General features: G+C 43.0%; 1 long non-coding RNA gene across 1 annotated transcript; it reads right to left on the bottom strand.

Moving 5' to 3' along the window:
- Window positions 1-38,035: 38,035 nt before the first annotated feature.
- LOC131231932 (uncharacterized) lies at window positions 38,036-40,427 on the bottom strand. The gene is made up of 2 exons (XR_009164571.1): window positions 40,333-40,427; window positions 38,036-38,290 (listed from the first exon to the last, which is right to left on the bottom strand). It is a non-coding gene; the product is annotated as an uncharacterized LOC131231932 (long non-coding RNA).
- Between the last annotated feature and the right edge of the window lie 31,662 nt (window positions 40,428-72,089).

Raw genomic sequence — 72,089 nt, 5'->3', positions numbered from 1 at the left:
GGATGCGGCTCACTTGTTATATATGAGGCCCATGTGTAGGGCGACATGTTATGTATTTGAGGCCCATGTGCAGGGCCCACCTGTTGTGCATATGAGGCCCATTAGTGTGGCCCATTGATGTAGCTCACTTGATGTATGTTTGAGGCTGAATATGATGTATACCCGGCCCATGTGTTGGGGCCCAATGTGATGTATTTATGGCCCATGTGTCGAGGCCCGATGTGATGTATATGTGGCCCTTGTGTGGGGCCATGGGCCCACTATATATTTTGCCCTATGTAGGTCACTCCTTGGAAGCAATGTTGGTTAGATGCCCACATTGTTGGGCAATGACGGTTAGATGTCCTCATTATGACCTTCCCTTAGGCCTTGTTAGGCCCATTCTCTTCGTGGGTTAAACCAAATAAGTGGGCCCCATTCGTCATAGACGGATGGCTCCGTGTTATCGGATTTGATATAACCACGGCCGAGGGCCGATATTTATATTATGGTTGATTGGTTGTCCATCTATGGACCCTGCCTTGTTTGTATATGCTGGTTGTCGGTGCCGATTATCGATGCTGAACATCGGTGCTGATTATTGATGTTGAGTATCGATACCGAATTGTCGAGGGCGATTGTATAGGCCGATTCCGACTTGTCGAGACCGATTCTGATTTGTTGAGGCCGATTCTGATTGTCGAGGCCGAGTATTGAGGCTGATTCCGCTTGTTAAGACCGATTTCGATTGTTGAGGCCGATTTCGATTGCCAAGGCCGATTGTTGAAACCTATATGATGTATATGCGACCCATAGTTAAGGCCCATTGTGATGTGTTTAAGGCCCGTGGGCAAGGCCATTGTGAGGTATTCGTGGCCTATGGGCAAGGCCCATTGTGCTATGTGTTAGGCCCATGTTGCATGACCCATTTGATGTATTCGAGACCCATGTGTAGGGCCCACATGTCATGTATTTGAGGCCCATAAGCAGGGCCCACCTGTTGTGTATATGTAACCCTTGGGTAAGGCTCATGGTGTTGTATATTAGGTCCTTGTGTGATGTCATGGGTCCATTATATGTTTGGCTCTACGAGGGCCATTCCTTGATGGTAATGTTGGTTAAATGTCCACATTGTCGATACCGATTATGAGTATGTGACAGTAGAGCATCATGATACTTTTCCATACGCATCATATGCATGTTTTTTATGAGATGTGATGGACCATTGCATATGTCATTGGGCAGGATGATATGAGACTCCCTGATAGGCGGAGGTTATCTCACATGAGCGCACGACATGCGCAGGATTGATGTATGACTGGATTGCATGACTCATGCATCTTACATTGTGTTGTGATTACTGTATGCGTTAGCAACATCAGGGCTGTAGCCTCCACGGGCATGTAGTGGATGGTCAGACGGGATACCAAAAATTTGTTCTAGCACCGGGCTGCCATAGATGGCCCTGGGTGAAAATCCCTAAATCCTCTTGGTACCAGAGGACGCCTCAACTTCAAGACTGAGTGGATACATGAGCGCCCGAGTGCCGAATACCAGGAAGCAGCGTCTCCTATTGTGTCATGGTCGGTTGAGAGGGGGTGTGACCTTACCCGCCCGAGGGTAGGAGGCATAACTAGGCTAAGTTTGACCAGCTCGTAAATGGGTCCGCTATCGACATGCCGGATAGGTATTGGCAGACTATTGGCTAGGCGAATAGTGAGGTTTCTTACGCTCACTTGGACTGTGCTGGTGGGAGAGGGGCAGTGCCATTTGGAGTGTACTAAACGCTGGTGATAATCCTAGAGATGAACAATACTTATATGTGGACTTATTGAGCAGGAGTTGCATACTCATTTATTCATTCATTCATTATCCACTCGGGCTGGTGGTGTGCAACTATTTGTTACTTGTACCTTCGCAATGGCCAGTATTTCGGTTGGGGCGGCGACTAACCTGAGATAAGGAGTTTACCATATTGAGTCTAATTATCTAAATTTAGGTATGTGACTGGTTTGGATAAGAGTCCCTTGTGATGGACCCCATAGCCTGCAATATTACGTACTATCATCCCGACTTCACACTCCAGCATGGTCATTCCATTCGCACTGCATATTGCATTACATTCACGGCATATGACATTTTGTGTTACCCGTGTTTCTGCATTTATATGGTTTAGATACGACATCTGATATTTGACTCTTTATGACTCCTCATTTGTATAGTTGATCTGTATCGCGTATTCTGATATTGTTCCTCATTTATATAGTTGATCTGTATCGCGTATTCTGATATTGTTCCTCATTTGCATAGTTGATTTGTATTGCGTATTTTGATATTGTTTGACTCATGGACTTGTCAGTATTTTTGCTTGCTTTGATAATGTATGATTCATGACCTTGCGCCTATTTCGACATTGTATGATTATGTCATTGCGTTGAATACTTGGCACTTACCTTGTGCACACACACCACCCTCTAAGCTTTCTATAAGCTTATGCACGATAGATGCGTGCAGGTGATGTTAGGTTGCAGCAGTGTTGAGCTTGGAGCGTGCAACGGTCTTGTGGAGCTTGATTTTCGATTTATGTATTTCCCTTTCAGTATTGTACTCAAATGATTATATTAGTGGATATGTGATGATGATGTTGCATTTGTGAATTGGGTAATCTTGTGGTTATACTTATTATGAGTTAAATGTACAAAAATAAAAAAAATTAAAAAAATTCCTCCTTGTAGGATCCCAGATCGAAATTTGGCGTATGGACGCTAAGAGCCGAGAATGGGGTACTACAGAGGCTGTCGGCACAGGATTCAGAGATCGGGATTCCTGTGAATCCAATTTCCATGTTTGGGCCGTGACAGGTAAAAGTACCTTTATGATAAATAACTCCATATAACATAAGTATCATGTTCACTCCCCAAGTATAGGGTTGTGATGTAGTAATAATCTCGGTAAGACCGAGGTCGGATCCACAAGGACTGTACCTTGAGCGTAATCTGAAAGTAACTTGAACTATAACTAGGTGAAGATGTAATCTAAATCAGGAATAATTGAGGGAATAATTGTGAATTTAATTAACTAAAACTTGTGAAATTCAAAGGTGGGAAACTAGTTTCCAAGGATCCACTTGTAGAGATCAGAGAGATTTATACTTTATTTAAGAACACAACTGAATTTAGAGTCCCATCTTCATCCAGTTGGAAGATATAATCATAAAAATCAAATCTGAATTTCCTTTGATCCAGTTTTGAGATGAGAAGGATGGGATTAAAATTGATTCCACCACAAAACTATGCCCATTAGACAAAACAAACAACATAATCTAACCAATCTACATTCATCTGAGAGGGTTATAAGCATTAAGAAGGGTTCCATCATCCAACCATGCCCAGGAGACGATGGTGAACAACATGGCTTCCTAATTTCATAATCATAATAATGAAAAGGACATGCTCAAAGCTATTGTAGATCTATTGTAATTTAAGTCACAACAAATCATTAAAAACTAAAGGCATTCCTTAAAATCAAACTAGAATCAAAATTAGTTCAGGCATCAAAAGGCATAAACAAAAAGTCTCACATCATGCTACAAGCATCACCTCTTAGCCCTAGCTAAGAGGCTTATCCTGACATAGTCATGCTAACATCTCTGAAAAGGAAAGACATAAACACATAAAAAAAGAAGAAAAGGAAGAAAGAACTTGAGCTCGAGCGGTCCACGCCCTCTCTCTCTCTCTCTCTCTCTCTCTCTCTCTCTCTCTCTCTCTCTCTTCACGTCCCAAAAGATCCCAAATGCCCCCCACACGTTGCGGAATCGGATTGCGTACTGAGTCAGTACGCTCTTATCATACTGAGTAAACTTTGTTGGGCCCACCGTGAATGAATGTAGTTTATCCACGCCGTCCATCTGTTTTTGTAGATCATTTTAGGGGTTGAGACCAAAATTTAAATATATCAAAAGCTCAAGTGGATCATACCACAGGAAAAAGTGGAAGTATTGATTTCCACCATTAAAACATTCCTAAGGCCCACAGTGGTGTTTATTTGTCATCCAACCAGTTAATAAGATCATATAGACATGGATGAAGGGAAAAAACAAATACAAGCTTGTTTTAAAACTTCCACAGCACCTAAGAACTTTTCAACTGTAGATGTTCAATTCACACTGTTTCATGTGGTGTGTTCCGTTTGAGTTTTTGATATCATCCATTTTTGGGATGAACCTCTAAAATTATCTGCTAAAATGGATGGACGGAACAAATGAAATGTATGAATGACAGCAGGCCCCACATGGGTTACTCAGTATGCTAACCGTACTGAGTTACTCAGTACGCAATCCGCTTCCACACGTTCCTACCTCTCCCTCTTTTATAGCCACAGGAGGCGGTGGATGAAGTCGGTGAGAGAAAACTTCATGCAGATGTCTTTACGCAGCAACAACGAAAGCAAGAAATTACTTGCATGTGGACTGAGATGGTGAAGACAGATCGCTTGTTTAAGAAAATCTGATGACACAGCAGTGGTCGAAATGGACGTGGCTCGAATATAGACGGTCTAGATCATCACTTTAAACGTGATCTTGATCACGTTGCTGGCCCACAGCACCGGTTTTCACGGACGCACGTATTTGCAAATTTTCTTGCGTGGCGAAGGTCGGTGGGCCCGCAGTGCTGTTTTATAAGAAATCCAACCTGTTCATTGGATCCCTGGTGAAAAACCAGTTGGGAAAGAGTGGTTTTTATCTAATTTTGGTGCATTCCACTGTATTAAACCAACTCACCGTCCATCTTGCGTTTTCTGTAGATTTACGTATTTACGTTTGCATGGGGCTAAAAAGACACCTAGTCGAGGGTCATGCCCCATCTCTGGACATATTGGACGGTTCAGATCTACCAAATTGATGATGAGTGGGGCCCACAAGACAAAAATGGCCGACAGACGTCCATCCGCTGGCTTGCCTGCGTAACTGAGAGAGTGTAACAACCCGTCCAACCAGTACAGAGTCTCGGGGCGTCCACGTAAAATTTTTCGTAGGACCGATCGTTTAAACCATACGTGGTGGGGTACCATAAGATAATTAACCTAGGATTAGCCCATTTGAATAAACCAATCAAGCCATGACAAGACCAAGTGCGGGCCGCCAAGCCGGATGACCATTTATGCTTAGCAACAGCCCGTACGGGCTCTACGGCAACGCGGGAAGGTCAGAAAAATCTAAAAATTTAGGGAACTATAGAGCTCACTGGGCTTGTGGACCATCGCAGACCACGGACCCAACAGACACCTAGAAGTGGGATCTGGCATTGACTAAATGCACCCCACCAATGCCAGGACCGGAATCTGGCGCTTGCAAAAGAAACTGAGATACCAAGCTATCCAACTGTCGGATCTCTTCCACATTTACGGTAGAGGTCGAATGAATTTTCCTACACCCGTCCACAAACTCTGGGACCTGATTGTGGAACGGTGACCGTCGATCACAAATCGGACCCGTACGACCAAACCCCAGATCCGATCGTCCCCAAAATTTGCATGGCCCTTCATTGGGCCATGAAGCAACTATCCTAGGAATTTCATAGCCAGAGGGCCACTAGAACCACTCCAATCACCAGAATGGACCCCTTAGGGCTATTTAAAGATCAGAGCCGTTGACTCAAACCCCACAACCATCCATCTGTTTGTTCCCAAATTTTACACGGGCCCTAATCGGGCCATAGGGCACCTACCCACCAAATTTGGTGGCCAAAGGAGTGTTAGGCCTATGCCAACTCTAAAAATGTATCTTAGTAGGCTATTTTAGGAATTTGAGGAAACTTAAGGCCAAGGGGCCCAAGTCTAGGGAATAAACCCTAGCTCTCATAACTCTCCCTCATTTGCCACAACCACCAAGAGAGAAAGAGAGTGAAGGAGCCAAGAGGAGAGGATAGTGTGAGAGGAGGTGATTCAAGGTGGACCCTATATCGAGGTGGGAACTAAGGAAGCTGATCTTGTATCTCCATATCCTTTTTCCAAAGGGAAAACCCAACACTACAACCCCAAGGATCGTCCGTTGATCGTCTAGGTAAGATCCTTCATCCCTTTTTGCTTGAAACCCTTGTGTAGAGGAGAGACTTACATGAGATTATAACCCACAACGTATGCTTTAGGGATTCCGGCGATTCGATCCCAAAATCCACGCCCCTAGGTCGTTCCCAAGCCTTCAACGAATCCGAAGGTGCGGACTATTGTTCTTAGGTGGCCTAGCACCAATTTTAATACGAGATTAATGATCTTGGTTTCTTGGATGTCATATTTGGAGAATTTAGAGAAACCCTAGGAATTGTAGGTTTGTTGAAATAATATGAAATTGTTGCTTGACTCTTATGATGATCGTTCTTGCCTCTCACATGATTTGATGTATGGATGACAATATGCCCATGGTTGCTTGATTCTTTTCCTCACATGTGGTGTTTCATTGTGTGTATGATTTCTTACCCTTGTGCACATGATTTCTTAGGATGGAGGAAGTGTTTAACTTCCTCACACACCAACACACTCACACGCACCTTAATTATTAACAATGTATATTTGCTTACGAGGATATCCATTTTTATATGGATGGAATGCATGAGTATAGGATATTATTATGCTTGATGATATTTGGATAGTTGATATGCCATGGATCCCCTCACCCTCCTTGGGTTGGTCAGGAATTTGAGAAGTGATGGTAGTCCCATCGGTTGGACTATGCTATGGCTAGACCCGTGCGTTTGGGTGAGTGTGTTCGGGTGGCTGTAGTTCGACTACATGGGTCCCTTGTGCCCGATGTCCCTCGCCTCACGCTCGCTCGACTCTTGTGGTCTAGCCTACTGTCTGACCAACCTTGATTGTTAACCCTATTTGCTCACACTTGTATGGAATCTGGGACACCCTACAACCATTGTAGCTCATCAATAACTCACTTGAAATTGGTCCACAGCCTCGTGAGCCAGGCATGGTGGAATGAGACACTGTGTCCGAGCTGTCGGCCTACGCTGGGGTACCGCGCCTCCCCGTAGTGATTGCGAGCGATCCCTTTCTCATGGCACTCCTCATGTGCTTGAAGTCAGGGATGAGGAACCCGACGGGATCACGGACTATGGGGTCTCGGCCTCACGCATTGGGGGGTCTTTGCCTCGCAATCCGTTTAGGGCATTGATACGTGGAGTGTACCTGATTCCCCAATCGGCTGGATGAATGGACCTAATTAATAACTCGGCTAACACGATCGCATTGCATTGCACTAGTTAGGGGGATGACTCGGCAGTCGAGGTCGCACTGAGGGAGTGTTGTCATTTGCAATCATTAGATGGTGTCGCTCGAGGGAGCGTTGTGGTGAGGGCATGCATCAGTCATGCTGCATACATGCGCATTAATAAGATTACTCAGACGTATCTGATTGTCTGCTTTTCATTAAGATCATATTATAATTGATGCCTGTGATAACTTAAGGTTAATAGCACCCACTGAGTTAATCACTCACTCCCACTCTGGGACGGTGTTTTAAAACACCAACCAGACCCGTTTATAGATGCAGGTGACTTAGGACTAGATGAGCCTGGCGAGGCGAGCCTCGACGAGGAGGACGAGCTATCTTATTTTGATCACCCAGTAGGCTCTATGTTCTAACTCGATAGGTAAGTGACAAGCCTTCCCATAGACAAGTTTAAAGGGAGACATTCCGATAGGGGTCTTAAATGTAGTACGGTAAGCCCATAAAGCATCGGTCAATTGAATTGATTAATCCTTACGGTCAGGGTTAACCGTTTTTTCTAAGATATGTTTGATTTTTCTATTGAAAATCTTAGCTTGCCCACTTGTTTGTGGGTGATATGGTGTGCTCAAGAAGATGTTCAAGAATGCAAGGGTGAAGAAGATGTTCAAGAAAATCCCATGGCTTCTACTTGGGGTTCGTACCATACCCCAATGCCAGCTTCGAGTCAAAATGATCTTGTTCATCAACTTCTTGAAGGGCAGTCAAATATAGAAGCTCGCATCTAACAGTGCAAAAATTGACTCTCTGGGATTGAACTACGTCTTGACGTTCTTCAACATACTGGGGAGCACATCACTAAATTACTTCTGACTCGTCACCCTTATATTCCTCCATATAAGGGTGGATCGTCCAGATGATTTTTTTTTATATTATTGCTGAATTATAGTACATTTTCTCTTTTGGATAATTATGCCCTTAAGGGCCTTTTTTTTTAGATGATAGATTATATTACCCAATCTTGGGGTAGTTATTTTGATGAATGTATGATGATATCTATTTCTACTTATGTTAGATACTCCTTTTATGGTTATCTTTTCTATCTAACATATGATTTAACTGCGTATGAAGATATATTTCATTATTTGGATGATGGTCTTTATGCTTATATCATTATATATCTATTCTATTCTCTTACCCTATGGATTATCATCTTTATATTATTGGATTACTTCTTAATAAATCTTTTGCCAATAATTGACAAAAGGGGGAGAAGAAACCTACCCACCAAAATAATGTTTGTTTTCTGCAGAAATTGTTTTTTCCCTTGTTGCAGGTTATTCTTGGTAGACACTAAGGGAGAGTACAATGATTTTGTATTACATGTCAAGCCTTGAGTTGTAAATTTCCCTTTTGATATGTAATCTTTTATTATTTTGGTATGTCATTGGTATGGACCATAACATGATCCTAGGTTAGATTGTTTTTGTTATGTAATTGATAAAATGGGAGATTGAAAGTGCACCCACCTTTGCACACTTGTTTGTCAGATAAGTTCTTGGCAAATGAAGACCGGCAATGCAACTGGATCAGGAAGCACCAAAGCTACATTGAAGACAAAGAACCGCTTCTTGACCTTGCAAATAGATGATCCCAACCCAAATAGGAAACCCTACTTAGGTCATTTATTTAAAGCCAATTTCGAGTATATATTTTCTATCCTTTAGTCTTGGGTTTAGCAAGTTCCAAGTTGATGAATGATTAAATGGACTAGGAATTAAAACAAAAAAATTTGTCCAAATTTGATAGGAAAAAGGTGCCACCGAATAACACCTTTGTTATCACCAGAGATACCTTTTGTGTTACCGAAAGGGCTCAAAACAGACCATCAACATTACAAAGGAAATTTAGTACCATCGACTAGATATTTCAATAACACCAACTGTCACCGATGAACAAAAATCGGTGTCACTGAAAGGGGTCTTTTTCATTCAGCGACTGAGGATTTAATTCGGTACTACCGATTGGTAATTCAGTACCACCGAATCAAGTTCAGTGATACCAAAGTCAGCTTCGGTAGCACCGTAAACTAGCCATTTTCTATCTGTTAGAACTTTTTCTCTATAAAAGCGGTTTCTAGAAACTTGTAAAATTAGTGAAAAAAATGCATCATAGAGTCTCTAGTGTATCTCGAGCTTATCCTAGCCTATCTAGACTCTATCCATATAAGTTTCATGCTCTCTTGATTGTGATCTTTCACTTCTATGAGCATTTAAAGCTCCTATTAATGAAGAACATGAACTTGTGCCTTCTCTAGATTACAAAGACCAAACTAATAGGAAAATCCTTTATCTTTTTGATACTCTAGATCATCCATAGGTTGAATCCCTTAGGAAATCCACTCATTATCCTAGACAGGAGATTCAACCAACTCCCATTACCTTGATCACCTTTATAAGTACATCTTTTGTAAGGTTCTTGATCATGAAGCTGAATCAACAGGAAAATTCAAGCTACGCGATTAGGGGAGCACCGGGAAGCTGATTAAAGCATGAGAGCACGAAGATCAAGCAACCTAAGACATGCTACAAAAGAGGACTCAATCTGATAAGTAAGTGTCATTGTTAAGAGTCCATAATTTATCTCTATCCTCATGTAAGATTGAGGCTAAAAGTTTGCTATTAACAAACTCGGTTAGGTGCCTAGTGTGAGACCTTGGCCGGTGGGCCTAAACGTAAGTGCCTTGTGTGGGACCTTAGCCGGTATGCCTAAATGGAGGTGCCTTGTATGGGACCTTGGCCGGTGGGCCTAAACGTGGGTTCTTAGTGTAAGACCTCTGCTCTTGCGGAGAGCATAAATTGGTGTCCTTAGTGTAGGACTGTAAAGGTTATTAGTAAACTTGTTTTAAAACCATTAATAGTAAAATCCGGTGCACTCTGGGATTGAGTGTGGATGTCAGGAGTGGAGTAGGCACGTAGTTGAACCACTATATATGCTTATTTTTAGAATTGTCTTTTGCACATCTACTTAATCATGCTTATATATGCTTGAATGTTTAAATTTTTATACATGATTGAATGAGTGCTATTAATTGATAAGAAGCACATTCCATACACAAGCTCGTAATACTAGGCTAGTTGTTATATTTGTATATCTTTAATAAGCCTTTGTGATGAGATCCTCTATTGGCTTAGAAGCCTTTAGAGTTATATTGTCTTACTTGCTTTAAACTGAATGATTGTTTAAGTTAGGCAATTAGGATTTTAAATAGAATAAATATTTGAAAAGTTCTATTCACCCCCCTCTAGGACCTTGTCTCAAATTCATTCTTCAGTATTAGCGGTATAAACCACAATTTCAAATATTTTAAGAGAAAACTAGTGCTATCATGGCCCACACATTATTCTAGATGGGGCGTTGTGGAGTTTATGGCGCGCATGGATCGAGTTGTGCTTGCCTCTATCGCGTGACTCACACGCGTGTAGCCAGCTCCCCTGGCGTTGTTAGTCATTTGGCAATACCAAGAGATTGACGAGAGTTTCTTCTTCCTAAAGAGTGACCACCATAGATACCGTCACTATATAATAATAATAATAACTGCTCAAACAACATGGTGGGAAGTGATCAAAATGTAGAAGCTTATTACGTTAAAGGCGCGCGCATACATTTTTCAGTTGGGTACGATCTAAAACGATTCCACATTCAAGATATTACCTTCTTTGATCGGCACCCGCCTTTAGTTTAACTGATCCCTACTCTTGATTGGCCGAGATCGGTAAGCGATTACACACGCTTCCTCCCTAGCCCCTATGCCAAAGGTCTTTAGAATGAGGACAAGACCGGGTGTCGGTTGGTGATCTTTATCAGGACGAGTTAGATGGTGGCTGCAGTTATAGCAACAGTTGATGTTTACATTTGGGATGAGAAGAAAGGTAAGGATAAGCCACCTATTGCAACTCGGTTACATAGTGTAAAGAGGGCTACTTCAGTTTCAGTTGGTGAAACCAATCGAAGGACAAGAAGAAGGAATTTGTTTCCCTAAAGTAAATAGGGTTTCAGACTTTCAGACGAAGTCTCTGGATCAGCATATTTAATAAATAGAAAAAGACTGGTTACTCTCTCTCCTACTCCTAACAGTATTTATTTTGACTTTCACCTTACGTATACGACCGGGTAGCTTCCTCAAACTCAGTTTCGAGCTACGGGGCACTCGAACCTCCACTGAGAAACCATAGCTCGAGTTAGCTTCAAAACCTTCTTCACTTCTCTTCTTCGAGATAGGCTCATCTAGAAATCCATCCTCAAAAATGGATATGAAGCAGCCGGTGCCTTCCACCAGGGCTTTGTGAAAAATGTTCCTTGAGATCGGAGAGCGGCTTATTATGCGACAAACTCATATGTCACTGAATAGGTCGCTACTCTTTATCGGAGGAAAGGAAAGGCTTAAACCTACTACTCACCTCCTCACCATCATCCAGAAAGAGGACGAGCTATCAAAAGACTACATCAAATGCTTCAACCTATAAGCGATGCAAGTGGAGGAGCACTTGGAAGAGATGCCTTGGGTGTCATGATGGGAGGCCTAAGGGAGGGGAGGTTCCTCTTCTCACTTGGTAAGAACCTACTAACAACATTGGCCAATCTCCTCAATCAAGCTTAGAAATACTCCAATGCCAAGGATTTTTTCAGCTGGTGAAAAGCTGCTCGGAACAAGGGTAGCTTGACCAAGGAAAAATGACCTAAGGAAGAACAAGCCTCAACCAACAGCAACAAATGGAGAAAGGACAGTGACTCAATCAGAGGTCAGCATCCGAGCAGACGGCCTCAACGCTACGCTTGAGCAAGTCCTTATGTAAATCCGGGACAAACGACTCCTCAAATGGTTGGACAAGATGAAGACCGATGCCGACTAATGGGACAAACAAAAGTACTGCCACTTCCAATGTGACCACGGTCACTCCACCAGCGATTGCTTTGATCTGAACGAAGAGATCGAAGTCCTCATCCATAACGAACATTTGTGAGAATACGATAACAACCGAGAAGAATGGGCAGATTGGAAGAATGAATAGTCCATCAACAATGAAGCCACCAGGGAAATCCACACAATCTTCTGCGGACCAGAGGGAGGAGGAGACTCGAACCAAGCACGAAGAGCTCACGCCCGAAGCATCAGCCACAACAACTAGAAACATCAAATCTACGTCACCAGCAGGGTTTTGAAGGAACAGAAAGCAACATCCCATGAGCTAACCTTCAACAAAGAGGATGCCCGAGGTGTCCACCACCCCCACGATGATGCGTTAGTGGTGATCATGACTATAGCCAACCGCTAGGTGTTTTGCATCCTAGTGGACACCGGCAGCTCGGCCGATATCCTCTTCGCCAACACTTTCAATAAGATGGGAGTTGAAAGATCCTGACTCTAGCCTATCCCCTACTAGGATTCACAGGTGACAGGGTCACCTTCGAGGGATCTATATTGCTCCTTATCATGGCAGGGGAATGACAGAATCATACGACGATAATGGTGGACTTCCTTGTAGTCATTTTCCCTCTGTCTACTACATCATCCTCGGACGACCGTCCCTCAACACCCTATGCGTTGTGGTATCTACATACCACCTTACGATGAAATTTCTGACCGAGTACTATGTCAGGATGGTCAAAGGAGACCAATAGGAAGCACACCAATGCTATTCTACCGCCTTAAGGACGCAGCATCAGACGATGGCCATCACCTCACTCAATCCCCTGGAAGAAATAGTCGAAAGAGGGTCCCCAGTCGAGGATCTCATAGCCATCCCCCTCACTGATTCTAACCTGACTTGGACAATTCAGGTTAGCTCATTACTAGCTCCAACTCTATGGGATGAACATATGAACCTCCTCTGACACCACGCCAACGTATTCACCTGGTCCTTTCAGGACATGCCTGGCATCGACATAAAAGTCATAGTGCACAAACTGAACGTGGACCCTACCACCAACTAGTGAGCCAAAAGTGACGAGCCTTCAAGCCAATATGTTGCACCATTATTAAAGAAGAGGTTGGCAGAACCCCGAATGGATCACAAGGGTCATTTTGGTGAAAAAGTCCAATGAGAAGTGGTGGGTCTGTGTTGATTACATTGACCTGAACAAAGCCTGCCCCAATGATAGCTTTCCCCTCCCATGGATTGACCAACTCGTTGATAGCACGGCCGGGCATGAGCTTCTGAGTTTCATGGATGCCTACTCAGGCTATAACTAAATTTCCATGCACCCCTACAATAAGTAGAAGACAACCTTTGTCACTGACAAAGAGCTCTACTATTACAAGGTCACACCCTTCGGGTTGAAAAATGCTGGAGCGATGTAACAATGTCTCGTTAATAAGATGTTCACCCAGCAGATCAAGTGATCCATGGAAGTCTACATTGACGACATGCTTGTCAAAAACATCAAGGTTGCAGGTCACATTGCCAACCTTGAGGAGATGTTCGTAATCCTACAAAAATACTGATGAAATTAAATCCGAGAAAATCCGCATTCGGCGTCAGCTTGGGAAAATTTCTCGACTTTCTGGTTAGCCAGAGGGGGATAAAGACAAACCCTAAAAAAATTTGAGCCCTGCTGGACATGAGCTCACCCAGGACGATGAAAGAAATTCAATGCCCTCACCAGCAGGACACTGCCCTTAATCGATTCGTCTCCCGAGCCACGGAAAAATGTCTGTCGTTCTTTAAACAGTTGAAAGGAAAGCAGAAACTAGAATGGACCGAGGACTGTGAGTTAGCTTTCCGACAGCTCAAACAATACCTAGGTTCAACACCACTACTCTCCAAGACAGAGCAAGTAGAGCTGTTACTACTATACCTAATTGTCTCAGCCCCGACGGTCAGCTCGGCCCTCATCAGAGAAGACAAAGGAAAACAACTACCAGTGTACTTGCCAGTAAGGCCTTGGTCATACCCAAAACAAGATATCCGGGCATCGAGAGGCTTGCCCTGGCTCTAGCTATTTCATCCAGCTGCCTTCAACCTTACTTCCCGGCCTATACTATCATAGTCCAGACCAATCAACCTCTCCCTCAGGTACTTCAAAGGCCCGAGGTATCAGGAAGACTCATGAAATGGGCGATCAATCTTAGCGAATTCAACATCAGATACCAGCTACGAACTGCCATCAAAGGCCAAGAAGTGGCCGACTTCATTGTTGAGCTCACTGTCAAGCGAGAACCTGAAGCCGACCTAAACAGTGGAGCGATTAGCGAACCGAGGATAGACAAATGGTTGAATTCGACCTGCTGACCTAGATGATATACGTCAATGGCTCATCCAATTCCAAAGGCAGCGGGGCCATGGTAGTCCTTGATGCTCCCGATCAGACCTGCACGCAGTATGACTTAAGATTTGGATTTTAAACATAAAAAAACATAACATAATTCAAAACATTGCTCGTTAGACTTAGGCTGACAGCGACAATGGGAACCCAGAACCTAAAAATCTAGAGTGATTCATAGCTCGCCGTCTTCTGGATTGCCAGCGAGTACCAGGCCAACGGAGAAAGAATGATCACCTACTTACAGAAGGCCTGACAACTCATTGGCAAGTTCCCCAAGTGCAACATCGGCTTAATCCCTAGGTCAAAAAATGCCAAAGCCGACACCCTAAAAAGGTTTGCCACCGTGACTAAGGATGACATTCTTAGGTCAATTCAGTCGAGTACCTCGTTGAGCCAAGCATTCGCAACTCCAATGCTGACACAATCCTCCTAGTGAACTCAATCCTAAGCTAGATGGACCCAATAATAGACTACCTTCAAGAGGGTAAGCTGCCTGAAGATCGACTGGAGACACGTAAACTCCAATCCTGGTTGAATCAATACACCATGGTCAGGGATACCTTATATAAAAAGGATTCACTCTCCCCTACCTGAGATGCCTCCAACCTAACGAGGCCAAGTACGTCCTGAGAGAAAATCATGAAGGCATTTGCGGTAACCACTTCCACAGCCGTGACCTCGCTCACAAAGTCATCCAGTAACGATATTTTTGGCCAACCATCTAGATAGATGCCAGACAGTACACCCGGAGATGCGACAAGTATCAACGATTCGCGACAATACCTCATTAGTCGCCTGAGTAGCTGACTCTCATAACTGGGCCATGGCCTTTTGCCCAGTGGGGGATCGACATCATCGGTCCTCTATCAACTGGCAAATGACAAACCAAGTTCGCAGTCATCACAGTCGACTATTGAAAGGACGAGCTATAAATGTCCAAGAGGGGGTGAATATGACTATACAAAATAATTCGATATAATGTAGAATAATAAAATAAATATTCTTAATCACTTAGAGTATTGAAATCTTGATTCCAAATAGTTCGTATGACAACTTTCACTTAAAAAAAGATTTAGGCAGGACAAACTTATTTCACAACATCTTCGAGATCAAAATACTAAGCTTAGTAGTGACTTTAAAATTGAACATGTCAGGAAGTTACCACAGTATCTTAGTGCTAACCTTGCTTTCAGGGACTTTTTCTCCAAGACCCCACATAGAATTAACAATATCGTTTAGTTTCGTATAGAAGTCTATGAATGACTCACTTTCTTCCATATGAATTTCCTCAAACTTAGTTGTGAGATTTGAATCTTAGACTTTTTGACAATATTATTCTCTTCATATGTTATTTCGAGAATATCCCATGCTTGTTTTGCTGTATCAGAAGAAATAATTCTTTTGAGTATAAGCGGTTTCTTTCATGGAAGTAATTCCATCCTCAACCAATACTTCCATCATTAGAGGGGTCCATTTAGTTAAAGTGGCTTGGCACACACTTTCATCAATAGATTTGAAAAAAAATCCTCATTATGGCTTTCCAATAGGAATAATTTGAGCCATCAAAGGGAGGTGGCCTGGTAGTGGATAGATTATCAAAATTTGACATTCTAATAGCTCTAGATCTTGCTCTAGGAAATTAATCCCAAAAAAAGCAACCTCGCTTTGATACCACTTTTTACGTAGTCTTCATGAGTCGTTGAAGAACTTCTTCATGAGTACTTATGATATAGTAACTGTGCTTTAAGTATAAGCACTTACAATCTCCCATTTTGTCAATTTAATTACAAAACACAATCGTACACTACTCAACACAGAACATTGCAACATCTCACAAATTCATCATACTAAAATATGCTCTGGTTCAAAAGATCATCTGTACACTGCCTAGTATCATATGTTGAAGTTCTTACTTGATGCTCCCCCTTAGAATATGCATCAGAATCTCCCCCTGAGTACTTGATCAAGGAGATATATATATATACATATATATATATATATATATATATATATATATATATATATATATATATATATATATATATATATATATATATATATATCCAAATTTTCACCACATGCAATCTAATGCAAACATGTATAATCCCATATCATGTCAGAGGAAAATAAATCATTTCCATATCTCATATCATGTATTGGAGAAAAAAAATCATCTCCATATATATCATTCATGCATCGAAGAATAATATCCCTGGATATGATATCACAATCTCTCCCCCTTTTTGCCAGAAGTTGACAAAAGAAGAAATAAATCAAAAGATGCATAATAAAAGGCATAAATCAAAGATAATGTCATAATGATAACATCATCCAAATGTATAGAGACAAGTATCCAAGTAATCTAGAGAGAAATCCAAGTACAAGTGTAGCAAATCCAAAGAGTAGTAAAGAGTTATTATAGACCATAAATGTTTAATCATTCTAATTCAGAGGAGGAGGGTGCAGGTATCTCAGGATCATTAATCCTCAAACTCAGTTGTGAGGATTTGAACCTTAGACTTTTTTGACAATGTTAGTCCCTTCACGTGTCATTTCGAGAATATCCTATGCTTGTTTTGTTGTATCACAAGAAATGATTCTTTTGAATTCATCTAGTGATAGAGGACAAGTAATTGCATTTAAGGCTTTGGCAGTAATGCTGCTGTCACTTTTCTGAACGGTAGTTCAAAAAGTATAAGTAGTTTCTTTCATGGACGTGGTTCAATCTTCAACCAATACTTCCATCATTGGAGGGATCCATTTAGTTAAAGTAGCTTGCTACATACTTTCATTAATAGATTTGAGGAAAATCCTCATTACGGCCTTCCAATAGGAATAATTTAAGCCATCAAAGGGAGGTGGCCCGGTAATGGACAAACTATCGAAATTTGACATTCTAATAGCTCTAGATCTTGCTCTAGGAATTTAATCCCAAAAAGAGCAACTTTGTTCTAATACCGCTTTTTACATAGTCTTTATGAGTCCTTGAAGAACAACTTCATGAGTGCTCGTGATCCATTTGGGACTATGAAGTTTGACAATTCTAATTTTGCTTTAAGTATAAGCACTTACAACTACTTCACTAAATGGGCCAAGGCTGAGCCACCGACTAAGATTACTGAATAGAAAATTACCGACTTCGTCTAGAAGAACATCATATGTCATTACAAGATCCGGCACACGATCGTCTTGGACAACGGGAAGTATATCGACAATGGTTGCTTATAAGGTATGTGTGAGAACCTTGGAATTCAGAATGTTCACTCGTCACCCCGACACCCCCAGGCTAACGGATAGGTCGAAGCGGTCAAAAAAATCATTAGAACCACATCTGAATAAATCTTGAGAAGGTTAAAAGAGTCTGGGCAGAGGAGCTTCCTCATGTTCTCTTGGCTTACCGGACCACTGCACGAACGACCACAGGAAAAACTCCCCTTTCCTTGGCCTTCGGGGTTGAGTCCATTGTCTCAATTGAGATCAGACTCCCAACTGCCTAGACACTCCTACGATGGATCTCAAAACGCCGAGCAGATGGCACTAGACCTCGACTTGATCAAAGGAGAAAATGGAGCAAGCCCAACTCAAAGTTGCAGCTCGGCAATAGCAAGTCGCCCGCTTTTATAACTCTAGGTTTAAAACGAGAAGGTTCTAAACTAGAGACTTGGTCCTGTGCAAAACATTCTAGAACACTAAATAACCTGGCTCAAGAACTCTAGGGCTGAACTGGGAAGAGCCCTACAAAGTAACAAGCATAAGCCGACTAGGGACCTATACACTCGAAGACATGGAAGGACGGCCTCTGCCACATCCATGGAACGCTAAGCACCTGAAGATCTAATACGCGTGAAAAACCGACCAGGCCTAGGGGCAAAATCTACACACCCACTGTCTAGAATATACAATAAGCGATCGACCAAGTCAGAATCCGCATGGGCCTCCCTTAGTGCAAGGGAAAAATAGACCTCACCAATAGCCCCCGACCCTTAGAGAAGAGGTCGAATCGTTGATCAAATCTAATACATGGTCCACAAGGGACTTCCCTTAGTGCAGGGGAGGAACAGTCCCCAACCAATCATTCGACCCTTAAAGAAAAGGTCAGACCACTAACTAATGGCGCTACTCAAATTGTGCGACCGACAATAAGAACCCCTCGATACAAGGGAGAACAATACTTCTAAGGCAAGTTGCTGACCCTCTAATAGGGAATTAGTGCAGCTCGCCCATCCACTCCCCGAAAATTAACAAAAATAAACTGATCTAAAAAGTCTACTTAGAAAATTCAAGCACAACAATCATCGCCACAAAAAGTTCTTTTCATTCATAAAAAGGAAAGAGTACAGAACGAAAGAAAGAAAAAAATATACACAAGAAGGAAAGGGAGTTCGGGGTCCCGTTGGAGGTGGCTGCTCAGAGGGTAAGTCCCTGGCTTTTGGCGGGGTGGGAGTCTTCGGTAGGGCTGACCTTGAAAGCAGACAGGTCAAGCTTGGGGTATGCCTCATTAACGTCCTTTAGGCACTTGTCGTACCTGAGGGAAAAAAAATGCATCCATGATCTCCTCAAACTCCTTGGAGGCCTTGAACTCCTCCACGGTTGCTACCCCAGCCACTAGAATAGTTGTTTGGGCCTCCTTCATCTTCACATCGAAGGAGTGCCTCAACTCACCTAGATCAGATTTCCACTAGGCACCCTTCTCCAGAGCTTCTTTAAGAAGTGACTTCGACACTTCCAGCTCAATCTTCGCCCCCTCCACTTGGGCCTTTAGAGCAGCGTTCTAGGAGCGAAGCTGCTCAGACTCAACGCTCTTTTGCGACAGTGCCGCCTCTGCCTCCTTCCACTCCGTCTTATCGCACAATATCTCGCGATGAGCATTAAGAAGAGAAGCGATGAATTGGAAAAAAATCTACTATTAGAAGACACAAAAAGCCTTTAAGTAATGAAAGAGGACCATTACAAAAGGGACAACTTATCTTATAGAAAAGTACCGCCAACTGACCCACAACACCATCTGGAGGTATGTCCATCACCCTAGTGAACTCGACATCTGGGACGTGACGATCTATCCGGGGTAGGGGGCCCTCTGTCGAGGCAAGGGCCGACCCGAGAGGCCCTCGAGCCTCACCACCTCGGCTACCAGTCGAACTATCCACACGAGGTGAGAGGGGGTGAGCTTCGCCGTCATGAGCCCCCTGAACCTTGGAAGGTGAACTTCAGCGGCGAAGTTCACCCACGCAGCAACCCCGACCACCTCTGGGACCGTTAGCGGACTCGAAGGGGTAGTAATAGAAACAATGGTGGGGACGACATCTGTGCCCTCTCGACCAGTGGAGGACAATGTGACAACAATCCCCTTCTTCTTTTGGGTCGGCCTTTGCTTCTTCTGAGCCACATCGGACATGGAAAGGGCTTTGCGATTCGAGCTTCTCTGGTCAGGCATTCCTGCATGATGAAAAGAAGTGATTAACAAGCGCGTAAGAACAAAATGATTCTCCAACTATTTCCTAAGGATATACCTATTATGGATAAAGAAAGACTTGATTTGACAAGCAGATCAAGTGTGATCAGCTGCCTCCAAGATCTCAACTTGGCATCTACTGACCTCGCCGCAGCTATCCAAGCAAGCTCCTCCTCGCTAACTCTAATAGGGTACTTGGGCAAAATTGCAAAAAACGATCATGATCAGAAACAAGAAAAGAAAAATAAGTTAAGGAAAGAGTAGTTTGGATGTACCAACCTGGTTTGGCGAAGCAGGTTGGAACTCGAGAGCGTAGCTTGGTACCCGTTGGAACCTCCCAGTCTCCCAACGCCTAAAACTGCTTATTCTTCCAACCCTTGTTTGAGGTTGAGACGTCCGTGATTATCGCCCTGCTAGTCCTTAGCCAGGCAACAAAATAATACCAACCCTCATGGTAGGGGTTAGACTCTACCTAATACTGGTGGAGAAATTCATTCACAGTCAGCTTGGGTTGGTCGAGCTCGGACCAGAGGATAAACGACCCCACCACTGATGTTGAACAGTGCACAAAACATCTCTCTTTGTGGGGTCCGATATATTCTATATGTAAAATATGTAAAATCCACTCCTATCAGGTGAGGACTATTATTTAACTGTACGTACATACTACATACGGCAACTTCAATTAAAAGCTCAAATGGGAAAAACATACAATTGCTCCCTAAACTTCTAATCACAAAATGTAGCTGACCTAAGTTTTGTATGAGGTTTATTTTTTAGAGCTGCCTAATTTTTGAACTCGTGATTAAAATAATCTTGGGAAACTGATGGACAGATTGGATGTCCAAGGGACATCACTTTGGGCCCACATGGCTTAAGCTATAGGAACTTTCTAGTGGGCGGGCACACGGATTTACTAGATAGGTCTCTGAGTCATCTTCATGTATGAATTTCATCGAGTACATCCATTTTTTAGTATCATTTCAGGGTATAAGCTCAAAAATGAGGTACTATGCAGTGTCCCTGATGATGGGGCCCACATTTATGTGTACGCAGTATATTTACCAAAAACAAAGCAGATTCAAAACTCAAGTGAACCACATTACTTGGAAGGAGGACCATTAAAAATTTCCTGTGTCCCACAAAAGTTTTTTTATCAAACTGATATGTATTTTCCTTTTATCCACGGCTATGTTTGTGACCTTACCAACATGTTGGATGGCAAATAAATATAACGGCAGGCATTACAATGGGCCCTAGAAAAATTTTAATGGTAGGTGTTCAAACGCCACTTTTCCTATGGTGTGGTCCACGTGAGATTTAGATCTTCTCCAATGGATGGACAGAGTGGATATGCAACGCATAGATCAAGGTGGGCCCCACAGTTAGGCTGCACCTTATCCACTCCCCTTGGCAAGCGTCTACGTTTCGTAACAGTTTAAATCCGAGAAAATGACCACTGTAGACAAAACCTTTTACCCAGCTGTTTTTATGAAGGAATACAAACTTAAGTTGCCAACTTAGACTAGCACGTGCGGACAGCGACTTTGAGGACGAAGCTACCCCTCCTTTTCACTGCGAGGACGAGCGCTGACGCTCCTCCAACTGAGAGTTCTACGAACGGCTTAAAAGAGATCAAAGTTACATGGCCCCACAGCTATGTATTTATTATATCCACAACGTTCATCCATATTTGGAGATCATTTCGGAGCATTATCAAAAAAAGAAAATCATATCCAAAGATCAACTGGGCCACACCACACAGAGCAGCGGAAAATTGATTTTCATCGTTGAAACTTTTGTAGGGCCCACATAACATTTATTTTCCATCCAATCTATTCATAAGGCCACAAAGACCTGGATGAAGAGGAAAAACAAATTTCATAATGGTCCAAAACTTGTGTGGCCCCTAAAAGGGTTTCAACGGTAGACGTTCAAGCAGAATGGTAATGGCGCATGCACAGGGATACGGATATAGCTAGGGTTATAATCCGTAGCCATAACAATAGCTCAGCGATCAATCACGGATCCTACAATTCCACCACAAGTCGCTGTCCCTGTTGGCGATTAATCGCAGATTCCGCGATTCCACCCCCCGATCTATGGCTACGGATTATAACCGTAGCTATATCCGTATCCTATGCTCTTTCTTTTTTCTTCTTTTTTTTTTTTACATGGAGAATTTTATTCTACCTATATTTTTTTCTAACACATATTTATATAAATATGTAAATATAAGCACATAATAAAAAAAATTTCTCTTTTTTTCATTTCTTTCTTTATTCATGTAACAAAAATATTTTCTAAACCAAAATTCGTTACTTGACGTACCATATATAATTTTAAGGCTGAAAGTTGGGCGGGCTCAACCCGACCAACCTGTGACTGACCCGACATTGGGTTGGCCTTGGTCAGGATGTATCGAGTTTGGTCTTGGGGTTGGGCCATAAAAACAGCAACTCGATAAAACTTGGGTTGGGCTTGGGTTAAGATCTTGGGAATTGCCGGGAAATGCATGGAAATGACCGTGAAATGAAGGAAAATGACCGTGAAATGCATGGAAATGACCATGAAATGTATGGAAATGACTGTGAAATGAAGGGAAATGACCGTGAAATGAAATGGAATCGCTGGGATTGACCATGAAATGCGTGGAAATGACCGTGAAGTGAAGGGAAATGACAGTGAAATGCATGGAAATGACCGTGAAATGAAACGAAACGAAATCGCCGGGATTGACCGTGAAATGCATGGAAATGACCGTGAAATGAAACGGAATTGCCGAGATTGCCCGTGAAATGCATGGAAATGACCATGAAGTGAAGCGAATTGACCGTGAAATGCATGGAAATGACCGTGAAGTGAAGGGAATTGACCGTGAAATGCATGGAAATGACCGTAAATCAAAACGGAATCGCCTGGATTGACCATGAAATGCATGGAAATGACTGTGAAGTGAAGCGAATTGACCGCGAGGGAAGCTAGAAATTCAGCGAGTTAACCTAAAAATTGAACGAGGCAACCTACGAATTGAGTAAGGAACACTAGAAATTGAGCGAGGCAACCTACGAATTGAGCGAGGGAACATAGGATTTGAGCGAGGGAAGCTAGAAATTCAGCGAGGCAACCTAAAATTTGAGCGAGGTAACCTACGAATTGAGAAAGGAACGCTAGAAATTGAGCGAGGCAACCTACGAATTAAGCGAGGAAACATAAGATTTGAGCAAGGAAAGCTAGAAATTCAGCAAGGCAACCTAAAATTGAGAGAGGCAACCTACGAATTAAGCGAGGAAAGTTAGAAATTGAGTAAGGCAACCTACGAATTGAGTGAGGGAACATAGGATTTGAGCGAGGGAAGTAAGAAATTCAGCGTGGCAACCTAAAAATTAAGTGAGGCAACCTAGGAATTGAGCGAGGGAAGCTAAAAATTAAGCGAGGCAACCTACGAATTGAGCGAGGGGAGCTAGTAATTCAGCGAGGGAACCTAAGAAATGAGTGAGGGAACATAGGATTTGAGCGAGGGAAGCTAGAAATTCAGCGTGGGAACCTACGGATTGAGCGAGGTAACTTACGAATTGAGCGAGGGAAGTTAGGAATTGAGCGAGGGGAGCTAGAAATTGAGCGAGGGAACCTACGGATTGAGCGAGGCAACCTGAGAATTGAGCAAGGGAAGCTAGGAATTGAGCGAGAGAACCTATGGATTGAGTGAGGCAACCTACGAATTGAGCGAGGGAAGCTTGGAATTGCGCGGGGCAACATAGAAATTGAGCGAGAGAACATAGGAATTGAGCGAGGGAACCTAGGAATTGAGCAAGGGAAGCTAAAAATTGAGCGAGGCAACCTAGGAAATGAGTGAGGGAACATAGGATTTGAGCGAGGGAACTAAAAATTCAGTGAGGTAACCTAAAAATTGAGCGGGGCAACCTACAAATTGAGTGAGAGAAGCTAGGAATTGAGCGAGAGAACCTAGGAATTGAGTGAGGCAACATACGAATTGAGCAAGGTAACCTAGGAATTGAGCGAGGCAACCTAGGAATTGAGTGAGGGAACCTAAAAATTGAGCGAGGCAACCTACGAATTGAGCGAGAGAAGATAGGAATTGAGCGAGGGAACATAGGAATTGAGCGAGGGAACCTACGGATTCTGCGAGGTAACGTAGAAATTGAGCATGACTATAGGAATTGAGCGAGAGTAAGTGTAAGGTGAGATAGGGAAACTTGAAATTAGGTGGGGCAAACTAGAAGTTGAATGAAGCAAGCATGAAAGTTGAGTGACGGAAGCATTTACACGTTATGAAATTTAATTCATTATAAACTTTTCTGAAGTACAAATTGTGCAGGAAATATACAACACCATATATAATACAACATTTCACAAAATTATTCTTCTCATCTCATGCCTACGACAAGTATCATTTATAGGTTACAGACAAATAATCATATGCTATCGACTTCCTCCAATGTATAGTGAATTTTTACATGTCTGTTCCCTCCAAGGTGCGACCACTGCACAGTATATCGATGAATTTTTGCATGTCTGTTCCCTCCAAGGTGAATTAAATAACATTTCATTTTAATTAAACGCTCATGATATCTCACCTGAAAACTATCACGAAGCAAGCCAAGACGTTCGTTTCCCATTCTCGTAGGGTGGGTTCCAAGTTCTTTATTAAGATAGTCTGCAAAAGAACCCAGACTGATGTTAATATATGGGGTGTAAGTGTCAAATCAAGCAAAGTGAACAGCGAAGAAATACATATGCTTACAGCTTCACTCTAAAAAATTGCATATATTTTGTTGTACCTCTAACCCTTTCAGCCTCAATATTGAATGAAGCGTGGAATCATTGGCCATTTTCAAGCATTTCATGGTCAATTCCCTTCACTTCACGGTCATTTTCACGCATTTCACGGTCAATTTGCTTCACTTCATGGTCATTTCCATGCATTTCACGGTCATTCCCGACTATTCCGTGTTGATTCATGGTCATTTCCAAGCATTTCACGGTCAATTCCCTTCACTTCACGGTCATTTCCACGTATTTCACGGTCAATTCGTTTCACTTCACGGTCATTTTCATACATTATATGGTCAATTCGCTTCACTTCACAGTCATTACCATGCATTTCACGGTCAATTCTGGTGATTCAATTTCATTTCATGGTCATTTCCATTCATTTCACGGTCATTTCCCTTCACTTCACGATCATTTCCATACATTTCACAGTCAATTCCGGCGATTCCGTTTCATTTCACGGTCAATTCCCTTCACTTTACGATCATTTTCATGTAGTTTTTCTAAACAAACAAGCTAAAATATAGGACAACTATTCCATTATAAGTCATATTTTGTATCGAGTAATTTATTTGGAAGAGGGAAATCTGACATATCAACTTTCAGTTTGTTCCACTCAATTTCCAGTTTGTCTCGCTCAATTTTCAGTTTGGCTCGCTTAATTTTCAGTTTGGCCCGCTCAATTTCCAGTTTGGCCTGCTCAATTTCCAGTTTGGCCCGTTCAATTTTCAGTTTGTCCTGCTCAATTTTCAGTTTGTCCTGCTTAATTTCCAGTTTGTCCCGCTCAATTTCCAGTTTGGCCCGCTCAATTTCTAGTTTGGCCTGCTCAATTTCTAGTTTGGCCTGTAGTATATCCACGCCGTCCATCCGTTCTTCCATCTAATTTAAGTAGTTTAGCCCCAAATTGAAGCATATCAAAAGATCAAGTGGATCATACCATGGGAAACAGTAGGCATAATGATTTCCACCATTGAAACCATAGTGGGCCCAACAGTGATGTTTGTTTGTTATCACATCTTACTTTTTTAAGAATTATGTGAATGAACCACTTCAAATATAGAATAAGTAGCCTAACGTACTTTTTTATTGTCTATATAAATTGGACTACCTAATCACTATTTGTGAAGAAAAAAAGTGTCTATATTCTTTAGCACACATATAAATATCATGATCAAGTATACCTTTCAAATGATGCAAAATCTTTTCCTGTGTGGTCCACTTGATAGTTAGATCTGTCTTATTTTTCATCTCAAGCCTTAATATGAGCTCGCTAAATAGATGGACGATTTGGATATAACACAAACCTCATGGTGGGGCCCAGAGAAGCAACAAAAATTTCACCCAAAAAAAAAATCGGCGATGAATCGCGGATTCCGCGATTCCACTGCAGCTTGCTGTAGGATTTGGGGATGGATCGCGGAATCCGCGATTGATCCTCAATTCAAACAAAAGGCTATGGCTACAGATTATAATCGTAGCTATAGCCGTATCCTGTGTACTTTTCTTTTTTTTAAAAAAAAAAAGTTAAATTTTTTTTTTTTTTTTTTTTTACATTTAGAATTTTATTCTACCTACATTTTTCCCTAACACATATTTATATAAATATGTATATATAAGCATATAAAAAAAAAATTGCCTCCTTTTTTCATTTCTTTCTTTATTCATATAACAAGAATATCTTCTAAACCAAAATTAGTTACTTGACGTACCCTAATTGATTTTAAGGCTGAAAGTTGGGCGGGTTCAACCCGACCAACCTGTGACCCACCCGGCATTGGTTTGGGCTTGGGCAGAATGTATCGGGTTTGGTCTTGGGGTTGGGCCATACAAACACCAACCTAATAAAACTTGGAAACGGAATCACTGGGATTGACCAACAAATGCATGGAAATGACCGTGAAGTGCATCGAAATGACCGTGAATCTAAACGGAATCATCGGAATTGACCGTGAAATGCATGGAAATGACCATGAAGTTAAGCAAATTGACCGTGAAATGCGTGGAAATGACCGTGAAGTGAAGGGAATTGACCGTGAAGTGCATCGAAGTGACCATGAATCTAAACGGAATCGCTGGAAATGACCGTGAACTGAAGCGAATTGACCATGAAATGCATGGAAATGACCGTGAAATGAAGGGAATTAACCGTGAAGTGCATGGAAATAACCGTGAATCTAAACGGAATAGCCGGAATTGACTGTGAAATATATGAAAATGACCATGAAGTGAAGTGAATTGAACGTGAAATGCATGGATATGACCGTGAAGTGAAGGGAATTGACCGAGAAGTGCATTGAAATGACCGTAAATCTAAACGGAATCGCTAGAAATGACCATGAAATGCGTGAAAATGACCATGAAGTTAAGTGAATTGACTGTGAAATGCATAGAAATGACCGTGAAGTGAAGGGAATTTACTGGAAATTGAGAGGGAGAAATTGAAAATTGAGCGGGCCAAACTAGAAATTGAGCGGGCCAAATTGAAAATTGAGCGGGCCAAACTGAAAATTGAGTGAGACAAACTGAAAATTGAGCAGGCCAAACTGGAAATTGAGTGGGCCAAACTGAAAATTGAGTGGTACAAACTGGACTATGTGTCAAAATTCTATGTGATAGGACAATATTAGCTTTTCTGTTTTGGTTTACCATAGACGGTTCACATTCAACTGAAAAAAATAAAGGTTTAGATATTAGTAGCTGGGAGGTTCAAGTGACAGGTTTTTTGGGACCTGCACTATCCACCGTTGGACATAACAAACCAACAGTCTGGATTAACGAACTATGTGCTTCATTTATTTGAGATGAAAGATAGTTTATACCATCGAAAGATGTGTGCTAATCATCACATGATTCCTCCTCCACTGTGATGAAACACGTGGGAGATGCCAACCATTCATAAGATGGGTCTAGAACATATGCCTCACCTACCCCAGAAAGCCATCTCTATCTCCTTACATGGCGACCCACACATACAAAGATTAACTACAAGGGTCAGGTCTATTTCATGACCCAACCAGTCTGATTTGCGAAGATGTAATACCCAATCTTAAAACGACCTAGATCTAAGCATGTCAACATCCCAATCTTAAAACGGGGTCAGCTACAACAGGTCATTGATGTATTGTAACAGGACAAGTAGGATTATAGCTGTTGGATTTGGGTCATATTAGAACGATATCAGTTTGGCCCGCTCAATTTCCAGTTTGGGCCACTTAATTTCCAGTTTGTCCCGCTCAATTTCCAGTTTTGCCCACTTAATTTCCAAACTGAAAATTGAGCGGGCCAAACTGAAAATTAAGCGGGACAAACTGGCAATTGAGCGGGCCAAACTGAAAATAGAGCGAGATAAACTGGCAATTGAGCGGGCCAAACTGGAAATTGAGTGGGACAAACTGGAAATTGAGCGGGACAAACTGGAAATTGAGCAGGACAAACTGAAAATTGAGCTGGCCAAACTGGAAATTGAGCGGGACAAATTGGAAATTGAGTGGGCCAAACTGGAAATTGAGCGGGACAAACTGGAAATTGAGCAGCCTAAACTGGAAATTGAGGGGGAGAAACTGAAAATTGAGAGGGACAAACTGGAAATTAAGCGGCCAAAACTAGAAATTGAGCGCGCCAAACTGATATCATTCCAATATGACCCAAATCCAACAATTATAATCCTACTTGTCCTGTTATAATACATCAATGACCCATTATAGCTGACCCTGTTTTAAGATTGGGATGCTGACATGCTTAGATCTAGGTCGTTTTAAGATTGGGTATTACATCTTCGCAAATCAGACTGGTTGGGTCATGAAATAGACCTGACCCTTATAGTTAATCTTTGTATGCATGGGTCGCCACGTAAGGAGATAGAGATGGCTTTCTGGGGTAGGTGAGGCATATGTTCTAGACCCATATGATGAATGGTTGACATCTCCCACATGTTTCATCACAGTGGAGGAGGAATCATATGATGATTAGCACACATCTTTCGACGGTATAAACCATCTTTCATCTCAAATAAATGAAGCACATAGTCCGTTAATCTAGATTATTGGTTTGTTGTGTCCAACGGTGGATAGAGCAGGTCCTAGAAAACCTGTCGTTTGAACCTCCCAGCTACCAATATCTAGACCTTTATTTTTTTCAGTTGAATGTGAACCATCTATGGTAAACCAAAACAGAAAAGCTAATATTGTCCTATCACATAGAATTTTGACACGTAGTCCAGTTTGTCCCGCTCAATTTCCAGTTTGGCCCGCTCAATTTTCAGTTTGTCCCGTTCAATTTTCAGTTTGTCCCACTCAATTTCCAGTTTGTCCCACTCAATTTTCAGTTTGGCCGGCTCAATTTCCAGTTTGTCCCGCTCAATTTTCAGTTTGTCCCGCTCAATTTTCAGTTTGTCCTGCTTAATTTTTAGTAAATTTCCTTCACTTCAAGGTCATTTCCATGCATTTCACGGTCAATTCACTTAACTTCACGGTCATTTCTAGCTATTCCGTTTAGATTCACGGTCATTTCGATGCACTTCATGGTCAATTCCCTTCACTTTATGGTCATTTCCACGCATTTCACGTTCAATTCGCTTCACTTCACGGTCATTTTCATGCATTTCACAGTCAATTCCGGCGATTCCATTTAGATTCACGGTCATTTCGATGCACTTCACGGTCAATTCCCTTCACTTCACGGTCATTTCCATGCATTTGACGGTCAATCCCGGTGATTCCGTTTCCAAGTTTTATCGGGTTGGTGTTTGTATGATGGCATATTGAGGGTTTAGAACATATGGAAGGCTAATGGACAATAAGGTATTTTCTCGTATTCCTCTTGGTTTTTCCTCTCTGTAGTTTCGGGATGCCTCTACGCTGAGAGAGTTCTTCTTTTTATAAAAAGAATCTGAGAGGATTAGGAAGAGTTGGTTTACAATAGGGATAGGGTCTTTGTATCCAACCTCATCTTTATCCCCTCTCAATTAGATCCCAATTTGAGAGAGAGGCATGCACATAGCTAAAAGGATATCTACTCAGAGATATTCCATGGGAAAACCATGTAGGACCCACCCACAAGTGGGCCTGTAGGGCCCATATCCAACACAAATGAGTCAGGTTAACTCAAAGACTCAGATGAACCTTTACATGACTTGGCTCAATATCCACTAATTAAATAAATAAAATTTTGTTAATTCGTTGATTGTAATCAAATTATGTAATACTCTATTACATGCGTCTGTGGGAGTTTTTGTGCTCTCTTTGCCAGTCTCATGCCTAGATAAAGGAGGGTTGCGTTAGGTTGGCAGCCAGAGTGTGGTCGCATGAAGCATGGAGCCTGAAGCAAAGTAGCATATATTCAGGTGAGGAAGCCTGGAAGCATCTGTTTCAAAATGTTAGCAAGTATAAATGGCTAGGAAGAGGGAGTGAGAGCATGATTCCAAAGCTTGATTTGAGGTGGGAGTTTACAATAATTTTCATCACCAATCTGCACAATAGGACATTCTAAAGCCCTTATTAGAGTGGACTGGCAGAACAGGATTCATGTCTCCAATCCCACTTAGTTGGGATAAGTCTTAGATGCTGCTGATGAAATAAATAGCTGTTTTAATCAGTAAAATAGTCGTCTTTGCATAATATGTATACAAGAAAGTAAACATGTTCACGAGCAATGAAGTGCTGGTGGTATATGTATCCTACAATTTTGGAGGTTGCTAGTTCAAATTTCTTTGTATGCTTATTGTGAAAAAGAATTTTTCTTAGGCTAGTGACTTGGTTTGCGACGTTTTGAGTCAACGAGTCGACTCAAAGAGTCACACTAAATCACATTTGAAATCAAATTACCCACTGACTTCACTTGCAATCTTGTCAAGTCGAGTCAATTCTGTCGAGTTTCAAGATGATTCACTAAGTTCTATAATTGTGGCAGAAATAGAAACTTTAGTCTCCTCAGCATTCAGATTGATGGTATCTCCAAACTGCAATTAGTTACTTTCAAGTTAGACTTGAAAGGAACACAATTGGAATTTGAGGGTACTTCTACATTATGAATGCTATGAAACATATTAATTTTTGTCATTTCCTCTTGATTAAACTTGACTGTTGAAAATCCAATCAAGTTGTGCATCCAAACATTCCAAACACAACACAACATGCATACCTTCCTAGCCATTAGCTTTCGTACATTACTTACATAAAGTTTCAGGTCTTCTTTCTCTTGCTCTGAAGGGTAGTAGATTGGCAGGTAGGTCACCTCCATATAATTCACAAATTGACAAAGAAGTAAAATTACATGGCGGACCTACAAATATGTATAAATATTGGACCTTGTAGATAGTTGAACAAAGACGATGGAATCAGACATAGTTTTGGAAGATAGAGAATTTGGTGCTAAACACAACTGAAGCTAGTCATCAAGCACTCAATTCCATGCACGTGGCGTGAATGTAAGAAATCCAGACTGTTCATCCATGGGCCCTACTTTAGACAACTTTTGCAGATTACGATTGGGCAGGTAAGAACGGCATGACCATGGTCAACATTTAATGGAAAAAAGTGCCCTACATGTTGGCTAGCATCATCTGACTGGTGGGTCCAACAAAATAAATGGCCCACATCTCATACACGGACACTGTGTGCATAGAGATTGATTTGCTTTAGCACTGGACTTTCTCCCTTCAAATACGTATCTTTTCTTTCAAGGATAGATTTCAATACAATCTTTGAAGCCTCTGGTGAGGAAACTCATTAAGCGATGGACTCGCAAGCTTCCAAGAAACTTCAGAAGCCATGCAGATTGAGTAATGAAAGATAAGCTTCATTATCCCAGTCTTTCACACCTAAATGTAAAATCTTGTTGAAGTTATGAATAAACTAAGGACTTCTCACCGCAGATATAGTGTCCCATGCCAGACTAAATCTTTTGTAAGGATATCTCATGATAACTAGAAGGACTGGCGTTTTGGATAGAAAAGCACCTATCTTAAACGGAAGGAGGAAATCTCCAATCATAGTTGTGCCCTCTGCAGTTGGAAATGAAAATAATCAACCATGGTCCATAATGATGCAACTGACGTTCAATTCACTTCACTTCACGGTCATTTCCATGCATTTCACGGTCAATTTTGACGATTCTGTTTAGATTCACGGTCATTTTGATGCAATTCACAGTCAATTCCCTTCACTTCACGGTCATTTCCATGCATTTGACGGTCAATCCTGGCGATTCCGTTTCCAAGTTTTATCGAGTTGGTGTTTGTATGGCCCAACCCCAAGACCAAACCCGATACATCCTGCCCAAGCCCAACCCAATGTCGGGTGGGTCACAGGTTGGTCGGGTTGAACCCGCCCAACTTTCAGCCCTAAAATCATATATGGTACGTCAAGTAACTAATTTTGGTTTAGAAGATATTCTTGTTATATGAATAAAGAAAGAAATGAAAAAAGGAGACAAATTTTTTTTATATGCTTATATATACATATTTATATAAATATGTGTTAGGGAAAAATGTAGGTAGAATAAAATTCTAAATGTAAAAAAAATAAAAAAATAAAAAAAAAGAAGAAAAGTACACAGGATACGGCTATAGCTATGGTTATAATCCGTAGCCATAGCCTTTTGTTTAAATTGGGGATCAATCGAGGATTTCGCGATCCATCCCCAAATCCTACAGTGAGTTGCAGTGGAATCGCGGAATCCGCGGTTCATCGCCCATTCTGTTTTTTTTTTTTTTATGTGAAATTTTCGTTGCTTCTGTGGGCCCCACCATGAGGTTTGTGTTATATCCAAACCGTCCATCTATTTGGCGAGCTCATATTAAGGCTTGAGATGAAAAATAACACAGATCTAACTATCAAGTGGACCACACTGTACAAGGTAGTGGGGAATTGAACGTCTACCATTGAAACCCTTTTAGGGGTTACTGAAGTTTTGGATCATTATGATATTTGTTTTTCCTCTTCATCCAGGCCTTTGTGACCTTATGAATAGATTGGATGGAAAATATATGTTATGGTGGGCCCTACAAAATTTTTAACGGTGAAAATCAATTTCCCCGCTGCTCTTTGTTGTGTGGTCCAGTTGATCTTTGGATATGATTTTTTTTTTTTTTTTTTGGATAATGCTCCGAAATGATCTCGAAATATGGATGAACGTTGTGGATATAATAAATATATATAGCTGCGGGGCCATGTAACTTTGATCTCTTTTAAGCCATTCGTACAACTCTCAGTTGGAGGAGCGTCAGCGCTCGTCTTCCCAGTGAAAAGGAGGGGTAGTTTCATCCTCAAAGTCGCTGTCCGCACGTGCTAGTCTAAGTTGGTAACTTAAGTTTGTATTCCTTCATAAAAACCGCTCGATGAAAGGTTTTGTCTACAGTGGTCATTTTCTCTTTAAATCCTCGCTTTTGGGATAAAAATTCCCCGAAGTTCGTAATACATGTAAAATTATACACATCCACGTATAGATACGTGTAAATATGAACAAGTGTTTGTGATCTGAGCTTTCCATAAAGTTTCAAACTATACCTAAATGCTGTGCCTAAAAAATCAAATAATGTAACTTTTAATTTGCGCCACAAAGCCCAAAGTAAATTAACGGAAAAAAACCTTTTTCTACCCATTTATTTGTTTTGATATGATGTGGGGGCCACCCGAGGTGTAAAATGCTTTTATTTTTATACAAAATATCTAAAAAGCATAAGTCACCTGATGAACAGGTCACCAGTAACTCTCACACACACGCCATAGTGGGATTTCACCACCGACTAGCATCGAACCCAAGACCTCGTGTTGGAACTCTTCCGAGTACATACTACTGAGGCAAGAATGGAACCCAATGGAATTGTGAGGCTAACCGTGGAGTTTATCTTACCAACCAGTCCAATGGAAGCATCCTTTTATAAACAAACCAAAGATATAGTTGATCTACTAATCATAAGGTAGTCCGAAACACACGTTTGGAATTGTAGAATCTGACTCGTGCACATTGTTCATGATTTCCAATAAACTAAAGCTGTCTGAGTAGGCGTTTTAAAGTCCCGGCAATGGATTTTTTTTTTTTTTAATTTTATTTTTTCAATTGTAAGAGAGCTAGGTTCAAATTCCACTCCTGACATTTAAAATTAGTGCCGGCCCTAAGTAGTAATCTTCCCCTCATGAATATATAATTTATTTATTTAATTTTTTTTTTAAAAAAAAAGGAAGAAGAAGAAGAAGTGGCCCCTTAAAGTCTGAAACAAAGAGAAGAAAAAAATTAGATTTATTCTAAAACCCTCCTATATATCTCTCTCCAACTTTCAAGTCATTGTGATTCCAACTAATCATTTGTTCTAAAACCCCTCAATTTGTTATGGGTTTACTTTACAATGTGGTAAACAATCCTGTTTCTTGAGATGCTAAAAAAATAAAGATTATAATAAAATTAAAGTTATTCTAAATAAATTATAATTTAATGACAAAAAGAAAATTGAATAAAAAACAATATATGGATATTACATTTTCCATAATACCATCCACCATGGGTTAGATTATGCTGGTGTTTTGGCCAAAGAAAATTTTTTGCTAGAATACTTAAGCAACCTGCACTTTACAAAATAAATTGACAGTTGAAAATGTTGGTTGAAGTTTTCTAAATCATCTCTTATTCCCAGCATCAGTAGCCAGCCCACCTGATGAGTGGACCAAATTCATCTTTTGGTGAGACATACATGTACGGTCAAACTCATTTGATGTATGGAATTGATACTACGCTAAACCATGTAAGGGTATGTCGTAGCTTGAAAAGGATGATACATCGTGAACATGTTTTCATTATCAAAATTATTCTGTGATAAGCGCGCCCACCCCCCCCCCCCCCCCCCCCAAAAAAAATAAAAAATAAATAATAATAATAAAAAATCTCGAATTGGACTAGCTCAACCCCATGATAATTTATCTTCTTCTTTTCTTTTCTTTTTTGTTTTTTTTTTTTGTTTTTTTTTTGTTTTTAAATTATTACCATCTTAACCCTTGTTCTGTGGGCCATTTAGGGGCGTTTAGTATTTTTTGTGAAGATTTTTATTTATTTATTTAGCCACCACCACCTGTGTAGTCATATCAACGGTTTGGATCATCAAAATAATGACATCTAACTGATATAATTCTTGTCATTACTTATTTAGATCAACGGATTGATTAGGAAAATTCGAGTGGGACACTGTTTTATCATTTTTTAGGGTTGGCCCAACCAAAATTTTGGGCTTGGGCTTTGGGAAGAGAAAATGACCACTGTAGACAAAACCTTTTATCCAGCGGTTTTTATGAAGGAATACAAACTTAAGTGACCAACTAAGACTAGCAGGTGCGGACAACGGCTTTGAGGACGAAACTACCCTGCTTTTTATTGCTACGGATTTACGGACCTCTATGGCTACGGATTATAAGCGTAGCCATAGGAACCGAGCCGATCTGACAACCAACCCGACATTGGGGCAAGACATTGAAATGGGGTCGACTGGGTCAGTAGGACAGTGACTCGAGGTCGACCAGGTCAGTAGGATGTGGTTTTTTGGGCCATGCTCTATCCACATTAACTTGATTCAAGTAACATTTTTCCATTGCAATATGAAAAGTGGTAGTTGTGATTTGAATAACATTTTTCTAATGCAAGATGAAAACAATATGAATTTGTGAATCTTTTCTTTCAAAATCATGCATCATGATGCATTCTTCTTGCATTTGGGCATCAAATACAATGGGGCAAATTTCACATGCATCATTTACCGAATTACCTCCGAATCTAAACACATATTGAACAATCATTCCTGTAAAAGAAATAAATTAGAGAGGCAAAGAACAAGAAGCGATCAATTTCTTAGAGAAGAAAATGAAAAATGATCCAACATTCTCATATGATGGTTAAATGATCTAACATGCATAAAATCCATCCCATCCCTCAGGTAGACCATTCCTTGTTTGGCCTTGATCCAAAAATCAATTGATTCAACAATCGACCTGTTTAAAAGTATACAGAACGTCAGAAACCACTAAATTCTCATGGTATGGCCAATACTGGGAATCGAAAAAGAATATGAAGAAGAAGAAGAAGAAGAAGAGACTTCTCTATCCATGACACTCTCATTCTAGAAACTCAGATTCCATTGAACTTAAGTGGGGAGTTCCACACATCCAAACAACCCCTAAGGCACTTCATCGAAACCAACTAACCATGTGAGACACCGAGGAAAGGAATTGATGGCAGGCCAGGCATACTCATTCAACTAAACAAACAGAATAAGAAAACCCAACTGATCATGGATACAGATTGTATAAATGAAAGATAAGGAAACATAAGATTTACTAATAATGAGAGCAACAACATGCAAATTATGTATTTTAGTACCAGTTAAAGTATGCTTTTTAATTAGTAGTAGTTAAAAAACATGTCTCTGCCTAAAGCTAGAATAACCAGTAGTTGGGCATAAGCAACTATACAAATTGAGATAACTCAGATTCCAAAATAACTAGCTAAAAGTCAATGCAACCAAAACCAACACGATGGAAGTAGCCTTCCAACAAAAGGTTAGGTTCAAATTGGCACAACAACTTAACCCATTCGATTAGTTTGCAATAGCCTTAAAAAATTATTGAAATAATAATATTCCAAGCATGCTATGAATTGGAGTAAGCCATGTGGCATATTGACTATTATCTTAAAGCTTAGAACAGTCCAAAAGGGTCATACCCCAGCTAAATTGAGCGAGGCAACCTATGATTTGAGCGAGGCAACATAGGAATTGAGCAAGGGAACCTAGGAAATGACCGAGGCAACGTAGAAATTCAACGAGGAATCCTAGGAATTGAGCGAGGGAAGCTAGAAATTAAGCGAGGGAACCTAGAAATTCAGCGAGGCAGCCTAAGATTTGAGTGAAGGAAGCTAGAAATTGAGCAAGGAAACCTAGAAATTGAGCAAGGCAAGGTAGAAATTCAATGAGGAAACATAGGATTTGAGCGAGGGAACTTAGGAATTGAGCGAGGGAAGTTAGAAATTGAACGAGGGAAGCTATAAATTGAGCGAGGCAACCTAGGATTTGAGTGAGGTAAGCTAGAAATTGAGCGAGAGAACCTAGAAATTGAGTGAGGCAAGGTACAAATTCAGCGAGGAAACCTAGGATTTGAATGAGGTAACCTAGGAATTGAGCGAGGGAAGTTAGAAATTAAGCGAGGGAAGCTACAATTTGAGCGAAGGAACCTAGAAATTTAGCGAGGCAACTTAGGATTTGAGAGAGGAAAGCTAAATTGTGCGAGGGAACCTAGAAATTGAGTAAGGCAACCTAGGATTTGAGCGAGGCAACGTAGAAATTGAGCAAGAGAACCTATGAAATGAGCGAGGCAACGTAGAAATTCAACGAGGAATCCTAGGAATTGAGCAAGGTAAGCTAGAAATTAAGCGAGGGAAGCTAGAAATTCAGCGAGACAACCTAGGATTTGAGCGAGGAAAGCTAGAAATTGAGTGAGGGAACCTAGAAATTGAGCGAGGCAACCTAGGAATTAAGCGAGGGAACCTAGAAATTGAGTGAGGCAACTATGAATTAAGCGAGGCAACCTAGCAATTGAATGAGGGAACCTAGGAATTGAGCGAGGCAACCTAGGATTTGAGTAAGGCAACGTAGGAATCAGCGAGGCAACGTAGGATTTGAGCGAGGCAACCGAGCGAACCTAGGAATTGAGCAAGAAAAGCTACAAATTGAGTGAAGGAACCTAGAAATTGAGCGAGACAACCTATCAATTGAATAAGGCAACCTAGGAATTGAGCGAAGGAAGCTAGAAATTGAGCGAGGGAAGTTAAAAATTGAGCAAAGTGATTGAAATTGAGTGAGGCAAACTGATAATTGAGCGAGGCAAGGTAGGAATTAAGCAAGGGAACCTAGAAATTGAGCGAGGTAAGGTAGGAATTCAGCGAGGGAAGCTAGAAATTGAGCGAGGCAACCTATGAATTGAGCGAGGGAACTTAGAAATTGAGCGAGGCAACCTAGGAATTGAGTGAGGAATGTAAAAATTGAGCGAGGGAACCTAGAAATTCAGCGAGGAAACCTAGGATTTGAGCTAGGCAACTTAAGAATTAAGCGAGGGAAGTTAAAAATTGAGCGAGATAAGTGTAACGCTCCATCTTTTCAGGACCCAAGTATATGACACGTGTCTCAAAGGCCCGAGTGTTAACTTTAAAGGATGGTCAAATTCGAGTGTACATTTTTTCCCTTCATCAGAGTAAGCAAATAAGCGTAATGTGGACAAATCGACATAAAAGAAAATTTCATTATCGTTCAAATATACAAGAAGCTGCCCATAATGACTTATACAAACCAATGTCTCTGAATTTAAACAAGTACAAGATTTACATGATTTAATACATGAAGAATAACAGAAAGCATATAAACATAAGCCGCGAGATCACGCAGCTCCTTCAAGCAAATACAGTCATGCATCCCTGGCGATCGTACCCTACTCCTCATCAAGTCTGAACAAGCATATTACTTAAGCTACCTGTATTACCTGTATGGTTGTATATTTGATGGATGAGTGGCCAACTCAGTGTGAATTTTCCTCACGATTACACACCGCCGCATTAGGTAAGAAATAGTATAAAATATTCAGACAACTAAAACAGAGTAAATGCAGTCTTATTAGATGCATGGATGTATGAATGCAATCATGGACCCGAAAAAAATATCCAGATGGTCTGTGCCCCGGAAAAACATCCAAACGGGCTGTGCCTCGGGAAAAACATCCAAACAAGCAATGTGGTCATCACCCAAGGATGTAACTAGTCATCAGCGCAACACTCGGTGTAATCGCATGGGCATGAAGAACCAAGTCATCATCATAAATCGATCGGCTGGTCATTAGTGCAACATGCGGCGTAATCGTATAGGTATAATGATTCAAGCCGTCATAGTATGCTATGCGTGCATGATTTGTAAGCTTATTATTAGTCTAATTGCAATCAGCCGTTTTAGAATAAGCTCACGGTCACTACGGAGAGTGCAGGGCCCAGTGTAGGCCAACGGGTCAGGCATAGTATCCCATGACTACCATCCTCGGCCCATGAGGCTACCATCTTGGGATGTTTAATGGAAACCTGTCGACTAGTGGTCAATCATATTATAATATATGGGGCTTACCATCGCATGGTTGCATAGAATAAAACATTGAACCCATATAGGGAAAATACCAGAATAAAGCCACATAGGGCGATATCAAACAAGCCACATAGGGTAATTATCAAAATAGGCCTCATAGGGCGAGTGTTAAAACCATGCGATAAAAGACCATCCTTGAAAACCATTGGATACAACAACCTTAGATGATATGCCCATATCAATGATCCATTTAGACCACCACTCAATAATCACTAAGTCGAAGGTCCATTTTAATCACAACCAGTCGGGTTACATTCCAAGTATGGGTGTACATTTATAGGTGGGGATTTTCCACAATGTACCAGTTTAAAGTCCATAAGCAATACACAAATAATGCACAAGCATGAACAAATATACAGGATGAACATTAAGCAGGTAATATAGCAATTCAATTTCCACCAGCTAGCACATGTGATTATAAGAGAGAGATATCCATTATAATTTTTAATAAAAACTATAACTTAAGCTAATGAGAAGATGGAAAGCTCAAGCGAAAGAATCATCACCTTATATTTGGAATCGCCTACTAGTGTCGCAAAGTGCTTGCGCCTTTAGAATTGAACCCTAACACAATTCATGAACTTGTACCATTCGATCCACGTTCTATGTACTATCTAGGTTTAAGATCATGGTATAGGGTTTTGAATTTACTTATCTTAGGGTTTTGATGTAAAATTAAGGCTTTCATCCTAGAGTTTAGTTCTATGCTTATATTTTTGAGATTTGAATGCTAATTAATGTAAAATTAATTACCATGCTAACCTAGTAACCATAACCCAATTATTAATATTAACGATAGTGTTAATATTAGCTAATCATGGTAATAATTAGTATTACAATCGTAATAAAATAGTATAATCTATTATTAAAGATAGTATTTTCAAGTGATGGATACCATGCTAACCTCATTAATGGGAGTTTCATTTATAGTAACTAACATTAGCGTAACATGTTAATAATAGTTATTATGATGATAATTAATATTATGGTCTACAATTATAAAAATAATACACTAGTAATTAGTAACGATATTACTTTATCTTCTTATCTACGATAACTACATATTCTTTACTAATGGTCTAGATTACGTAGAGTTTCATCCACTATTCTACGTTTAGGCTTTGGTTTAGGGTTAGAGATCTAGTTTATAAAAATAAATTTATGATAATATTAGAATGAAGTAACGATAAGTAATAATTGTTATTTAATACTATCAACACTAATCTTATGATAATTAATCTACTAGTGACGGCATAAGAAAAACATTTATAATAATAGATGTTGATATCTCATACTAAAAATCGAGTATTATAGTTAATAGTATATAACAATAATCTCTAATGATGATTCTATTTTAACAATCCAAGAGAATGAAAGAATTGGAAGTTGACTCACCTGAGTTGAATGGATCAGGCCCTTTATTGAAACTGGTCCAGTTGAGTTTTGAAGTGATGAGGACCGGCCCCAACCCATTTGTCCCAACAAATGGCTAGTTTGGGCCTAGAATTATCCATGGCTAAGCTTGTACTGGGCTTGCATTAAAGTGACTAGGCCCAACAAATCTTTATGTCCAACAAGGGCCCAAATGGGGCCCAAAATCATCCCTAACTAAGGGCTGAACTGGGCCTGTTTTGGCCCAGCTATTGGGTCCGAATACAAGCCTAAATGGTGTTGGCTTAGGTTGTCTCTGGCCCATGAGATGGAAGGCTCAGAAATGGGTCTGCATTGAGCCCTGGTCAGCCGAACTCGGTAGCCCTCCAGCTGCTAAAGTGCGGCCCACTGCAGTTGTAGTGAGGCCCATTGGGACGTGGCCCACTGCATTGTGCAGGGCTCGGATTGTTGCACAGGCCCACCTGCGACGTGCAGGGCCCACAAAGATTTATGGTGTGGCCCACTGAGATTTGAATCTCAGGTGTAGCATGGCAATGGTGGCCCTGCTCTCTCTCTATCTCTCTCTCTCATTCCTTTTCTTTCTCTGTTTATCTTCTTTCTCTGATTCTTCCTCCATTCATTTTCTTTCTTCGTCTTCTTTTCCAGCTGGAGACGCCTAGTTGGGATCGGACATGGTTGGGTCAATGGGGTGCGGCACCCACTAACAATGGCCTGTTACACGCTGTCTTGATTGGAGCTCCACCACAACAGTCCCTGATTAGCTTTGGGACGATCAGTTGTGATCGAATGAGCTTCAGGGGGCCCACCTGATGGGTTCCGTGGCCATACAACTCGAATGGTGTCGGTTTCCTATTGAGGAAAAAGACCGGCTGAAATGGCGGATCTCTAATGAATGCTTCTTTCTTCAATCCGACCGCATGGGACGGTTCATATGGGCTCTAAGAAGCTTAAGGATAAGCTTTTTCGAAGCTTTAGGATAGCTTGGGCGGTGGGTTCGAAGGTTGGAGGGAAACAACCGATTTTTGGTTGTGGCTGTGAAAATGGAGGGTGAGCTAATGTTCCTCGATCCTCACTGCTTTTATGGTGGCCCTAATCCTTCCTAAATCGTCGGATTAACAACTAGTGGTCTAGATCTCCTTAGATTGAAACCGCCTCCAAAACCGTGGGTAGAATGGAGACCGCTCGTGGTTTTGAAGCCCTAAACCACAGCTAAACTGGACGGCTGAGATTTTCTTAAACAAATGGTTGGCATATGCTGAAATAAAGGGCTGGGATTAGAGGACTTCCTCTCACGCAGATCGTGCCAGCTGGCAGTTTCCGTTTTTAGAAACATGGTTTTGAAGGGCCTGTTTACGGCAAGGGTTGTGTGCACGCGGGTGCATTTCAACACGTGAGTCAGATTTTGGTGGGACCCAAGCCCCGAACATGATGGACGGATCAGATCTCCCATCTGATCTGAGATGGTGGGCCCCAACGCGTCCCAAACGGACGTTGTTCGTTGGCTGACGCAACGAGAGAGGGAGAGAGATTCTCTTTGTTAAGGAAATAATGGGTTAGCCCGCTTTGACCGTATTGGGCCGACCAGTGCACGGCGAGTGCACTTGAAATGTGCACATGTACAATTCGGGTGGGGTCCACAATGGTCTTTGTGGAAAATCTACTCCGTCCATTCCATTTGGAAATCCCCAAGCAGGGGCCGGGATCAAAGATCAGGCCGATGAGTGTCTAGGTGGGGCCCATAACTTGATTTGGGTCCCGTTTATGGATTTTTCGTTAATCAGTTGGTCAGATCAGTTCGAAATTGAACGTCAACGGTTAAAGGAGTTCAAGGGTCCATTTAAGCCTTTCATCATATATTATTCACCAATGCTAATATTAATATGAATTTACTTGTAATTAAAATAATTAAAAGCTCATACATATATATAAATATAATTTCTAATATTAATATGCTACTATATACATGCTATTAGTCATATATTTATAAAATTCCTAATATACAATATCATAGTACACTTATGTATGGATTGAAAATTGTACATTATCTCTTTTAAAATCTCATTGCTAAATGATATACCATCTTATTAAGATGTCTAATAATTTTTGCATACATGTTTAATACTATGCTACCATTTATAATTCAATTATATATTGTAAAACTATTATCCACTATGTTTAGTTAATGTAATATTATTTTCATAATATTTTATATACATGCGTATCACTCTATTACAATGCATTTTCATACATTATTTATTTAATAAATAAATTATCAAAATACATCTATAATCTTTTGATCCATGTTTGTATAAAATTTATAATATAATAAATAGATAAGATAATATACTTAGTATATTTAATTTGACCACTGGGTGGTTTAATATGTAGATAGGGATCACCTTCGATGGTCAGATTTTAACTAGGTTGCACGTGAATGTTCACTAAGCTAAGTTTGCATTTATCCTAAGTCTTGGTTATACAGTAACACCCGAGTACTGAAAGGTACGAGGTGTTACAATAAGCTAGAATTTGAGCAAGGGAACTTAGAAATTTAGCGAGGCAACCTAGGATTTGAGTGAGGGAAGCTACAAATTATGCGAGGGAACCTAGAAATTAAGCGAGGCAACCTAGGATTTGAGCAAGGCAACGTAGGAATTGAGCGAGGGAACCTAGGAAATGAGCAAGGCAATGTATAAATTCAGCGAGGAATCCTAGGAATTGAGCGAGAGAAGCTAGAAATTAAGCGAGGGAACCTAGAAATTCAGCGAGGCAACCTAGGATTTAAGCGAGGGAAGCTAGAAATTGAGCGAGACAAGGTAGAAATTCAGCGAGAAAACCTAGGATTTAAGCGAGGCAACCTAGGAATTAAGCGAGGGAAGTTAGAAATTCAGCTAGGGAAGCTAGAATTTGAGCGAGGGAACCTAGAAATTCAGCGAGGCAACCTAGGATTTGAGCGAGGGAAGCTACAAATTGTGCGAGGAAAGCTAAAAGTTCAGTGAGGCAATATATAAATTGAACGAAGGAACTTAGGAATTGAGCGAGGCAACCTAGCAATTGAGCGAGACAATGTAGAAATTTAGCGAGGTAACCTACGAATTGAGCGAGGGAAGCTAGAAATTCAGCGAGGGAACCTATGAATCGAGCAAGACAGCCTAGGAATTGAGCATGGGAAGCTAGAAATTCAGCGAGACAACCTAAAAATTGAGCGAGAAAACCTAGGAATTGAGCGAAGAAAGCTAGAAATTGAGCGTGGAAGTTTCCCATCATATTTTTATGATATCTTTATCAAATTTATGAATTGCTTCGTTACAATTCCTACGTTGCCTCGCTCAATTCCAAGCTTCCCTTGCTTTATTTATACGTTGCCTCGCTGAATTTCTAGATTCCCTCGCTCAATTCCTAGGTCTTTCCTCAATCTATTCCTAGGTTGCCTTGCTCAATTCATAGGTTGCATCGCTGAATATTTACGTTGCCTCGTTCAATTGCTAGGTTCCCTCACTCAATTTAGATGTTGCCTTGCTCAATTTCTAGTTTCCCTCACTTAATTCTTAGGTTGTCTTGCTCAATTCATAGGTTGTCTCGTTGAATTTCTACGTTGCCTCGCTCAATTGCTAGGTTGCCTCGCTCAATTCCTAGGTCCTTCGCTAAATTTCCAGCTTCCCTCGCTCAATTCCTATGTTGCCTCGCTCAATTTTTAGCTTCCCTTGCTCAATTCCTAGGTTCCCTCGTTTAATTCCTAGGTTTTCTCGCTCAATTTTTAGGTTGCCTCACTGAATTTCTAGCTTCTTTCGCTCAATTTGTAGGTTGCCTTGCTGAATTTCTACGTTGTCTCGCTCAATTGCTAGGTTGCTTCGCTCAATTCATAGGTTCCTTCGCTCAATTTATATATTGCCTCACTGAATATCTAACTTCCCTCGTATAATTTGTAGCTTCCCTCACTCAAATCCTAGGTTGCCTCGCTGAATTTCTAGGTTCCCTCGCTCAAATTCTAGCTTCCCTCGCTGAATTTCTAACTTCCCTTGCTCAATTTATAGGTTGCCTCGCTTAAATCTTAGGTTTCCTCACTAAATTTCTACCTTGCCTCGCTCAATTTCTAGCCTCCCTCGCTCAAATCCTAGGTTGCCTCGCTGAATTTCTAGGTTCCCTCGCTCAATTCCTAGGATTCCTCGTTGAATTTATACGTTGCCTCGCTCATTTCCTAGGTTCACTCGCTCAATTCCTACGTTGCCTCGCTCAAATCCTTGGTTACCTCGCTCAATTTCTAGGTTCCCTTGCACAATTTGTAGCTTCCCTCGCTCAAATCCCAGGTTGCCTCACTGAATTTCTAGGTTCCCTCGCTTAAATTCTAGCTTATCTCGCTCGATTTCTAACTTCCCTCGCTCAATTCCTAGGTTGCCTCGCTCAAATCCTAGGTTTCCTCGTTGAATTTCTAGGTTACCTCGCTCAATTTCTACGTTGCCTCGCTCAATTCCTAGATTGTCTCGCTTAATTGATAAGTTGCCTCGCTCAATTTCTAGCTTCCCTCTCTCAATTTCTAGCTTCCCTCGCTGAATTCCTACCTTGCCTCGCTCAATTTCTAGGTTCCCTCGCTCAATTTTCAGTTTGCCTCGCTCAATTTCTAGGTTCCCTAGCTCAATTCCTACCTTGCCCCGCTCAATTTTCAGTTTGCTCCGCTCAATTTCTAGGTTCACTTTACGGTCAATATCAATCACTTTGCTCAATTTCTAGCTTCCCTCGCTCAATTCCTAGGTTGCCTCGTTCAATTGATAGGTTGTCTCGCTCAATGTCTAGGTTCTCTCACTCAATTTGTAGCTTTCCTCACTCAATTCCTAGGTTCCCTCGGTTGCCTTGCTCAAATCCTGCGGTGCCTCGCTGAATTCCTATGTTGCCTCGCTCAAATCTTAAGTTGCCTCGCTCAATTCCTAGGTTCCCTCACTTAATTGCTAAGTTGCCTCGCTCAATTTGTAGGTTACCTCGCTCAATTTCTCATTTCCCTCGCTCAATTCCTAGGTTGCCTTGCTGAATTCCTACCTTGGCTCACTCAATTTCTAGGTTCCCTCGCTCAATTTCTAGCTTCCCTCGCTCAAATCCTAGGTTGTCTCGCTGAATTTCTAGGTTCCCTCGCTTAATTTCTATCTTTCCTCTCTCAATTCCTAGGATTCCTCGCTGAATTTCTACGTTGCCTCGCTCATTTCGTAGGTTCCTTCGCTCAATTCCTATGTTGCCTCGCTTAAATCCTAGGTTGCCTCGCTCAATTTCTAGGTTCCCTTGTACAATTTGTAGCTTCCCTTACTCAAATCCTAGGTTGCCTCGCTGAATTTCTAGGTTCCCTCACTCAAATTCTAGCTTCCCTCGCTCAATTTCTAACTTCCCTCGCTCAATTCCTAGGTTACCTCGCTCAAATCCTAGGTTTCCTCGCTGAATTTCTACCTTGCCTCGCTCAATTTCTAAGCTCCCTCGCTCAAATCCTAAGTTGTCTCGCTGAATTTTTTAGTTCTCTCGCTTAATTTTTAGCTTCCCTTGCTCAATTCCTAGGATTCCTTGCTGAATTTATACATTGCCTCGCTCATTTCCTAGGTTCCCTCGCTCATTTCCTATGTTGCCTCGCTTAAATCCTAGGTTACCTCGCTCAATTTCTAGGTTCCCTGGCACAATTTGTAGCTTCCCTCGCTCAAATTCTAGGTTGTCTCGCTGAATTTTTAGGTTCCGTCGCTCAAATTCTAGCTTCCCTCGCTCAAATTCTAACTTCCCTCGATCAATTCCTATGTTGCCTAGCTCAAATCGTAGGTTCTCTCACTCAATTTCTAGGTTCCTTCGCTCAATCTCTAGGTTGCCTCGCTCAATTTTTAGGTTCCCTCGCTTGATTCCTACCTTGCCCCGCTCAATTTTCAATTTGCCCACTCAATTTCATGTTTACCCCGCTCAATTTCTAGTTTGACCGCGAAGTGAATGAAATGTATTTTCAACCATTGACCTGATGGAATCTTGGAAAATAACTAGGTTGGTTGGCTAAAGTAGCTTCTCTTTCCCCAAAATCATTTGTGGTACGTTAAGTAACTAATTTTAGTTTAGAAGATATTCTTGTTAAATGAATAAAGAGAGAGTATATATATATATATTAGAGAAAAATATAGGTAGAATAAAGTTCTCCATATAAAAAATAAAAATAAAACGAGAAAAAAGTGCATAGCATTACAATTATGCTATTGTTATAATCCATAGCCATAGGCTCAGCTCTAACCTCGCCGACCCCAACACGCTGCTGTCTTTTTTTTTCCTCCCTAATGTAATCCCCAATGATTTTTGTGGGTCCCATTATGAGGTATGTGTTATATCCAAACCGTTCATCTATTTAGAGAACTCATATTAAGGCTTGAGATGAAAGATAAGACAGATCTAGCTATCAAGTGGACCACACTGTAAAGGGTGGTGGGGAATTGAACGTCTACCATTGAAAGCCTTTTAGGGGTTACAGAAGTTTTGGAAAATTATGAAATTTGTTTTTCCTCTTCATCCAGGCCTTTGTGACCTTATGAATAGATTGGATGGAAAATAAATGTTATGCTGGGCCTACAAAATTTTTAACAGTGAAAATCAATTTCCCTGCTGCTCTTTGTGGTGTGGTCCAGTTGATCTTTGGATATGATTGTGTTTTTTTGGATAATGCTCCGAAATGATCTCGAAATATGGATGAACGTTGTGGATATAATAAATACATAGCTGTGGGGCCATGTAACTTTGATCTCTTCTAAGCCGTTCGTACAACTCTCAGTTGGAGGAGCGTCAGCGCTCGTCTTCGCAGTGAAAAGGAGGGGTAGTTTCGTCCTCAAGGTCGCTGTCCGCACGTGCTAGTCCAAGTTGGTAACTTTAGTTTGTATTCCTTCATAAAAACCGCTGGATAAAAGGTTTTGTCTACAGTGGTCATTTTCTCCTTTGGGAATTATGTGTCGGGCCGGCCAAGGGGGGACGCCGATTTCCTGCCAAAGCCTTTGGCGGGGAAGTTCCTCCGCTGGGCACCTAGGTGGGACCCACCGTGATGTTTGTGAGAAATTCATACCATCCATTCGTTTTATAAGCTTATTTTAGTAGATGAGAAAAAAAAGTGAGCATGATCCGAGACTCAAGTGGTCCGTATTAAAGAAAAATGTGGTTTGGAAAATTCTTACCGTTGAAACCTCCTTGGGTCTACAATGACGTTTACATGCCATCCATACCGTTCATAACGACATTCCTACTGTGATGAACTGAAAACAAAAATTAGCATGATTCAAAACTTCTGTGGCCCCACGATTTTTTCAAGTGTGGATATTCAGTCTTCACAATTTCAGCTCACTTGAGTGTTGGATCAATCTCATTGTTGGCATCATGTCCTAAAATGAGCTCATAAAACGGATGAACGGTATGGATTTCTTACAAACATCACGATGGGCCCCACCTAAGTTTCCAGTCAGAAACTTCCTGCAAAAGGCTTGCGCAGGAAATCCGCGTCCAGCCAGGAGCCAAATCCAGCCCTTTACGCTACTCTTGACACAAGATACATGGGATATTTTCCCATTGGACAAAATCACCCTCTTTATGTTCTCTAAAGACCAGGCCATTAGGCTAATCCTTCATGACTTTGACTATAGGGCTAGGGGTAGTTCTATGCAATATGAATTATTCGTATTATCTTTCATCTTTTGTCTAATAATCTGTCAATCAAGACCGTTGAATTAAGTTGGCTTTTGTTATAAAAGGTCATTAGACTCACTAAATTATTTGAATTTCTTCTCTAAAGGAAACGAGTGCACTCCAGCTTCAACCATGTCTTTTAGTCGAGTTGGACATTGTTTTTCCACCAACTTCTTTTCCACGATGAGTAAGACAGGTCAGATCAAAGTTATGATTGCAATCATTGAAATCTGTCTGAGGAAGTATCAGTTTCTTGTGCGTCAAGGAGAATACACAAGAATGGTTTCTGAGAGGGAGCTCCCAACTGCTGTGAATCTATCTACAATCAAGATCTCGTGCTTGATCCATCACAAAAAATGTCAGCTTTTTATTTCGGATTTGATTTCTTCTATGGATTTCAACCGACGCCTGCTCGAGGAGTTGGGTCAGCAGATCAAAGACTTTGTTCGTAGTAAGGCTGAAGAGGTTGTTCATATATATAAAACAAGATCAGATGGAGATGGTATTGGAGATGGACAATTCTGTAATCCAATTATACGATAAAGATGAGGCAATCGTTCAAGCTGCAACAGATTCGATAGATGATAGTGGGTCAAGACCAGTTCCTGCATCTCGAGCGTCAATCTAAGCTTTGAAGACAGAGAAATATGATGGAAGAGATTTTGGCTGGAATTGTTGGATTTGTTTAGATGAATTCTGTGATGGGACGGAGGTTACGTGCATGACATGTTCAAATATTTTTCATTGTGGCTGTATTCTCATATGGTTGGAGCAAAGAAACTGATTGGGTTTTCCTCCTCAATTCAGAGGAGAAATAGTGTAGCATGGTGAAAATTGGAGTGTTTCATCGTGCTGCTCGACCAGTCGAGTGGGTTACTCGACCGGTCGAGGATGACGCTTGACTAATCGAGTGAGGCTTAAATCAAAGTCCAACAACCAATTGAATTAATTCCTCCGAGGTGTTCGACCGGTCGAGTGGGCCGCTCGACCGATCGAGAACCCTGCTCAACCAGTCGAGGTTATGTAGATTTGAGTTCGAATCTTGTGTGGACTGTAGAAATCTGAGGCAGTTTCGCAAGAGGTACGAAAGGGAGTTACCTAAACTATAAATAGGGGTTCCTAGGGCTTTTTTAGGCAATGCAAGAGGGTTTGCTAAGGGGTTTAGGGCTATCAAAGGTGTGTGTGTGTGTGTGAGAGAGAGAGAGAGAGAGAAAGAGAGAGAGAGAGAGAGAGAGAGAAAGAGAGAGATGAAGCTTGTGGAAGGGAGGTTATACTCGTAGAGGTGATCTATTGTGCACTCGACATCTCAGTGCTTCTATATCCTCGTGATCGGTGAGATCTCTCCGTTTTTCTTATTCTCTTATTGTTTATCCACTCTTGCGTGAGTGAAGAAAGTTTGATCCAAGCGAGGTGTGCTTGTGATCGGTTGTAACGTTTTACTTTATAATGGATTGTTGCTCTAGACTAGGTCCCGTGGTTTTTACCTCTTTGAGGGTTTTTCACGTAAAAATCACTTGTATCGTGTGGTTTGTGCTTTGATTTATTTCATTGCTTTATTATCCCATAATTTTGGTGTTTTTTGGAGGCTAGATCCCAAGGTTTTGTGTAAGGCCCCCAAAAGAAACATGTGTCCACTCTGCCGACATCCAATTTAAGACAAAAAAAAAATGAAATTTCTTTTTAATATGTTGTTCAATTTGAATTATAATATATTCTTTTGGGAAGGTTGTAAGTTTAATTAGTTGTGACAGGTCTAAAATATACAAAGTTATAGGTGGTGATGGGATCATGGTGGGAATTGTAGGATTCGTTTGGATGAATTTTGTGATGGAATGGAGATGGTTGATGAATGATCCATTATTGATTTTATTTTTTATTCTTTTGTTATTTATTTATTTTTTTTGTTAATTTCAATTGTGATTGTAATTTGTTTTGGATTGGATTATGATAAGTATTTTCTTTTAGTTTTTATTAAGATTGATACACTTTCTAATAAACGTGGTAATTATTTTTGCACTAAGTGGGACAGAGAAGAATATCCAACTGTCCACACTACACCAAAATTGTCAATCTGGTACGGTTGAGAATTTGTTCAAAAACGGCTCTAAGTCATTCCTGATTTGACACGGTAATCAATCGTACCAGAGTCATTGTGTTATACGTTGTTCTTTCTACTGTTTTGTTGGTGTGTCCCAATTGAGTGTTGATTTTCTTATCTCTTATTATTTTGTTTTATTATTTTATTTTAAAACAGATGGACGGAATGGATTCGATTAAAAAACTTTGAGTAGACCCCACAAGGCCCAAGAGGCACGTTGCTCTATCTGCCACAGACTACCAATGGGTTTTAAACACTTATGCCAAAAGCCCTACAATGCCTCATTTCGCATCTCCATCGCGTCTCCGTCTCCGTCTCCCTCTCTCAATCTCCCTCTCCCTTTCGATCTCAACCCTCTCTCTTGATCTCCCTCTCACTCTCCCTCCCTCTCTCTCGATCTCCCTCTCACTCTCCCTCCCTCTCTCTCGATCTCCCTCTCACTCTCCCTCCCTCTCTCTCGATCTCCCTCTCCCTTGATCTCCATCTCTATCGATCTCCCTCTCCCGATCTCAACCCTCTCTCTCGATCTCCCTCTCCCGATCTCACTCTCCATCCCTCTCTCGATCTCCCTCTTGTTCTTTGTAACAGGTGTGGAGCCTCTAGAACAAGTGGTGAATACGCCAGCTGCTGTAGATCAGGGCTAAGCTACTACTCCAGCAGTGGTCATTGCTCTAAGCCTTGTGTTAACCTGCTTGCAGCTGCTAGGGCGAAGAATCGTGGCCGTCGAGCTCTGTAATGACATCAACGACCTCAACAATGTCATCTTTCCGGAGGTCCGTGGAAGCTCTGCCAAGGTATTTTTGTAATTAAGCCATCTTTCCTGCCTTTTTGTCATTGTAATCAGTGATTCAGGAGTTAGTGTAATGTCTCGAAAAAATCCGTGCATAGACCGAGTACCCCCTCTGGCAGAAATTACCCAGGATTAAAACCTTTAGAAAATTAGGTTAATGTTAGCAAGTGTTAAACTAGAGTGCTTGTGAAATTAGCACTAATTACTTTAAATATGATCTGTAAGACCCAAAACATGCAGAATCATTGACGCTACATTACCCTGAAATCTAGAATCCATCCTTAAATCCGGTTGCTTTCGGGAGCACATCGAAACTCCGTATCGGACCTAGACCGCACGTTGAAAGTCCGATTACCTCGAAACTATACAGATATGACCACATTACTGGACTTGACAATCCCCTCGGAAATCAAGTCTTGATTGTGTCTAAAAATGCACAACTTGAGCCCAGCACAAAGTGTGTGAGAAACGTGAAAATATTTAGAAATAAAAATTCGAATTTAAGTAATTTGAGTCGTGTCGCTTGCGGGCCAAATATAAGGATTCAGACCATCAGAATCTGACCCAAATATACCCTCGGATCAGGAGAAATGTCCCACACATGTCGATGTACTTGTGGGCCTGATCGAGTGACCGTGACCGTTGAACTGAAACTGGTCTGCCACGGCTGATTTGTAAATTCGATTGGAACGAAAACTCAGCCTGACCTAGATCTATGGTCAGGGAGCTTAAGTCCGACTGTACGTGGAAAAAGGGCCACCAAAAGTGCTCCGTTGGACCGGAACAATCCATATTTGGATATAACCTAAGTATACCTTGGTCCTGGGCCATTCCCATCAAACCTGGGCCTATATAAGGACCTTAAACACTCTCTCTCATATGCCATACAAATTTTGCAAACCCTAAGGGAAAGAAGAGAGAAAAGAGAAGAAGAAAGTGAGGAAGAGAGAGAGAGAGTGTGAGAGATAGATGTTGGGATCTTTCCCTGACGCTCCACGTGCTTGCCACCACTCCTGTGTCGCTATACGGGCGATACAAATCCCGTTCGTAGGTAAGAAAACCTAACCCTAATATATTTTAGGGTTTCAGATAGTGTAAGTTATGAAATAGCTAACCTAATTTATGCTATAGGTTACCAATCTGCCGTAGACAAAGACTTAACTTTAAAACTGAGTTCGTTACGAGTCTACCGGCGAAAGGTGCGGATTATAAACGTATAGGTTATGGTTTTCAAAGCTTTCAATGTCGGTTAATGATTTATAACTGACGTGGGTGCTATTTTACATGCGAAATGCGTCGTCTGTTTCATTTTACAAGTATATATGAACTATGTGACATATAGTGTATTCTATGTATATGTTGTGATATTTGAATATGTATGGAATTTGGAATTGTGACTAACATGATTATCTGCCGTAGATATATGCTTGTTATATATGCGACAACTCCTTAGCGAAAGGACTTGCCCTAAATCACGCCACGACCAATATACGTTATATATGTTAAAGTGTGTAGCCCAAGTGTTTGTGGAAATGATTAAATGAATATGGAACCCGGATTCATGCATGCCATGATTATCTGCCGTGGGTATATGCGTGTGGTATACGGGGCAACTCCCTAGTGTAAGGATTTACCCTAATACATGCTATCACTAACATACGTCATGTATGTTGGAATATGTAGTCTAAGTGTTTGTAGAAATGTTTGAATGGACAAGTGTGTAATAAATTGTACTTTATATGGGTATTGAGAAGAGATTCTCAACTACCTTAACGATGTGTATGATTTCCTCCATGTTATATTCTTTGTCTGTTTTACTTAGACACTGCCTATGTGTGAATTCATGTTTAAGTTGAAATCCATCAAATGCTCACATGCTTGTATGATTGGAATTGTTGATCCATTACTGTTCTGATTAGCTTGTATGATTATCTGTTATAGTTGATTTTGTTTGGGACTATAGAATAGTTCAGGCAATCGGTAATAGGCATTGAATATGTGGTTGAGGTTGATTTCGCCATATAGGACGTGATCGATGAATCCGAACCATACTTGGGATGTTGGCAGTGGTTAGGCCACACGAAGTGCTTTCGCACTTCATATCAATCAACTCAATGTGCGCTCATACTAGTCGAGCTCGTCAAGTAACCTGATTGACCTAATATATGTTCACCATGTATGGACACTACTGCTTAAATTTAAGGTTTCAAACTCACCAGTAAAAACCCTTTAACCTTGGTACCTCGATCCGTTAAGACTCATGAGCTGAGCATGGTGGTATGGGACACCGTGGTCTAGCTGTCGACCTACACTGGGGTGACGAGCCTCCTCATAGTGACCAGTGAGCAACACAGTTTTGTGAGCCGAATACAGTGGTATGGAACACTGTATTCGAGCTGTCGGCCTACACTGATAAGGTGACGAGCCCTTTGTAGTGACCTCGAGTGTATGCTAAGACTGCGTAGAGGCGACGAGCCTTTACGTAGCAACAAGAGTACACTAGGCCTGCACTGATAAGGTGACGAGCCCTTTGCAGCGACCTAGAACCACAATATCGTATGAGAATTGTTAAGACTGACAACCCTAGAATGGATCATTGTTTGGGAATTGATATAAGGGAGGTACCTTAGATTCTCAATCCTGCTGTATGAAAGGGACTAATAATAACTCGGTAATCACACTCATTCCATCGCACTGCATGTGCCACGGGTTGAAGAGCACAGAGGGAAGGAAGCATGCCACGACCATAAGATAGTGTCGCACGAGGGAGTGTAGGCGAGGGCATGCATCATGCTTACATTTCATCCTTGCATTAATAAGAGTATCTAGGAATGTCTGATATGTCTGCTTTATCATTACTGCTTGACTGAATTGATAACATGTTAACCTTTGCTCTATGGTTCCACTGAGTTGATCACTCACTCCCACGTTACGGGATGGTGTTTTAAATACCAACCAGACCCTGTCTTAGTTGCAGATGATGATGCAACTCAGGAGGCAGAGCCCGATTACTATGACGATCAGGATGAGTTCTCATATATGCAATTCTCTGGTGGTTTCGCTTAGGCATCCGGATCGACGGGGCTTCAGGGTTATACTTGTAGTGGACTATCACATTTTTTACATTTTGTATTTGGAAACAATACATGTAATTATTGACCTGGCAATGCATACATACTTTGGGGAGCTATAGTGTGTTATAACGCTATACGTGTTTGAGTAAGTCTTTTGCTTGCGTATTACAACTGTCCCTAGATTATGTTTTGCTGCTTTGGCTTAATCTTATTCATATTTTATGCACTAATACAGACAACATTTAATTATCATTAAATATGTTGCATAAGTGATGCGTTGGAACTCGGGAGTTGGACTTTTACTCGACACCTGATTTTCAGGGCATTACAACTTGGTATCAGAGCATGATTTGGATTAAACCGGACCTGGGTTAGGGTCACACGACGTACGCTGATGCTTTTCAACATAGTTGGGTGTGAGAGAAATGTAGAAACAAGCTTAGGTTTCTCAGATTTCGCCAATTGGCAAAGTTCACCGAAATCGATCACTTTGCTCGGGTCTGTACCCATCTGTGATCACATGAGTCGATCCCGAATCGCCCCTAGATCGTCAATTGACGGGTTTAGACCATGCTTTATTCCGTCCCAGCTGTTTAAAATTGATAAACGTGAATATACATCAGAATTTATTCGAAATGACCCGAAACGAGTCAAAACGGAGTCGGGGGCCCAATAAAATATCTTCAGGGGGACCTAGGGTGGGACCCACACCTTTTTGGGACCCAGGGGGCAGGAGGACCTCGCCTAAAGGATGAGCCCTCACCGGATGGTCCAGAGACCGATGAGGACCTCGCCGGTTTGGCGAGGCCTCACCGCCAAATGGGCCTGGCCGGGCGGGCCGGCTCGGGCCGATGGGTCCTGGGTATTGTGTGGCCCACGGACGCATGTGGGGTCGATTAAAATCCCTCCTATGCTACCTCTTCTTCACAAACCACCACCCCAAGTTCTTCTTTTCTTCAAAAATTTCAGATTTTCCACTCAAACCCCTCCTCCAAACACTCCTTTTCTCATTTTCGTGCAACCCTTGCACTACCCCCTCAAAAACCTCTACCACAGCTGCCAACCCTTCCATTCTCTCATTTGAACTCTTAAACCCTCCATTTGAGTCTCAAATTCGTGTCAACTCACTAACCTATCATATTCCATCATTTTTCCTCTTTATCCCCTTTCATTTGAGCCTACACATCCCTTTTTTGTAGCTCAAGATTCCAAAACCCAACAATCCCTCTTCTAATCTTCCTCATTCCTTCAACTTTCTTCATTCCTTCTCTTTTTGGAACACACAAATACTATTGTGTGTTTCAACGATCTTGTGAGCCCATAACCCATCTTATTCCTACTTTTCCTTCCATTTCAATGGCTCTTTTTGAGCTTGTGACGACTATTTTCTCTCTTTCTGCCCTTCTTTCTCTCATGGGAAAAAAAAGAGCTCCTGTCGAAGAAGTTGGGCCTAGTCTCCCTACTCGTTCGAGGAGACCGAGAGGTGCCGCCGCGAGTACGAGCGTAATCGGGAGTTTCAGACTAAACGGGATCTTGATCCCCAGGCTCCCATCGGAAGGACTCTGTTAGCAGAACTATCACATGGAGTTTATGAGGGTCGTAGAGTTCTTTTTGAAGCTCATGTAGATGCAAGGCTATTTGGAAAATACATCTTGCTCGAGCGCCTAGAAGAGGCCAGGTGGGGTCCGCTATTTGAGGGAGAGTACCGCGTAAATGTGGGCACTGTCCGAGCTTTCTATGCCCACATTCAAGAGCCTACGCTGGAGCCCTTGCAGTTCAAGATCCCTTGTGGAAGAGATCAGGAAGCCACAATTGACGTTGGTTTATTATCTCGGCTTATGAATGTGCCTCTTGGCGAGGTACATGCAAGTGAGAAGAATCTGAGGAGTGCACATGAAAGAAATTGCCGCACACGGACCCTTTGTGGCCAACTGGTTCAATGGCAACCCAACAATAGCCTTTTAGCGACCAATATGACTGGCGACTTCCGTCTACTTCACCACATCTTCACGTTTAACATCTATCCCAGGTGGAGCAACCGCAGCGAGTGCACACGCCTGATGGTAGATTTTCTATATCAAGTGGGGTAGGGAGAGTAGCTGTGTGTGCCTACATATGTTCTGTGATAGATAGTTCTCACCACACGCTCTAACAGGAGGTCGGATTCGCTCCCATTCGGCCGACTCATATGCAAGATTGCACATGAGTTTGGCTACAGACTTGTGGCGAAAAAGCCGGTGCCGATCCATTACATCAATGAAGTGACTCTCAATCAGATGGGAATCGGGTTACGACAACGACAAGCCCGACTTGATGAGAGTGAGGATGAGACAGAGAGCGAAGAGGAAGAGAGTGAGGAAGAAGTAGGAGATGAAATAGAAGAAGAGCAGAGCGAGGAAGAAGAGGAGGCCTAGGATACGGATGAGAGTTCCCCTCCTATGGCATCGGAGCATGGCACTATTCGAGCTCGCTTAGCTCGACTTGAGGAAGGTTAGGCTGTCCTACGACAGGATATAATGGATCTTCTGGGCCTCGTGAAATACAAGTTTAAGAAAGTGACTCGTACTTTGAGGTCCATCCTGTGCTGCCTAAAGGATAAGGGTGCCCCTCCTCCGTCGCCAGACTCGGATGCCTAGACATCCAAGCCGTCGCCCCATAGCTTGTTTTGTTGCTGTGTTAGGATGTTTGCGTTTGTATGCATCTTCAGTCATGATTCGTGTAACACTGTATTCCATGTGCTGTGACAAATTTTGGTAAATGAAATACATGCGATCTCTTTTGCTATGAAGTTGTGTGGAATGCTTAAAGGATTGTGTATTGTTATGCTACATCTTACGTAAGTTGCACCCTATTTCATATAGGGAATGCCACCTAAGGTCATGCGGCGCATGGCACGCCTCACACTTATTGATTCGATGGACCAGGCACCTCCCCAGAGTGATGGTCGTACGGACCCTGGTTTAGGCCCGGTTCATGAGACTATGCCTGAGCCTTAGCCTTCTACTGGTCCTACAGTTGGGCCGCCACCTTACACACCACCGATTCGTGAGCAAAACCGTGCATCTTCTTCGACGCAGCATGAGCCTCAGTTGGCCCCACCTACTGATAGGTTGGAACAGTTGATGATGATGATGCACCAGCAGCACCAGCAGCTCTTGGCCACTATTATAGGGGCCCTAGCTCAGGGTGGAAGTGCGACTCCACCTTCACCATCTGTACGCCCTGCTGGGACTGTAGGGCCTTCCGCTCAGGATGAGGGTGTGCCTTCACCTGCACCTGCTATATACCCTATGGGGAACTTGGGTATGAGTAGCTTCCTTGAGCGATTCCAGCGCTTGCGGCCTCCTACCTTTGCGGGCTCACAAAATTCCCGATCGCCGAATCCGGCGCCGACAGCCTCCGTAGAACCCCATTTTCGGATCCCGGCACCCATTCACCAGGTTCCGATCCTGGAATACTACAAGGAGGATTTCAAGTCATCAGTCTAATTCATAATGAGCATAACAAAAGCATAACCCACAAACAATAACCACAAGAACACCACCACAAAATCCACTATGATCAAAAACTTTTGAGTACAATGCGGCAGAAAGGGGAAATACAATGCAACAAAAGAAACAAAACTCCAGAAGCTCGGCTGCACGCTCCAACTATGGCCAGACTATGGCTGCGACTGCGTCCTGGCGTCACCTGCACGCATCAATCGTGCATAAGCTTATAGAAAGCTTAGAGGGTGGTGTAAGTGTGTGCGCAATATAAACATACTCAAAATGCAAGGTCAGAGTAATGCGGAAATCATGGTAATGAGCACATGAATGCAATCAGCCGTGCCAAGGCTATGCGGTACAAGGTATGAATGCTATCGGCCATAATATGGCCATGCGATGCGAGATGCAACTCAAGCATGCCAATCCTCATCATGTATCAGTACAGTTCTCATTCTGGATAATCACCGGGGTCCAATACACTCCAAATGGCACTGTCGCTCTCCTAGCCGCACAGTCCAAGTAAGCGTAAAAAACCTCACTATCCGCCTGATCAATAGTCTGCCAATACCTATCCGGCACGTCGATAGCGGACCCATTCACGAGCTGGTCAAACTCAGCCTAGTATTGCCCCCTACCCTCGGGCGAGTAAGGCCACACTCCTTTCCAACCGACCACGACACAGTGGGAGACGCGGCCTCCTGGTATTCGGCCCTCGTGCGCTCATATATCCACTCGGTCTCGACATTGGAGTCATCCTCTGGTACCATCGGGTTTAGGGATTTTCACCCAGGGACATCTATGGTGCCCGTATGCTAGAATCAAATATTTTCGGTCTCCAATCCTGCCATCCACGATGTATCTGTGGAGGCCATGGCCCTGATGTCGCTAGGGCATATAGTAACTATAATCACACAAATGCAAGTGCATGAGTCACATTATCAGTCATGCAACAGTCTGTATGTACCATGCACTTATATGGGGCAACTCCGCCTATCAGGGAGCCCATAAACAGTCTGCCAAAGGCATATGCTATGATCGGTCACTCCTCACGTCAGGCATACATATGATGCGAATGATCATGAACCATGGATCTATACTAAACATGCATATAGGGATGGGCTCTGCGTATCACAGAAATGGGCCTAGACGGCCTGCAGAGTATAAGTATGAACCTATCAGTGGCCTTAAGGAATGTGACAATGCGGACATTTAACCAACATTGTCCTTACAATGTGGACGTCAAACCAACATTGTTCCCAAGGCTTAGCCCGCCATAAAGCACCATTACACAAACCATAGGAAATCACACATTGCAATGGACTAATATACATCTCATTGGGCCTCGACCCATAGTGCTCAGATACATCAAATGGGCCATCTCATATGGGCCTTATATAAGTCAAGTGGGCCGCATTAGTGGGCCTTATGTACATTGCAATGGGCCATAACCCATGAGCCTTTGAAAACTTCACAATGGGTCTCGTAACATGGCCCTTATATATATCAGAGTGGGCCTCGACATCGGGCCACCAATACGTCGAATGGGCCTAACCTCATGGGCCTTATATATATATCAAGGTGGGCCTCCCCAACGGCCCAGAAATACATCGATATGGCTCCATCACATGGACCTAGGGCCCACCATAATATTTATTTGAAATCCAACCTATTCATAAGGTCACTTGAACCTTGGGTAAGGCCCATTTGAAATCCAACCTATTCATAAGGTCACTTGAACCTTGGGTAAGGCCCACTGAAATGTTCATTTGAAATCCAACTTATTCTTAAGGTCACTTGGACCTTGGGTAAGGCCCACTGAAATGTTCATTTGAAATGGGCCGCCTGAGCGCTGGATTGGCCTGATTTTTGAGGGGGGTCCATGTCAAATAGTGGCCCACCAAATGGGCGGTGTGGATACAAAATATACATCATGGTGGGGCCCACGGATGGAGCCGTGGGTCCCTGCTCCCAGGGCCTAGATACTGCTTTTAAATATATATATATATATATATATATATATATATATATATATATATATATATATATATATATATATATATATATATATATTTGTTTTGGGGCCCACCGAGATGTGATTCACAATCCAGCCCATCCAATATGTGAGTCCCACCTAACTGACCGTTCAGACCAAGTTTGATTCATCCAAATCTCAAGTGGGTCCCACTAAGTGTTTTTATATGTTTAGGAATGTCTTCACATGATTTTTGATGGTATGGCCAGCTCTGAGCTTTGTTTATGGCTGATTTTGGGGTGGACGGCTGAGTCCATAGGGAACCATCAAATGCACGGTGTTGATGGTGAAAGGAATCACGGTGGGGCCCACAATTGGGGCGTGGGGGCCTGCACGGTCCATCCGCCCGCCCTCTGACAGCAGCAGCATCTGCCGTCGGCAGCGGCTCGCTCCTTTCTTTTTCTTTTTTTTTTTTTTAAAAGCGATAGATCTGAGGTTTTCCTAGGTGGGGCCCGTTGTACAATCCACTCCATCCATTGGTTTATGTGGCTTGATACCAACCCATAGAGTCCAATATTGAGCTTTTCTGATGTACAGGAGCATCAGGGAGCAAATCAAAGGTAGGGACACTGTTTCCTATGGTACGGCCCGCCAGAAAATGGGATCCACTTCATTTTTTGGCTCAACGCCTAAAATGAGTTGAGGAACAATATGGACGGCTCGGATCTTACATATACATCAAGGTGGGGCCTGCATGAGTGGCCCACCCCTCCTTTCCTCTTTTTTTTTTTTTTAAAAAAAATGCCCATTGTTGCAACGTCCAGCGTCCAGGGACGCTGGACGGTTTGTATATATTCCAAAAAAAATGTGGTGGGTCCCACGTGAATGTGGCCCACCAATATATATATATATACATATACATTTAATGTTTACCTTATATTGTATATATATATAAGTACATATTATATTATATATTATATACATATATTATATAAAATATATACATAATATATATATATATATATAAAAGCATTGGGCCCATCCAAACAGTAGATGGCGTGGATCATCACCTGCAATAGGGTGGGCCACACCGTCTGATGTAGATGGACGGAGGAGATGTAACACCTATCGGTGGGATCCACACCATTACAAAGAAAGAATGAGAGAGAGATAAAGAGAGAGATACACGGTGAGATAGAGGAACCCCGCCACTATGGGCCCTCTTGATTAAATCACATACATCCAAATGGGTCCCACCAACAAGTGGGCCCTAAAATTTAAATTAATGGAAAAACACCCACCTTATCTTCCTTCTCCTAGCTCCCTTGGACTCCTTAGCTCCTTACCTTCACTTTTAATGGAGATTGATGAAGGATGAATGGTTGAGATTGGAGATGAGAGGGTGGGCCACACTTGAAGTTGAGAGGGAGTGTTGGATGAGTGAAATTTCTCATGGGATTTGGAAAAATTGCTAGAGAATGAGAGGGAGAGATAGAAATAATGGATGGAGGGATGGGTGGAGTGATGGTTGTAAGAAAGGAGTGATGAGAGGTATGGTTTAGTTTGAAATTGGTGGAGAAGAGGGATGGTTGAGGTTGAAAATGAGAAAAGAGGAATGGTGAGGTGGAAAGATGGTGGACTTTTGGAAAAAGAGGGAATGGGTGAAGTACTTTGAGGCATGGTTGCATTTATGGTTAATTAGAGGGACTAATTGTGTAGAGATTCCCTCGAAATCCGCAACGCGCGGTGTTTCTTCGGAATAAACGCTGATCGGCATCTTCTTGCCTGGGTATCGGTTCGGTGCGCAAGTCACGGCGTTGGAACCGCGGCGACGACGCGATCGCCAAGACATAAGTTTCGGATCGAGCCGACGTCGGTGCGCGGGACCTGGCTTAGGATCGTGCGCAAATACCGAATACGGTGCGAAGGTTGCCAGAATTTGACCGGAAGGACCGCGGAAGCTAACAGAATGGTACGGATTAGGACACGGGTCTTACAGCTCTCCCCTCCAAATAAAAATTTCGTCCTCGAAATTTAAACAATCATCACAAGAAAACATAAATCATAATAGAAGAGGAAGCAATGCAACGTCAAATAAATATCAGAGACAACATATAACATACAATATACAATCAATCATCAAAAAGATGAGGATAGCGCTCTCGAATCTCAGCCTCACGCTCCCAAGATGCCTCATCCACAGAATGGTGACCCCACTGAACCTTCACCAAGGGGATGACCTTGGTTCGGAGGACTTGCTCCTTCCGATCAAGGATACGAACTGGCTGCTCGATGTAAGAAGCGTCCTCACGAACCTCTAACGGCTGCCAATCAATAACAGGAACTATGTCTGACCCACACTTCCTCAACATAGAGACATGGAAAACGTTGTGGACGCCAGACAATTGAGATGGTAAGGCAAGCCGATAGGCCACAACGCCAATGCGCTCAGTGATCTCGAAAGGTCCTATGAATCTCGGGGCAAGCTTACCCTTTGCTCCAAATCTAACTATGCCCTTCATGGGCGAGACCTTGAGATACACATGGTCCCCTACATCAAACTCCAAGGGACGACGCCGGCGATCAGCAACACTCTTCTGCCGGCTCTGAGCTGTGCGCATCCTCTGCCTGATAATATCAATAACCTCTGATGTCTCCTGCACAAGCTCGGGACCTAGGAGACGCCGCTCTCCAACCTCGGTCCAACAACTCGGAGATCTGCACGGTCTGCCATATAATGCCTCAAAAGGAGCCATGCCAATGGTCGCCTGATAGCTGTTGTTGTATGCAAACTCAGCCAATCGCAGATGCTCATCCCAGCTACCACCAAAGTCAATCACGCAAGCCCGAAGCATATCCTCAAGGATCTGGTTGACCCTTTCGGTCTGGCCATCGGTCTGCGGATGATACGCGGTACTGAGCTGCAAATCAGTGCCCATAGCTCTCTGAAAGCTCCTCCAGAACTGAGACGTGAATCTCGGATCTCGGTCAGAAACGATCGAGACTGGTACGCCGTGCAGTCTCACAATCTCCTCAATGAACAACCTCGCAAGCCGGTCCAAGGGCCAAGTCGCACGAATCGCAAGAAAGTGCGCCGACTTCGTCAGACGGTCCACGACAACCCAGATAGCGTCATGACCGCGCTGAGTCCTCGGCAAACCCATAATAAAATCTGTGGATACGTGCTCCCACTTCCACATCGGGACGCTCAACGGCTGCAATAGACCAGGGGGTCTCTGATGATCGGCCTTGACACGCTGGCATGTGTCACACTCGGCCACAAAACTAGCAATCTGGCGCTTCATCCCTGCCCAATAATACTGCCTCCTCATATCACGGTACATCTTCGTCGAGCCAGGATGGATGGAAAACCGCGATCGATGTGCCTCGATCATAAGATCTCTGCGCAACTCAGGAATATCCGGGACACACAATCGGCCTCTAAAGCGAAGTCCACCATCAGCACCAATCTGCCAATCTGTCTGACTCTCAGATGCCGCCTCTGCTCGGTAATCCTGTAACGACTCATCTGTCTGCTGAGCCTCGATCACCCTTGCGACAAGAGAGGGTTGAATCGACAGGCTCGATAACTGAACGATAGAAGACTGCAGACCAAAATCAAAGTCGTACTCTGCCATATCCTCGAGCATCTTCCACTCCTTAATCATCATATGTGCCACCAGGCCTCGGGCGTCCGCCACCACATTCGCCTTGCATGTGTACCGGAGGTCAAAATCATAGTCCTTGAAGAATTCCACCTATGTTCAGCTCAGACTGAGAAAATAGATACTTCAAGCTCTTGTGGTCAGAGAAGAGCTCGAACCTAACCCCATAGAGATAGTGTCTCCACACCTTCAGTGCGAAGACAACTGCTGCCAGCTCCAAATCGTGCGTGGGGTAGTTCAGCTCATGAACCTTGAGCTGACGAGACGCAAATGCTACAGGTCTACCGTGCTGCATCAGGATACCACCCAATCCAATACGCGAAGCATCAGTAAATACCACGAATCCATCACTCCTAGAGGGAAGAGTGAGGACAGGAGCAGACGTCAGACGGTCCTTCAGCTCCATAAATGCTCGCTCACAGGCGTCACTCCAAATAAACTCTGCGCCCTTCCGAGTCAACCTGGTCAACGGGGCTGCAATACGGGAGAAGCCCTCAATGAAACGTCGATAATATCCCGCTAAACCAAGAAAACTGCGGATCTCGGACGCAGTCGTGGGTTGACCCCACTGACGCACTGCCTCAACCTTCGAGGGGTCCACTGCGACACCCTCCCTCGTCACCACGTGACCGAGGAATCTCACCTCCTCCTGCCAGAACTCACACTTCTCCAGCTTCGCATATAGCTGGTGGGCACGGAGGGTCTGCAAGGCGATCTCCAGATGCTGCATATGGTCCTCACGGGTCCTCGAATATATCAGAATGTCATCGATGAAGACCACAACAAACTGATCGAGATATGGACGAAAGACCTCGTTCATCAACTGCATGAAGACCGCGGGTGCATTGGTCAGTCCAAAGGACATAACCTGAAACTCAAAATGACCATAACGCGTCCTGAAAGCTGTCTTCGGGATGTCCTCCTCTCGGACACGAATCTGATGATAACCAGAACGCAGGTCAATCTTCGAAAAGAACTGTGCACCCTGCAGCTGATCAAATAAATCGTCTATCCTTGGGAGCGGGTACTTGTTCTTAATCGTGACCCGGTTGAGCTCGCGGTAATCTACGCAGAGCCTCAACGAGCCATCCTTCTTCCTAACGAAGAGTACCGGCGCTCCCCAAGGCGAACTGCTCGGACGAATAAATCCCAACTCACGCAACTCGTCCAACTGACACTGCAGCTCACGCAACTCCATCGGTGCCATACGGTACGGGGCCTTCGAGATAGGCGCAGTACCGGGCACAAGATCGATCTGAAACTCGATATGACGGCGAGGAGGCAATCCGGGAATCTCCTGGAACACGTCGGGGAAGTCGCAGACAACCGGCCACTGATCAATACACAAGGCAATAGGCTCCTCGACGGCGCAGGACATCAGGCAAGATAACGGCTCTCCTCGGGGCTCTGCAACGAATCAAATCGCGGCAAGCCTGGTATGCGTAATGTGACCGCCTCGCAGAACAATCTAAGATAGCGTGGTACTCGCAAGCCAATCCATGCCTAAGATAATGTCAAAATCTATCATCGGCAGCACAAGTCAGCGGGCCAAAAGATATCACCGACAAGAACCGGGCAAGATGGACAAAAACGGCCCAATACACCGTGGTCCTCCCCAAGGGCGTCGATACGATCAATCCCTCACTAGTAGACTCGGTCGGCAATCGATCGGCAGAAACCCTCGGACATGAATGAGTGAGAAGCGCCAGAATCAAATAATACTCGAGCGATGCATGAAGAGACGGAAAGTATACCCTCGACGACTCCTCCGGATGACTGCGGGTCCTGCTGAGCCGCGTAGAACCTAGCCTGAGCTGGCTGGGGAGGTGCTTATCCCCTATAAGGTCTCTACTATTATTGTTGCGGCCGGAACTGATGCCTCGGTTGCTGTGGTCTTCGAAGCTAATGTTGTTGCTGCTATTATGGGGGCCTCGGGGGTAGGAGTTGTTGTCGCTGTTGATATGATGGAGGTTGTTGTGGCCTCTCGACTGTTGCTGCTGCTGGGGGAGGGGGCACTCATGCCTACGGTGCCTTGTCCCACCACATCCAAAACAAGTCCCCACAAATGGCCTTTAGGATGGCGCTGGAGGTGCCGCTGGTGCTAAGTAGGTCATGCGCCTCTGCTACTGTCAATGCTGCTACTACTGGAAGCCACCGGATCAGGCGCCTCTTCTGTCCCCTCCTCTGATCTCTGTCGGCCTGCGCGCCAGCCCACTCAGTCTCGTAGATCTGAGCCCTCCGCACTACAGCCTGAAAGGTCGGAAGCTCGTGCCCAATCACACGGCCTCGAAGACCGTAACGTAAGCCGCTCTCGAAACGGCGGGCCTTCCGCCCCTCATCATCAATCATATATGGCGCAAACCTCGACAGCGCCACGAAACGAGCCGCGTACTGTGCCACGGTCATGTCTCCCTGCACCAAAGTCTCGAACTCTAGTGCTCTCTGACGTCGAATATGGTCAGGGAAGTACTGCTCCTCGAATCGATCTATAAAATCATCCCACGTCCAGACGTAGTCAGGCCCTGCGACGCGGGTAACCGAGGTCCACCAGTGCTCGGCCTCGCCCTGGAAAAGGAACACTGCCAATCGAACTCGCTGCTCGGCCGTACATGACATGGTATCGAAGATCTTCTCCACATCAGAGCGCCACCTCTCAGCTGCTGTCGGATCTGGCTCGCCCTGGAAACGCGGAGGGTCAAACTGTCGGAACTCTCGAAGTAGGGCACTCGCGCGCTCCTGCTCTGCCTGGGCCGGTGAAACAACCGAGTGTCTGCTCTGCCCCTGGAGTGCGGCCGTCACAGCCTGCAGCATCTGCTGCAACTGAGAAGCACTCACAGATACAGTCGGATCCGCACTGGTATCTGGTGGAGGAGCAGTATCCTCAGGATGTGCGGTATGAATCTCTGGTAAAGGAGCGACATCCTCAGGCTGGGCAGTAGGAATCTCTGGTGGTGGAGCAGGGGTCGTAGGTGGTAATGCGGGAGCCGCAGGTGGTGGAGCTGAAGTCTCAGGTGGTGCGGGAGTCGATCGGGTCACTCTCCTACGCGCCATGTCCTACAGGAAAGAGCGAAGGTGCCTATCAACTTAAAGGCTCGCGAAGGCACACACGTTAAGGGTCTGCAATAAAAGATCGCTAGGCTATCCAAACTTAGGACTTAATCATTCATAGCAGACATGTAATGTTGTTCTTGGTTATTCCCGAGTTATGCTCTGATACCAACTTCTGTCACGCCCCGAACTCGGAAACCGGGCTCACAAAATTCCCGATCGCCGAATCCGGCGCCGACAGCCTCCGTAGAACCCCATTTTCGGATCCCGGCACCCATTCACCAGGTTCCGATCCTGGAATACTACAAGGAGGATTTCAAGTCATCAGTCTGATTCATAATGAGCATAACAAAAGCATAACCCACAAACAATAACCACAAGAACACCACCACAAAATCCACTATGATCAAAAACTTTTGAGTACAATGCGGCAGAAAGGGGAAATACAATGCAACAAAAGAAACAAAACTCCAGAAGCTCGGCTGCACGCTCCAACTATGGCCAGACTATGGCTGCGACTGCGTCCTGGCGTCACCTGCACGCATCAATCGTGCATAAGCTTATAGAAAGCTTAGAGGGTGGTGTAAGTGTGTGCGCAATATAAACATACTCAAAATGCAAGGTCAGAGTAATGCGGAAATCATGGTAATGAGCACATGAATGCAATCAGCCGTGCCAAGGCTATGCGGTACAAGGTATGAATGCTATCGGCCATAATATGGCCATGCGATGCGAGATGCAACTCAAGCATGCCAATCCTCATCATGTATCAGTACAGTTCTCATTCTGGATAATCACCGGGGTCCAATACACTCCAAATGGCACTGTCGCTCTCCTAGCCGCACAGTCCAAGTGAGCGTAAGAAACCTCACTATCCACCTGGCCAATAGTCTACCAATATCTATTTGGCATGTCGATAGTGGACACATTCACGAGTTGGTCAAACTCAGCCTAGCAATGCCCCTACCCTTGGTTGAGTAAGGCTACACCCCTTTCCAACTGACCATGACATTGTGGGAGACGCGGCCTCCTGGTATTCGGCCATCGTGCGCTCATGTATCCACTTGGTCTCGACGTTGGAGTCATCCTCTGGTACATCGGGTTTAGAGATTTCCACTCAGGGACATCTACAGCGCCCGTATGCTAGAATCAAATATTTTCGGTCTCCAATCCTGCCATCCACGATGTATCTGTGGAGGCCATGGCCCTGATGTCGCTAGGGCATATAGTAACTATAATCACACAAATGCAAGTGCATGAGTCACATTATCAGTCATGCAACAGTCTGTATGTACCATGCACTTATATGGGGCAACTCCGCCTATCAGGGAGCCCATAAATCTGCCCAAAGGCATATGCTATGATCGGTCACTCCTCACGTCAGGCATACATATGATGCGAATGATCATGAACCATGGATCTATACTAAACATGCATATAGGGATGGGCTCTGCGTATCACAGAAATGGGCCTAGACGGCCTGCAGAGTATAAGTATGAACCTATCAGTGGCCTTAAGGAGTGTGACAATGCGGACATTTAATCAACATTGTCCTTACAATGTGGACGTCAAACCAACATTGTTCCCAAGGCTTAGCCCGCCATAAAGCACCATTACACAAACCATAGGAAATCACACATTGCAATGGACTAATATACATCTCATTGGGCCTCGACCCATAGTGCTCAGATACATCAAATGGGCCATCTCATATGGGCCTTATATAAGTCAAGTGGGCCGCATTAGTGGGCCTTATGTACATTGCAATGGGCCATAACCCATGAGCCTTTGAAAACTTCACAATGGGTCTCGTAACATGGCCCTTATATATATCGAGTGGGCCTCGACATCGGGCCACCAATACGTCGAATGGGCCTAACCTCATGGGCCTTATATATATATCAAGGTGGGCCTCCCCAACGGCCAGAAATACATCGATATGGCTCCATCACATGGACCTAGGGCCCACCATAATATTTATTTGAAATCCAACCTATTCATAAGGTCACTTGAACCTTGGGTAAGGCCCACTGAAATGTTCATTTGAAATCCAACTTATTCATAAGGTCACATGGGCCAGGGAGGAGGGGAACAACAATTTTCAGCTTGATCTGGAACTTCTGTGGACCCAGAAAGGGTTTCAATGGTAGAGTTCAATTCACACTGTTTCTTGTGATGTGGGCCGCCGAGCGTTGGATGACCTGATTTTTGAGGGGGTCCATGTCAATAGTGGCCCACCAAATGGGCGGTGTGGATACAAAATATACATCATGGTGGGGCCCACGGATGGAGCCGTGGGTCCTTGCCTCTTGGCCGCCCGCCCGCCAGCTTTTTTTTTTTTTCTTTAAATTTTTTTTTTTTGGGGCCCACCGAGATGTGATTCACAATCCAGCCCATCCAATATGTGAGTCCCACCTAACTGACCGTTCAGACCAAGTTTCAGATTCATCCAAATTTCGGACGGGTCCCACCAAGTGTTTTTATATGTTTAGGAATGTCTTCACATGATTTTTGATGGTATGGCCCGCCTGACAATTGTTTAAGGCTGAGTTAGGGGGTGGACGGCGAGTCCATGGGGAACCATAAAATGCACGGGGGTGATGGTCGAAAGGAATCACGGTGGGGCCCACAATTGGGGCCGTGAACCCAGCCCGACCGTCCGTCCGTCAGCGGCAGCGGCTGCTGCTTGCTTCTTCTTCTTTTTTTTTTTGAAAAAAATGGTTTTTCTACGGTTTTTCCTAGGTGGGGCCCGCTTCAGTACAATCCACTCCATCCATTGGTTTCTGTGGCTTGATACCAACCCATAGAGTCCAATATTGAGCTTTTTCAGATGTACAGGAGCATCAGGGAGCAAATCAAAGGTAGGGACACTGTTTCCTATGGTACGGCCCGCCAGAAAATGGGATCCACTTCATTTTTCGGCTCAACGCCTAAAATGAGTTGAGGAACAACATGGACGGCTCGGATCTTACATATACATCAAGGTGGGGCCTGCATGAGTGGCCCACCACTCCTCTTTTTTTTTTTTTTAAAAAAAAAGCCCATTGTTGCATCGTCCAGAGTCCTGGGACGCTTGCGTGTTTTATATATTCTCAAAAAATGTGGTGGGTCCCTCGTTAATGTGGCCCTCCAATATATATATATATATATATATACATATACATTTAATGTTTACCTTATATTGTATATATATATAAGTACATATTATATTATATATTATATACATATATTATATAAAATATAAAATACATATATATATATATATATATATATATAAGATGCATCGGACCCATCCCAACAATAGAGGGTGCGGATCATCACCTATAATAGAGTGGGCCACACCGTCTGATGTAGATGGACGGAGGAGATGTAACACCTATCGGTGGGATCCACACCATTACAAAGAAAGAATGAGAGAGAGATAAAAAGAGAGATACACGGTGAGATAGAGGAACCCCGCCACTATGGGCCCTCTTGATTAAATCACATACATCCAAATGGGTCCCACCAACAAGTGGGCCCTAAAATTTAAATTAATGGAAAAACACCCACCTTATCTTCCTTCTCCTAGCTCCCTTGGACTCCTTAGCTCCTTACCTTCACTTTTAATGGAGATTGATGAAGGATGAATGGTTGAGATTGGAGATGAGAGGGTGGGCCACACTTGAAGTTGAGAGGGAGTGTTGGATGAGTGAAATTTCTCATGGGATTTGGAAAAATTGCTAGAGAATGAGAGGGAGAGATAGAAATAATGGATGGAGGGATGGGTGGAGTGATGGTTGTAAGAAAGGAGTGATGAGAGGTATGGTTTAGTTTGAAATTGGTGGAGAAGAGGGATGGTTGAGGTTGAAAATGAGAAAAGAGGAATGGTGAGGTGGAAAGATGGTGGACTTTTGGAAAAAGAGGGAATGGGTGAAGTACTTTGAGGCATGGTTGCATTTATGGTTAATTAGAGGGACTAATTGTGTAGAGATTCCCTCGAAATCCGCAACGCGCGGTGTTTCTTCGGAATAAACGCTGATCGGCATCTTCTTGCCTGGGTATCGGTTCGGTGCGCAAGTCACGGCGTTGGAACCGCGGCGACGACGCGATCGCCAAGACATAAGTTTCGGATCGAGCCGACGTCGGTGCGCGGGACCTGGCTTAGGATCGTGCGCAAATACCGAATACGGTGTGAAGGTTGCCGAAATTTGACCGGAAGGATCACGGAAGCTAACGGAACAGTACGGATTAGGACACGGGTCTTACAGCTCTCCCCTCCTAATAGAAATTTCGTCCTCGAAATTTACACGACCGCATCTCTGAGATGTTGAGGATGCTACACTGTATAGAACCGGAGCAGGTCGAGTTGGCCACCTTTATGTTTGAAAATGAGGCCAGCTTGTGGTGGGATAGTGTCCTGCCGACCGTTGCAGTTGACTATGTATGGACGTGGGTAGCTTTTAAGTTCCTCTTCCATGAGAAGTATTATCCCCAGACGTACCGGCATGAGAAGGAGAATGAGTTCTTGCGTATCAGGCAGGGAGGCATGTCAGTGACAGAGTACGAGTACCGGTTTACGGAGTTGGGCAGGTACGTCCCTACAGTACTTGTTAACGCGCAGATGCGGATGCGGCATTTTTTCGAGGGCCTGCGACCTGATATTCGCTCGAAGATGTGTTGTGCTAACATACCCTCCTATGCTGAGCTAGTACACATGTCTATGCGGGCGGAGTAGGATGGGGATCGATTGTCACGTTCTCGTGGGCCTATGATCCCTAGGCCACGACCAGATATGCCGAGCAGGCCATTCCTCGGCAAGAGATCCCGTACCGACTCTCCTCCCAGGATCGCGGCGCCACTAGTTCCGATGAGGTGACCTGGTGTGACATGTACGTATTGTGGGAGACCAGGTCATGCTGCGGAGAGCTGTTTTGCACGCATGAGAGATAGTGGGTTTTCGCCGCCACAGAGAATCGACCGCCCTCGCCCTCAGGCTCTATCGGCTCCACCCCTACAGACAGCACCTACACATCCTTCCTTCAGGCCCCCTGCACCTCGATTTAGGCCACCTCAGCGACCTATGGTGCCTCAGCCCAACAGATCTCAGCAGGCACGCGTTCACGCACTTACAGCGAAAGCGCCTGACACTACAGCTACCGTACCTTTGGCCTTCGAGCTCACCGCCCACGTTGAAGGTACCCCTATATTTCTGTTGGTGGATACGGGATCCACTATTTCACTGATGTCACATTCTGTAGTCAAGTGCTTAGGGCTGAATACGACCCCATTGGTTGGGGTGCGAGTTATCGCAGCACCAGGGACTTTTACAGATGCCACCAACATGTGTGCGGGTTGTTTGATAGATCTAGGGAGCATGACAATATGCATTGACTTGATTGTCACCACACTATACCATTTCGACGTCATCCTTGGTATGGATTGGTTAACTGAAGCGAGGGCCGAGATTGACTGTGATACCCGTCTAGTGACAGCGTACGGACCTGAGGGTAAGCCCTTTACATTTCCCGTGCAGGTTAGTTGCCCTTTTCGAGTTCTTTGTTACGCTTCCTTACTGAAGAATATTGATGGCCTGGCACTTGAAAATACGCCTGTAGTTCAGGATTTTGGGAAAGTGTTCAATAAGATACTAGGGCTACCTCCTCGTCGTGAGATTGATTTCACCATTGATCTAGCACCTGCTGTGACCCCCATTTCACTTCCGACGTACCGCATGCCTCCGTGTGAGATGGAGGAGTTAAGGAAACAGATTGATGATCTGTTAGATGTTGGCTTCATACGACCGAGTGTATCTCCTTGGGGAGCACCTGTGTTGTTTGTGAAAAAGAAGGATGGGTCACTACAGTTGTGTATTGATTACCGCAAATTGAACCAAGTGACGGTGAAGAACAAGTATCCTCTGCCCAGGATAGACGATTTGTTTGATCAGTTGAGAGGAGCGCAGTATTTCACGA

The sequence above is a fragment of the Magnolia sinica genome, chromosome 17 (assembly GCF_029962835.1).
Source record: "Magnolia sinica isolate HGM2019 chromosome 17, MsV1, whole genome shotgun sequence".
In the NCBI taxonomy this organism is placed as follows: Eukaryota; Viridiplantae; Streptophyta; class Magnoliopsida; order Magnoliales; family Magnoliaceae; genus Magnolia; species Magnolia sinica.
This window is presented reverse-complemented; position numbering and strand designations above follow the sequence as displayed.